Below are 72,089 nucleotides of genomic sequence, written 5' to 3' on the forward strand. Positions count from 1 at the left end.
TGGTTTTTATTTAAGCAAGTATTTAAATTGATGGCTCACGAAGCTTTTCTCCACGCCACTATCGAAAAGGATGCATGCGTATGTATTTTTAAGGGGAAATGTACTGGTGACCATAGTTGGATTTACAACTGCTTCCTCTTGACCTATTGCTAGCACTCTGCCCACTTCACCAGGGTTGGGGTTTCTTACCTTCGGGCAGTTACGCTTGAAGTGTCATGCTTCTACACATGCATACCAAGTCCGGTTAGCTCCGGTGTTAGCAGCTTGTGTGTTCTGTGGGACTGGAGCTCTACAAAACCGGGCAGTGTGCCCCTTTTTGTTACAGTTGGTGCAGTGCATTTCTCGGGATGCGCCGTGTGGTGAAAGTTGCACTTGTTGCACTTGGGTAGGTTCCCGATGTATTGCCTTATCAGAGTTGGGTTGGCAGTGGTTGTGGCAGCGTGCACCGCAACCACTTGTTGCTTTTTGGCAGTGTCTTGAGCAGGTTGAACCTTCTTCTGGTTCCAAAACTTTCTTTTTTTGTTCCCCCCTTTTGCTTGTTCAGTGGTGGTTGCACGGTGCCATGGCTGGCTTTATGGTCGATAAGTTGCTGTGCCAGCTCCTTGGCACTGTCAAAGGTAGTTGGCTTTGAGGCCAATATGTTTCCTTGAAGTTTGGGAGATAGTCCCCATATGTATCTTTCCACCTTTTTGCTTTCCGAAGGAACCATCCCGGGACACAACACGGCTAGATCGCTAAACCTCGAGGTATAAGACAGGATGTCAAAGCCTGTCATTTTGAGACCCCAAAGTTCCTCTTCCAATTTCTGTATCTCGCCCCTTGGGCAGTACTCCTTCATCAACATGGTTTTCAGGTCTTCCCATGTTATCGAGTTAGCCACCGGAAGTGTCAATGCTTTGACGTGGCCATTCCACCAGGTGAGGGCCCTTTCAGAGAACGTGCATGCTGCAAATTAGACCTTGCTTGCTTCAGGGCATGCACATATTTCGAAGATGGATCGGTTTTCTCGAACCATTGCAACAATGCTATGACACCTCCGCTTCCATTGAAGGTTTTGGGTTTGGGATTTGTAAAGTCTTTGTAGGTACACTCTCTCGAGTGTCCCTGGCTATCCCCTTGGTTAGAATTGGTGGCACCATTACTCGCACCACCTGCATTATTGGTGCTGATTTGGGACATTGTGGCTGTCACGGCAGCCTGAAACATTACTGGGTCGAACTGAGGGGGTGGTGGTGGTGGTGGTGGTGCAGCTCCTGTGGCGCCACCACATCTAGGATTTCTATGTGGTGGCATTTTTTTCCATATTAAGAATGAAAAAACAACAAGTCTTCGATAGCGTTCATTAATCGAGAGTTAAGACTAGATATTACTAGTTCTTCATATGGATCATGATCCTGACTTGTAAAGATATCGTATGAATCCATTCATACTAGAGGTCTATAAATAATGAAATATAGACTTTATGAATGCTGATAGAATTGGTTCGTATAGAATGTCTGTGATAGTACCAATACCAGGCTCATCCAACAATCATTCGATGTATAATATTTATATATAATCAAGTTTTAAATAAACTTTCGAATCTAATGGGTCTGCCATGGGCCTACAACCAAACAAGGAACATGATCCAAGGCGGAACCACCATTTCTAGGTCGACATGGTCTTAATTATACATAACTTTGATTTATACATCAAACGATCATAAATCGGACACCCGTAAATTTAGTCTGAAAACAATTCCTGTCATGAACTTGATGTAATAAAGCAAATAGCATGTCAATTTCATTAATATAACTTAGTATACAATATTGGGGAAAATTTGACCCTACAAGGGGTCTATGTTACATCAATGCATGACAAAATTTTGACCGCCTAACAGATCCCGGAAGTGTAAACACTTAAGTCGCGAGATCGTACATAAAATACTAGAAAATAATAGTAGTATTTATCCGCAAAATTAGATTAGACTGAAGCGAGCAGTGCAACACTACTTGTGGGGGTTGAAGTTCTGAGGATCACGAAGTGAAGACACAAGGTTCCTCATTTCCGCTCTGGATTCAACCGCCTGGCATTCTGCGTTTGTCAGACATCCTTCTAGAGTGGCTCAGTGTTCTTAGAGTTCTTGCACTTTAGGTCGGGTTGTGGCCATTTCTCGTCGAATCAGCTCGGTGTGGTCTCGAGTTCGATCGTGGTCATCATCCAACCGGCGAATGAGAACGGAGTTGACTTGGCTGGTTGCTCCAACTTCCATGAGGTGGTGGGTGTTAACTCTTGTTTGCTCCTCGTGGCGTGTGACACGATGAACTATGATGGGAAAGGCTCGGTCAGTTGACCCTCCTCTACTGAGATCGTAGAAACTTCGTTCCATGCCATAGGGAGGTCGTTGACCTTGCTCTTGGCTCCATCGATGTATAGTTTCGGCCCATTGGGGCGTCGGGTCTTGGAAGCGTTGCAGAGGGATAGGGGCATGGTATGGGTTGTAAACCTCAGGTTATGAGTCGGTTCCATCTGAGTCTTATTCCTCTTAAATGTTTACAGATTCTTCCTCTTCCATGGGTTCCTCATCCTCCATAGGTTCCTCAACCTCCAAGGGTTCCTCTTCAGAATCCTCCTCTGGGTCTTCCACAATCCAACCGACATTCCCCTGGTTGGGAAAGTAGGGATCACCCGGCAAGTGAAATCCTCCCATCGCACCTGTACGAGAATAGGGATAAGAAGGATATCGCGTGGAATTTTGGTATAAGAAATTAGTTATCTTAAATATATAATGTGATTATTTGTGCTAAAATACTCCTATAGTATTTTTATGTTTGATTCTCAAGTTTGTTGGTAAGTTGAAGACTTGTTGTTCATCATGATTCCTCTTCGGCATATGTTGGTCATACCTTGGCTAAATATAGTTGATTAGGCTATATTTATCCAAGATATGACTTCACACCTTGAAGCTGGATCATGGTGTCCGACTTGTCTTAATACTTTTATGTTATTTCCATTGTGATACTGAACTAGCGAGTCGATTCTACAAATACTTTTATAAAAATACAAAATTTTATTTTTAAAGTATTATTGAAAAGTTACGTCAGAGGAGTTTTGTCCAGTTGCATTTATAGTTTGTATATCTTACGTGGTTCGATATACTTAGTTCACTATAAACAAAGCTCTGATACCAATCTGTCACACCCCCAAACCTGAACAACGGAAACGTTCTGGGGCGGAGGACGTCATACTCAGTATCATAACCATAGTGAAGAAAGTAAAACACAACCATCATAGATATAATTTAAAAGGTTACATTGCTTCCAAAATACATGTTTCCAAATAAATTACATATGATGTTCAAAATATAGCAAAAGAATCTACACCTTAGCGTCTTGACTTCAAAAATCTTGTGGTTAACTGAATTACTTATTACCTGAGAATACAAGTTGTTTTGAAAAGAGAGTATTAGCATAAAGCTGGTGAGTTCAAAAGCAATTTATGAGTTAAGAATGAATGTTGTTCCTTTAAGTTTGTTACAAGTTTGTTACCAGAAAATCCAATATTTTCAAAAAGGTTTGTTGTAATCTCAACTGAACCGAGACTTAGTATATGTAAGTAAATCGTCATACTTATGTGTGGTTTTATATTTAAATAAAACTCTTTTGTGCAAAATCTTAGAATTCTTGTGAAATCTATGTTTTGTTAATACCCCATGTGAGATGTTATAATCATACTAAAGACTAGAAAACCTCGTATGCGACGTTCGTCAGGCATCAGAATGTTATGACACTTGTCACCCCAGACCTGTCGGTCTAGCTGTTGCAAGTAGCTTAGGTGCGGGTTTGTCAGACCCAGTATAGATCTATACACAACTATCACGTTCTCCCTCCACGAGATTCTGATTATAACTACAGGACTTTTTTGTGGTACTTAGGAGTACCCTGAAGGAGAATGTCTTGCAAGTTTATTTATTAACAAGTTCACATAGTGTGCAATGAAATATTTGTTTTGTAAGTCGATTGAGTTACTATTTCTTTGTCAAACGAAGTGTTCAAACTATACCTATTATAGTTTATCAAAAGTGTTGTGCGTGTGTTTGAATTAAACCTTGTTATGTAAGTCATTGTATTTCCATAAAATGACTTTTGAAATAATGAGTGTAAACCGTACACACCTTGCTTAGCATGTTACAAGGTGTGGATTACTCTTAAACATGTACTCAACAGTTTTGTAAAAATATCAAGTTTAGGTTAGGTAAAACTGCTAGTAAACAGACCACAACTTTGCTGTTGTACGCTTTCAAGTTAAGTTTCAAATATATTTTGGTGTTTTAACTTATATTCCTCCCCCCTGAAAACTAAAGAAAACAGGAAAAATGTAGGGGTATGAAGTCACCTGGAAAGTGTGGTGATTTGACGAAAATGGGATTTTTCCTCGAGCAGCACTTCGACCGGGAAGTGGTGAGTTTTTCGGGAATCTCGGAGCTTCGGACCTTCGTTGGGGCTTGGATATGAAAACCAGGACATCGGGATATTACTTGCATGCAAAACGAGGTAAAAACACGAGAGAAGGAAAGAAAATGAACAAAGGAATGTGGAACTCTCGCATCCCTTTTATAGGGGCTGGAACCCTCGCGTACGCGGGGCGTACCACCGAAGTTACGCAGCATGTACCGGACGTCATGCGTGACCGCATCCTTGGTCGCCATTCTTCGGATTGGACAGGGGCATAGAGGCGTAGGGTTGATGTGGATGATCCGAAGCCTAGCACCCGAGTACGCTGGGCGTAAATCGCTTGGTATGTGTACCTCAAACTTGTAAATTCCGTAACTTTCGCATACGAGCTCCGTTTTTGAGGTTCTTTATATGCACACGTAGGTAATAATGTACTCTACAACTTTCATTTGAACTCCGTCGGCTAGTTTTGACTTTGTTTTTAATAATATATTTTTAACAGGCCGGTACAGGATACATCCGTTAAAAATTCATAACTTTTTTTATCCGATGTTCGTTTTCGTCTGTCTTTTTACCGTGGCACTACTATTGTCGAGATCTTCAATTCTCATTTAGTTTGCGTCGGCTAAAAATCATTCGATCTTTATTTCGTGTTTTTAGCTGTCTACTACTGTTCTGAAACTTATAAAAATCATAACTTCGTCATACGAAGTCAGATTTGGAAGTTCTTTTTATGTATGCTCACAGTTTGTTATTATCTACGAGTTTTGTTTAGATACTTAAGGCTAAAAAGTATTTTATTGAAATTTCACTTTTTACGCTCAACAGTGTTTTACCGGTTAAGTCGCGAATCTTTGATCGGTCATAACTACTTCGTTATAACTCGGATTTGAGTGTTCTTTATATTTCTGAAAACCCTGACACGATATCTAATATTTTATGTATCCCAATTGAGACTTTTGAACATTTCATTTTTGACGTTATTTTTATTGATTCCAAAATAGATTATAAATTTGACTTTTTGAACATTACATTGACTTGGAATATCGGGTTGTCACAATGTAACCCTAGTCCACCACACTATATAAAGGAGTCCTTGGCACTTGAAATGGCACTAGTTGTGTGTGAGCAAAGGTGGCCGATTTCTACAAGTGTTCATACTCTCTCTAAAGATTTCCTTGTTTTGTGGTGATTTGTGACTTCCATTTGAGGCATCCACGTTATTGGTACTAGGCTCTCAAACTCCAAGCAATCAACCACTACTAAAAGGTGCGTAACTCTACTAGCTTATTAATTTTCAAAGTTCCCATGCCATGCTAGTTAGGTTATGAACCTTGGAAAACTAAATTTGCATGTATCTTAGTAAAACATAGATACAAGGTTTCTTGGGTTGCATGTACACCATAGGAGTGTTAGAATGCACAAACCTTTCAGTGGTATCAAAGCCTAGGCTTGTTTACTTGATACTTGATGAAAACTTGTTTTTCAAAAGCCAAAAACTGTGCATACAAGAAAACTCGACGAGATCTGGCCAAAAACTCACCGGGTTCATGTGTTATTACATGAACTCGACGAGTTCCTTGATGAATTTGACGAGTTTTTCATCCAGTGAGCAGTTTTTCGAGCTTTGCTGCTGGAAATGGACTGGAAACATTACCCTAAACTGTTTTAGTCTTATAAAACTTGTTGTAGTTGGTGTAATGGTTATGCTAATCCATTTTCAATAGCCACTATCAAAATTTCAACTTTTGTATGGTTTTCTTATGATTCTTGAAATTGTTGATATGAATGTTCATAAACTTATGAGTTTAGAAGATTATAGGAATTATTTGCAACTTTCTTGGTAGTTTAATTCTTGATCTTGATGTGTTTTAATGGAATCCATAATTTGTCCTTAAGTTATGGATTACCAAAAGTCACTCTTTTAAAGTCCATTAAAGAAACACATAGGTTACATAAAATGAAAAGTCTCTCATTTTAATAAACCATTTAACTCATAAGTTATGAAAGGTGAAAATTTTGAATGTTACAAAACTTGCCCTCAAGTTTTGGAACATGTAAATTCACTTTAAGGGGGGTATAAGGTTGTTTCCTATAAAATGGCAGCTTAATGGGTGCCCACTATGACCCACCGCTTCCTTAATCGGTGGAGGGTTGTTAGCCGAACGGGTAGGACAAGGACTTTAAATCTTCATTAAAAGTATGATGAATGTAAAGTAACTAAATGTTTTTATGAATTCCCGATCTTAGTTACTTTAGGAAAATGTGAATAAGGTGCTAACCGATGAAATTGCACTTTGCACTTTGATCAAGTCGTTAGTGGAGCGTGTGTGGTTAACCGGAACACTAACCTGGACTTAACAAGGTAAGCAAAGGGTGGCATAAGGTTTATCATAGGTCGGTGGAGCGTGTGTGGTTAACCGACACATCGATTGAGTGATAAACATTAAGGGTACCAAATAATTTGCATGGTTACTTCACACCTTGTTTTGTGATCCTCGGCATCCCAGTCACAAAACCTAAAGGGAACACTCGAGATTGAAACATGCCATTGAAAAGTTAAATGAATCTCAAAGAATCTAGGAGTTTCAAAACCAATTAAAACCTAATAATTTATTTCGTTTTTCATGGTGGAAATTGGTGAATCGTCATTCATCTACCTTCAAATATTTTATAGCTTGGATTACGGCATCCCTCTTCTAAGTTATAAAATCTTGTGTTGGTTCCTAGCCTTAATATTACATTTGGGTGCCTTATTAAGGACTATCTTTATATCTATTATAAACTTGTCTTTTTTCCTTTTTTCAGATGTCTTCCAACAATACTTCTTCTGGCTCAAACCCTACCAACTACTTCTCTCTCATGAACTTTTGTGGAAGAGTCATCTTCGATGGATCCAACTTTATGGATTGGACCAGGAACATCAGGATGGTCACTCGGTATGAAGACAAGGAATATGTCCTTGACAAGCAGCATAAGTATCACACCCCCAAACTAGAACGACAAAATCGTTTGAGGGCGGATGACATCATGTAGATTCATAACATTTGAGTAAATAGTAAAGAAAGCAAACACAACCATCATAAATATAATTTAAAAAGTTACATTGTTGATTGTAATACATGTTTCAAAAGAAATTACATTATGATGATATAATAAGTTTGAAATTTGATGCCTTAGCGTTCCTTCCTCAAAAGCTGTGGTTTACCTGTATTATTGAATCCTTGAGAGATACAAGTAGTTTCGAAAAAGTGTAAACAATTAAGTTGGTGATTTCATAAGCGTTTTTGTATTATAATTGTATGCGTTTCTGTATAAATAACTGTGTTTGTTTCTTAGAAAATCCAATATTTTCCATAAATGTGTAGCAGTTTTAAAAATTCCAAAAACCGGAATACATAAGTATTTTCCATACCTAAAATAGTGTAAGTAGACTTATATATGTAAATATAATCACTAAGGCATTTGATAGCCTTTTAAATCAAATGTTTTAACACTTCATGTGAGTTTTATAGCCGTACTATTGAACCGGATTGCCTGTCACAACGTTCTTTAGGCATTGGAATGATATGACGTTTGTCACCCCAGACCTGCCAGTCCAACTGTAGCTAACAGTTTAGGTGCTGGATTGTCAATCCCGTATAGATCTATACACAAATATCATGCTCTCCCTACAAGAGATTATGGTTTACAGCACAGGACTTGAAATGCGTACTTGAAAGTGCGTGACGTTAAATGTCTCACCAAAATTTGTATCATAAGATATACGTATGAAAAGTCCATTTTTCTTGTAATTGTAATTGTTTCCTTTCTATAGTGTTCATAAAGTGTAAAATATCATGAATATCTTGTAAACTATACCTATTATAGTTTTTCAAAAGTGTGTTTCATTTGAATGATAAACCTTGCGTTTCACTTGTATTTCTCCGCCTAAAATATAGTAAAAACGTGAAAATATAGGGGTATGAACTCACCTGGTAAGTGGGATGATTTGAAGAAAACGATACTTTTCTCGGGTAGCACTCCGATCGGAAAGCGGTAAATTTTTCGGGAATCTCAGAGCTTCGGACCTTCGTCAGAGCTTGGATATGGAACCGGGGCGTCGGGGTATCTTTGAAAGGCTCGAAAGTGAAAAAATGGGAGAGAAATGGTGTAAATTAGTAAAAGAAGCCGGAACCTTCACATCTTATTTATAGGTCTGGGATGAACCTCGAACGCGGGGAGTTCCTGCGAAGAACGTGGGGCGTTCCCAGAACGTAGGGCGCTCCCTCATATGCAGCGCGTTCAGAGCCTTCGTGCGTCATTTCATATGAACTTCAGACTTGATGGGTGATGGGATTGGCTCTTGTCGAAGAACACAGGGCGTTCCTTAGAGGAATGCAGGGCGTTCCCTCATGGACCAGCCTCAGATTTTGTGCCCCAATCTTTGAAATTCCGTAACTTTTGCGTACGAGCTCCGTTTTAGACATTCTTTATATCCACACGTAAGTGAGAATGTAATCTACAACTTCCATTAAGACTTAGTTAGAAAATTTTGACTTTATGTTTATCTATATATTTTTAATATGTCGGGACATGAAAAGACCGTTAAAAATTTATAACTTCTTCATCCAATGTCCGTTTTCGTTTGTCTTTTTACCGTTGTATTACTATTTTCGAGATCTTCAATTCTCGTTTAGGTCGTGTCCGCCAAATATCGTTCGATCTCTATTTCGAGTTTTTGGTTATCCACCGCTACTCTGAAACTTAGAAAAATCATAACTTCCTCACACGAAGTCAGATTTGGACGTTGTTTTTATGTAAGTTCACGGTTTAATGATATCTACGACATTCATTTAGATTCCTAAGGCTAAAAAGTATTTTATTGAAATTTCGTGTTTTACGCTTAATAGTGTTTTACCGGTTTTGCTGCGGATTTTCGATTGGTCATATCCTTTCCGTTAAAACTCGGATTTTTGTGTTCTTTAGGAAACCATGTTATATCTATTACTTTATGTGTCCTAATTGAGACTTTTGAATATTTCATTTCTGATGCTATTTTTATTTATTTATTAATTCAAAATAGATTACAATACTTGACTTAGGTCATTACATTGACTTGAAATATCGGGTTGTCACATCTCCCCCCCCCCCCCCCCCCCCCCGTTAGAGAGAATTTCGTCCTGAAATTTATTCTAATATAAGTATTTATGGACTAGGGAAAAGATGAAGGTATTTTTGTTTCATCTGATCTTCGCGCTCCCAGGTGTCTTCAGGTCCTCGCTTTGCATTCCAGCGGACCTTCACAATGGGTATGCGACTTTGTTTTGTTCTTTTTATTTCCCTATTCATGAACTCTACTGGTTCTTCTACAAAATGGAGAATCTCATTGATTTCAATTTCGTCCAGAGGGACGACAAGGGTCTCATCGGACAAGCACTTCTTTAAGTTTGACACATGAAAGGTAGGATGTATGTTATTGAGTTCTTGCGGTAATCGAAGCTTGTATGCTACCAGGCCGATCCTGGCAAGGATCTCGAACGGTCCGATATACCTTGGATATAGTTTCCCATCTTTTCCAAAACGTATTAATCCCTTCCAGGGTGAGACCTTCAATAGAACTCGGTCCCCAACCTGAAATTCCAAGGGCTTCCGTCTTTTGTCCACATAACTCTTTTGTCTGTCTCTTGAAGCTTTTAGGTGTTCCCGGATTTGGACAATCCTTTCGGTCGTTTCTCTTATGATTTCTGAGCCTGTGAGTGTGCTGGTGTATATTTGTCCTCTAGCTAGTTGCATGTCACCCACTTCAGCCCAACATAGAGGTGATCTACACTTACGACCGTAGAGGGCTTCAAATGGAGCAACTTTGATGCTAGTGTGATAGCTATTGTTGTATGAGAACTCGACTAGTGGTAAATGGGTATCCCATGCCTTACCAAAATCAATCACACAAGCTCTTAGCATATCTTCCAAAGTCTGAATGGTCCTCTCACTCTGACTGTCGGTTTGTGGATGGTAAGCGATACTCATGTCTAGTCTCGTCCCTAGATATTTTTGTAGTGACTGCCTGAACCGTGAGGTGAATCTACTATCTCTATCGGAGATAATGGATATTGATAAACCATGCAGTCGCACAATCTATAAGGGGGGTATAAGAACATGTCGTTTTACCGTTAATAGGCCTCATTCACGAAGCCGGTCTATAAGGGGCGTATAAGGTTGTTGCCTATAAAATGGCAGCTTAATAGGTGTCCACTCTCACCCACCGCTTCCTTGACTAGTGGATGGTCGTTAGCCGAACGGGTAGGACAATGACTTTAATCCTCATTAAAAGTATGATGGTCATAAAGTAACTAAATGTTTTATAAATTCCCAATCTTAGTTACTTTAGGAAAATGTGAATATGGTGCTAACCCATGAAATTACACTTTGCAATTTTCTTAAGTCGTTAGTTGAGCATGTGTGGTTAACCGACACACCAACCTGGAGTTAACTAGGTAGGCAAAGGGTGGCTTATGGTTTATCATAGATCAATGGAGCGTGTGTGGTTAACTAACACATCGATTAAGTGATAAACATTAAGGGTACCAAGTAATTTGCATGGTTAATTCAAACCTTGTTTCGTGATCCTCGGCATCCCATTTACAAAACTTGAAGGGCACATTCAATATTGAAACATGCCATTGAAAAGTTCAATGAATCTCAAATTAATCTATGAGTGTCAAAACCAATTAAAACCTAATAATCTATTTCGTTTTTCATAGTGGAAATTGGTGAATCATCATTCGCTTACCTTCAAATTTTTATATCTTGGATTACGGCATCCCTCTTCTAAGTTATAAAATATTGTGTTGGGTCCTAGCCTTAATATTACATTTGGGTTTCTTATTAAGGACTATCTTTATATCTAATATACACTTGACTTTCTTATTTTTCATATGTCTTCCAACAATGCTGCTTCTGGCTCAAACCTTACCGACTCCTTCTCTCTCATGAACCTTTGAGGGAGAGTCATCTTTGATGGTTCCAACTTTGTGGATTGGATCTGGAACATCAGGATGGTGACTCTTTACGAGGACAAGGAATATGTCCCCAACAAGGAGCTTAAGGAACTTGATGAGTCGTCTGCTACTCCTGAGGAGATCTTTGAATTCCGGACTCATGAGAGAGATACCACCAAAGTGGCATGTATGATGTTGGCCACGATGACAGTCGAGCTCCAAAAGTCCTATGAGGACCATTACCCTTTTGAGATGCACCAGGGCTTGATGGACCGATACCTTCAGAGTGCTCGTCAAGAGCGTATGAAATCATCTCCTCCATGATAACAACCCGAATGAAGGATGGTGAACCCATCATGGGCCACATGCAGAAAATGCAAAGGTATATGGACTGTTTGCTGAAATTAAATGGGAACTTTCCCGAGGAGTTGGCAATTGACATCATTTTGCACTCCTTACCTTCTCATCACGTATCTCCAAGATGCCCAAATTGACCGTACCGAAGATCACAGGAGCCAGGTATAAAATACTGCATGTGACCACAAATGAAATGAACTCTCTCATCTGCTCGTCGAGCTGCCCGAATCTAGAGCCCGAGCCTGATCTCTCACTAGTACCTGAGCTGCCAACCGGTCTAGCGCGTAGCGTCACCATACTGAAAATACACCATAAAAATACCAATATACTCATCATAACTTAAGGGATCTCACATACTACAAGTTTCCTGGGTTCATCTCATCCTTCCTTGATTCGAGTATGGGTCCTCTGCTTTCAGTAGTATGGGGCCATACTACCTTCCACATCTATCCGTACTTCCTCAAGAACTACTTTGACTCCACCAAGTCCCTTTCACTACTACTGCTCTTTGCTAATCTCATCCTAGGCTTGTACTAAGGTAATCTCTGACCCACTCTCCGTCATCAGCTGCATAAGAAGTCTCTGCTATCTCTCCTAACTAGCTCGCGAATACCATTGCATATTACTAAGACCAGATAATTCTTCAAATGATAGGTCCTACCCTATAATGGTTGGACTCAGACACGAGCTGTGAAATAAGGCTAGACCTAACCTTCTGAAATTATTTAGTCCTCGTAATATGTAACTTAACGTATTCGTTTACTAGTTAATTAAAGATAACTAGGACTCCTAAAAGCACAAAGCAAGCATAATTCAAGCATTGAGTAATCATAATCAATCATATATTACTCACTCCATGATATTATTGAATAATCAGTAATAACATATAGTTCAATAAGCTAATACAGCATGCTTGTAAGGCGTCCTTCCTAGATCCTTAGCCCTAAACTAGCATGCAGTTCTCATACACATATGACAGGCATACAAAGCATCATTCATAGATTCTTAGCCCTAATCTACCATTTAGTTCTCATAATCATATCATAACATAAACTTGAGTGGGTAATTTGGAGTACTTACTTGAGCACGGCTGATTGCATGCACCACACCCTTTTTCTCTCTTCAACATCCTTTTTGAAAAAAGGTTTTTCTTTTAAAAATTTTATAACAAGTCCTCAGTTTGAGTTCAGGCACACCCGAGAGTGTGCCTGAATCCTTCAAACCAATGCCAACTTGTAACATCCCAAAAATACAGACCAAAAGTTTCATTTTCTATTATTAATAAAACCATAGTTATAAAATCATCACACAAAATCATAAACCATTGTATCCCAAAAACATCATAATCATTTGTCAATATATCAGAGTAAAAACATCCCTGGCTAAAAACGTCGTGTGTGCATTGCAATCACCTCGAGCTCTTCCCCTTGTTATCGGAAGTATCTAAAACCAAAACTGAAAACTATAAGCACGAAGCATAGTGAGTCTCCCCACACTACCACATACCATACACATAATAACATAACATGAGGCTTGCCCGCTACATCAGGACCTGCCCAACATTGGACTGACATCCGACATTAGGCCCGCTTGACATTGAGAAAAGCTCGGTATATATATATATATATATATATATATATATATATATATATATATATATATATATATATAAACATATCAACAAATACACATAAATAATCACATAACATAAACATATAAACATTCCTCGGGCCCCGCCCGACATCGGACTGAAAGCCGAAGGCATATAAACATTCCTCGAGCTTTCCCCGGCATCAGACCGAAGTCCGGAAACAAATAAAACAAGCACATGCTAGAATCATGAAGCATTAAGCATACAAACATTCTTCGGGCTTTCCCCGACATCAGACCGAAATCCGGAAACATATAAACCTACACTGGGTTTGCCCAGCGTCGGATCATTTCCCGACATATACTAACATAGATAAACGGGTCGGCATTGGTGCCTTCAACCCATTCCTACAGAAGGAAACTCACCTCGAAAAGCTGAATGCAGAATCTCATAGGAAAGTATCTCTAATGGCTGCTCCAACGACTCCCCGACTATCATTATCAGAATAATGCTTTGTCAAAATCCAATAATCCTTCTTAGGGTAAAATGACCATTTTACCCTTAGTCAAAGTCAACATTCTAGGTTAACTCAACTCGCCGAGTTCCATGAATCAGAAAAACCCTAAAATCGCGATCCAACTTGTCGAGTTCTTCACACACTCGTTGAGTTTCTCCTACCAACAGAATCGTGACTTTCCAACCCCACTCGTCAAATATGTCGAGGAACTCGTTGGGTCTTACTTTCTATAGGGTCGGGGCATTTCGACCCAATTCGTCGAGTTCCTTTATGAACTCGTCGAGTTCTTTAGTATGTTAAGCTATCTTAATAGATTACGCTCCTATCTTCAAATCTAAGCTCCATACTTCATATACATATTGGAAATGTCCTTTTAAGGGTAAAGTTTCCAACTTTATCCGTTAATACCCTTCCTTAATGGATTTAGCTCAAACTTTAACTCTTTAAGACCTAGATCTTGATCCAAAAGCCATTAATACTTCAAGCTAAGGCATACAAACTGAGATCTCAACCCTAGACACTACATTAACACATAAAGTCTCTGACTTTCTCTCCATGCATGGCCTTTTGGAGCTTAAAAGGCCAAAATGACATCCTAAAGCTTACATGGGGCTTCAATGCCTATAAAGTTTACACCTTTATGCCATGAAAGGCTTTAAAGGTCCTAGATCTAGAAGTATACTCACTTGGGACGTCCATTTCCCAAGGATCAAGATATTTGGACCAAAAACCCAATAAAAGTGAAAATGAAGAGATCTAAGAAATCATTAAGCAAGTTTGAGACATGCTTACCAAAGAGTGACGAGCATGGGGTGAAGTTTCTGGATCTACTTTCTCCTTCTCGAGTCCTCAATCTTCTTCTTATTCCACAAGCTTCAAATACACAAGTTTTCTCTCAAAAAGACTCACAAGCTCACACAAGGCATTAGGGTTTTGAGATTTAGGGTTTTGGACTTGGAGGCTGTAAATGAGGCCAGCCTTTGGAGATTAAGGTGTTGAAATAGGGTGCAAAACCGTGAAAATTAGGGCATCACTATGTTAGTCCTACTTGTTGAGTTGAGGCTCTCAACTCGTCGAGTAGACTTTACAAACTGCGTCCAATTCCATTCATACTCGACGAGTTTGGGGCCTCCAACTTTTCAAGTTTCTATACAAAAGCAAATAAATCTTTAATTAAATACATACTAGGAATTGGCTTTACATATACTCTGATATATTTGAATAAGTAAAAATTAAAATTTTGGTTTGAAAATCTGGACGTTGCACTGCAAGAGGGAGATTGAAAGATCTTATATGCCTTAGAGTCGTTATAAAATTATATTGCCAATGACACATGATCCTATAGGGTCATGCCTTATAGCAAGTTACTACTGATTGATTATTTAGGAGAGTAATTTTGCTTATATATATATATATATATATATATATATATATATATATATATATATATGTGTGTGTGTGTGTGTGTGTGTGTGTCAACACTTGTATTTAATTGGAAAAACATTATTTTATGAAAATAATATTTTACCAGCATATTAGAAATTATTGTTTTTAGGAAATAATAGTAAAAGAGAACAAAACTAGCTTAATATCATATGGTATGAATATTAATGTTGTGTACAACATTTTGGTCACTTTGAGTAACCATTGAGTTGCCATCCAACTAACTAGACATGGATAAAGTAATGAGCAATTCAGCCTTGTCCCCTTGCTGTGAATAACCATGGGTTCCTTCATGATAGTGGATACTTGTTTTTTTTATTGCTTTACACGCCCTTGCTAGTTCTTTTCACTATTTCCTCTCCCTCATAGGCTGCTAACTATCAAGAGCATGAAGCTCCCCCCTCTCCTCTTGGTTTTATCAATTTGGTGCAAGATACATGTGCTTTGATGTTGCTTCTCCTTAAGCTTATTTTAGTATATATCTTAAGGTTTAAGAACAACTTATTACAAGTGAAGACTATCATCTTTTAGTATTTGATTCTTGCTTTGGTGGGTACGTTATAGAGGACCTCTTCTTTGGAGTTTAATGTCATCTTCATCAACTTCCTAATTGCCAAAAGGAACCTAAATCTTCAAATGTTGTAAACCTCGTCTTTTCTTTGATTATGTTTTAATCTTTCTAAGCTCTGCAAAATGATCATTTATGGGTTAAATTCGTTTTAGTTTATTCAAATCTAAAATTGCTTCCGTTGCTAATTACATTCAATTTGTCACTATAATTATACTATTGAAAAAAAAACCCAATAGATAAGAAAGACCATGTTGGAGGAGATATATTTTAAAGTTTGCCAAATGTAGATGTAATCTTCATGAAGGTAAGTACATGCAACTCCAATACCTATTATATAGGATTGTTTCGAGTACCTTCTTTGTGATCTAATCAAAATTGTCAATTTTTCCTCATCTCTTTGAGAAAAAAGGTCAAATGCATGATATAGAAATATACTTTCATTTATTTATTAGCATCTTACTTTGATATATTCATGTTACAAGACGAAATTTTAAGTTAATTTCTTTTATTTCATTCAAAGAAAGGCATTAGTATCCATTTTCTCGTCGAGTTTAACTTGGAATTGGCATCTTACTAAATGAACACCTTGTATTTCCAACCGCCACTTTGCTACCGTGGTTGTGAAAATCTATCCCTTACCCCTTAGCCTAAACGATATTATTTTATCTCTTCTTCGACCAAATTACAAGAAAAAACATTATATTATTGAGAAATTCTGCGGTTTAATCACTTATACTCTATTTTCTTCCGAATTAAACCATAAAAGCAACATCTTTAGTATTTAACCAGTTTCAACTATACGTCACATCAAAATGTTTAATTTGCAAAAGTACCGGTGAAATGGAAATTTTATAACGTATACTAATACTTTTTATGGTCAAACAGTGAGTTGAACCATGTTCCAAAGACTACTCTGATTGACCTCGCTATTATATATCAGGCGAGGTACGGCGAGGTACAATATACTCCATTATAATTGGTTTATTTAAAATATTGTTTTATCTTTTGTTTGAAATGTACTATAGGCTGTCGCAGTTACTATACATCAGGCATTTGGAATTGGACTGAAATCACTGTAAGATCTACTTAGCAATCCAGATTCATTATATTTGGATGATATTTAAAAATTCTTTTAGGGTTTAGGTCATTTTTGGTTACTTAATTTTTGGTTTTGTGCTCATTTGGTCACTTAATTCTTTTTAAGTTTTAAAAGGTCATCAAACTTTTGGCTTTGTGCTCATTTAGTCACTTAACTTTTGTTTTGGTCACATGTAGTCACCAAACATTTAAAACTGTGCTCATTTAGTCACTAAACTTTTAAATTTTTTTAAAAGTTTAATGACTAAATGAGAACAATTTTAAAAGTTAGGTGACTAAATGATCACATATCTAAAAGTTAGGTGACTAAATGTGACCAAATCAAAAGTTAAGTGACTAAATGAGCACAAAATCAAAAGTTTGATGACCTTTTAAAACTTAAAAATAGTTAAGTGATCAAATGAGGAAAAAACCAAAAGTTAAGTGACCTTTTAATGCAAATACTTTTTAGTTATATTTTGCCTTTTGTTCTTATTTCCGACCGTAACGCACATGCTATATAACTATTATTCAGTATTAAATAGAAAACTATGATATTTCCTTACAAACAATCTATTCTGAGGGTAAAGGAAAAGGGAAAATCGGAAAAGGGTGGATGTTGGATGGTTCGACTGTTATATCTTTTATGCATTAAATAAATAATTTCAGAAAATAATATGTACAATTAATTTCAAGTATTCTTATAAACAGTACACATTAGCTAGCGGGGTACTTTTCATCAGATTAATGGCTAAAGTTTGGAGCCACCGCTCCACCACCTCACTCTCCGATCAAATTTCAGTCATCGCTTCCATTGCCTTCTACTTGTATTTGTTATTAATCGAGAACAAGAATTGAAATTAGAGTATTGAATGAATTATGAACACACGGAGTATATATGATCTGGTTGGCTCAATTATGCTTTCGAAAGATATAGAGAAAATGTAGAATACAAGTAGCAAATACTCAAAACCATACTCTAACTCTAGTACCTATCCCCTATTTATAGGGATGACAAAAGTATACGAAAAATACATATGGGATTAAACTTTAACGTTTTGACATACAGTAACCCTTATGCAAAACATACAAGACAACCTCGATTCTAATACAGAACAAAGGAAGCTTCGACACCTTACAACTATTTCGATCCCAACATTCTCCCCCTTTTGTAAGCAGTGTCGAATCCTAAGTCATCAGCATATGAGCTACTTGATGTATAACCCTTTGTAAGTAGTGTCAAATCCTAAGTCATCCCCCTTTTCAAAAAATTTCTTTGTCATCGTCATTGTTCTTTTTGCAACTATTCATAAGAACCAGAAGATTCGTATACTGAGAAATTGTATAGCTTTCCACGTCACAAGCTTGAAAAAGGAACTTAGTGTTTTTCTCTTTCTTGTTTTCCCCCACAAAAACAATTCCATGTGGCTTCATATAGACCTCTCCATCTTCATAATTTTTTATAATTCCTTGCCCATTCAACATAGATTTGGACATTGTTACTTGGTTTCCCATTGCAAAACCCAATTCCACATTAGTCAATGCAAGACAATCGTAGTAATTGTCGATGAGCAACTTAATATGTGCATAACCAATCAAGAAGTCTTCTTTTTTGGTCATTTTTAGCTTTGAAATATCTACTCCTTTCAAAATTCGTGCTACACTGATGAGATCGTTAAGATTCATCAATGGAAAGTATTCTAACATGAAGTTGAATGCAACGTTGTTAGCTCGAAGAGCATAATAAAGAAAATTCTTAAACACTCCTTCTAACAAGATATCGTTGGAGATGTTGAGAACTCTTACAATCTTAACCAACAACCAACTCTTTTCTTCTCTTTTTGCAAGAACAACATGCAATCAAAGCTTCAACCTCTTGAATTCATCTTTGTCTTCAAACTTGTCAATGATTTGATACTGTGCAGACATAAACATCATCTCATTAATAGGAAAGTCTAACTGATTAAAATCCATGTTCTCAGTATCGTACTTTTATTGGGAACTTTTTCAAATTCGTGCATCACTCCACTAAAGACTGATGCTTTCGTGGTCTCATAACAGTAAGGATTTGTTGGATCACTATTGTCTAGACTAGGAGGATCACTTTGTCTCTACCGAACAATGCTTTGTATTTTCCTTTGCCTTTCCATTTCTTTTTCTAAGGCCTTCTTCTTCTCTTCAATCATTGGTTCGTTTAGGACCCCCTTTCCTTTCCCTTTCATTTCTTCTATCAATGGAGGTGGCTTCGAACCCAATCCACCGGTAGTTGAACCAATAGCGACTCCTTTTGTGAAGGGCCTTGTTGTTGTCGTTGTAGATGTAATTGGAACAGTGGTCTTGCGTAACGAAGTGGGAATTTGTGTTGACATAACATTCCCAACAAATTTCGCATCATCTCCATCTTTTGATGATCCACTCCCAACAACTTTTGACGAACTCATGCCAACATTCGTCTTCCTTTCTCCCCCTTGCACCCCTATGTTAACAGGTGGGTCATCAGTTGGCATGAGATTGATTAACTTCAATAATGGTGCTAAATCGGCTTTGATCGAACCCTCCAATGATGAGAACATTGTAGACAACGAATCTGGAAAATGAAAGATTATGATAAAGAACCAAGCTTCAAAACAAACTCACTCAAATTCCCCAAGAGCTCTTCAATCTTTGCAATACTTTGACTATCAGACTCAGACTTTGAATCCACTTTAGGAACCAAAGAGTTTAATAACTCAACCAACATGGTCACAAAATCATAAATAATATCCACCTTCTTGTTGAGAAATGAATAATTGTGATAAATCTGTGCAACCTCCTTTGCCATGTCAGTACAAAGTTCTTTAAGCTTCAAATTGACATCTTCACGAACTTTCTTCACATCTTGAACAAACAGGAGATGTCTTGCGGTGGCAACTACTTGCAACACTTTAATTTCATGATTAAAGGATTCAGATTGAAATTTCACCCGCAACTCATTATTCTTATGCACTTGATCTATCATATTTTTCAAACGAAGCTCCTGAGCCTTTAGCATCACATCAATCACAATTCCAGAACCATGATTCCTACTCCCAACATCTGCTTGAAGTTGTAACAAGGAATTGAGTTTTCTGTTAAGAATCTAGAATTGATTACCAGACATCAGCATATGATATGGTATGTTCTCCTCTTCTAGATCAAATTGTATTTCGGCAAAAGACACCATGACATCATCTTCTTCTGTGGTATTTAGTAGTTTGGAAAGGAACTAAAGAGGTGATTGGTTGCTTCATAATTTTTTGAAAAGTGGGTTAAGTTATGGATTGAGGTAAAGTTGTAGAGATTGATGTTTGAAATGGGTGGAGTGAAGTGGATGTGTCAATGCCAGATAAGTTGAAAGTAGATGAAACAACAGTAGTATCCAAATTTCCTTGAGCTTGAGAAGTCGACACCCCATCACCCTTATTGACATTTAAGTCCATATCAGATATGTCTGCAGGGATGCCTGAAGTTTGCACATCCTCCATATTAGACTCAAGAAGCAAAACTTTAGGTAGTGTGACCAGAGTCTTCTCAGGGATGGATATATGTGAAAGATCATCCAAATTAGTGGTTGTTTCCACATGAGATGTTTCCACATGGCCACTAAAACTTCCACTCGCCTCGAAAGTCAACTTGACTGGAGAGTCCCTATAGAATGAATCGAAGCCCATATCATCATAATGAAGTGGTGATTGAGACTTACCACTATCCTCAAAGTCAGTTTCAAGAACTACCTCATCCAAAGGATCCTGAACCTACTTTCACTTTTTCATAATACGCATTACCATAACTTTAGCCCATCGATTTGTAGAAGCTAGAGACACAGGGTCATGAATCTCGTGAATACAAGTCCCTTTTTTCTGATTTGAGGTTTGTGAATCCTCTTTGAGCGAGACACTCCTTTGGGTGACGAAACACCAGATTCCGAACCCATTGGATAAGGTGTCTAAGTGCATAACTATTTCTAGTATGTACTTGACCCGGTTGGCATGGTCCATTTGGGTTGCATGGCATCATGAAACTTGGATAGACAAAATTAGAAAAGGACACTTATGGTTTATTAATATATTATAAGTTCTAATATATTAATAATATTATTTAATTAGTATTGATCAAGAATTAATTTGGTGATCAATAAAGAGACTAATTAAATATATGGGGTTGATTGTGTAAATCATCCATTCTTATATAGTGGGCTAATGATCCATGGTTTATTGAATTGGGCTAAAACCCATAGGATGCTCCATGGATGGTCCATGGAGGATAAAACCCATGGATCATGGACGAAATGAAAAGCAATGTCAATTAGAGTTTAGATCGTGTAACCCTACTTGTGACACAACTATAAAAGGACCCCATGGGCTACCAAAATCGACACTAAGTGAAGAACAGGAGGGATAGTTGATTTTGAGTGTGTGTACTTCTTTCAAAGTTATTCCAAGAGTTGTGGTGTTGTGTGAAACACTTGAGGCATCACATTATGGGTGCTAGGCTCACAAAGTTCCTAAGGAATCCAAGCAACAAAAAGGTAAGTTCTTCTACTAGCTTTTATGTTTCAAGTTCCCCATGCCATGCTGGTTAGGTTAAGAACCTTGGAAAAATCAAATTTGCATGTATCTTAGTAAAACATAGATCCAACGTTTCTAGGGTTGCATGTACACCTTAAGAGTGTTCGAATTCTCAAAACCCTTCAGTAGTATTTGAGCCTAGGCTTGTTTTCTTGATACTTGATGCAAATTGTTGAAGAAAGTCAAAATTTCTGCATTCTACTGAGTGAGCTCACCGGGTCCATGGGGGGAATCGACGTGTCCATGCATATATTCATCCTACTCGTCGAGTAGGTGTAGTGACATAGAACATGGTTTGGCATGTGGAATTAAAGCTTGCACAATTGAACATTGTGATTTGGGTGTTTAAGAGATGTATTGATTGTATATGGTGTTACACAAAAAGGATCTAGATCTAGACTACATAAATAACACACACTTACACAATCACTTTTACATCTCTCAAGCACAGCTCTACAAGTGGACAAACCCACCTTATATAGAGGTGTTTACATGTCTCTCTCTCACTCTCACTAACAAATGGGTCTAAAGGCTAAAGCACCACATGCAAGTGGGTTTTACAAAAGTCAAACATTTACAAAGTCATGAATGAATAACTTTGCACCCCAACATTCTCCCCCTCAAAGTTAGGAATGAATGACCCACTTCAAATCTTCCAAAATCAAGCACTACGCGGTTCGAACCTCAAAGGTAACACATGTCGAAACAAACTTCAATCTTCAATTCTTCCATGATTCTTCAATTTGGGCTCTAGGATGTGAGACCATACAATCCGAGTAGCAACGAATGATCAAGAGTATTCCAAACTCCAAATAATCACCCAAAAGTTGCGCATAAAAAAACACCCCAAAGATCTTCAATAATTCCAAACCCATTTCGAATACATCACTTCCGAACTTCCAATTGCATCATCTCGTGGCTTCAAAACGTCAAGATCACTTCGGTCTTCAAATCCGTGTAATATGAAAAATTCAAGTTCGAATTTCCATATAAAACTTCTCCCCCTTTTTTATAATCGAAATTTGATTATAAAACTCCAAGGAAAAAGAACGTGCTTTATTCAGAATTTTTCATGTCAAAACTCCCCTTAACATGTGGCATAAACTTTGTGCTTTAATCCGGAAAATCCAAATAATATTGAATTTTTAGCTTCGTTCATGGATTGCCTTTGACAAAATTTCTTAAAAATGGGTAGAAATTGTCAATTTCATAATTCTGCAGTGACCTGTTGCGCCAAAAATAGCCAAATATGCGAAACACACTCCCATTTGCGAAACTGGGTAGAATGTGTAAATTCGCACAAACTGCATGGACCAGATTTGAAAATATTCCAATTTCTCAAAATTTTTACCCCAAATGCGAAACTGGGTAAAATTTGCCATCTTGCGAAGACTGTAGGGATGCGAAATGAAAATTCTGCATTTTTGTCATTTTATAACCCCATTTTGCGAAGTTGGACCAATTATGTCATATCGTGAAAAGATAAGGGGCCAAATGCGAAACTATTTACTTTCTTCCCCAACTCACGTTATACAGAAAAAGACTTTGCATTTTCATTCGCACACTACTTCGCATCTTTCACCCAATTAACCAAATATGCGAACACAATCTCTATAACCAAATTCGAAACCGATTTTTATACTCAAATGCGAAGTGAAGCTGGAAACCCAGATGCGAACAACAAAATTTCAAATGCGAATCCAAGTGAACAACATAATCGATCCACAGATGCGAACTATTGGTCATCAATCGTTCAAACCTTCAACTTCATAACCAAGATCAATATGCGAACCCAAAATTGATTATAACACATACGAACTTAATAACACTACTATCCATTTTCTTCAACCATGCAAAAGCCGATCGACTATTTGCAAACAATCAAGGCTTCAAACATACGATATCTGATATCGATTTTCCAATCTTGACTATCATTAGACCCCAAATCCAAAATCGACTTTAAACCAAAGCATCAAACATTCGAATCTTGATCCAAAATTCACAGACTCTAAAAAATTATCCCAAATCGAAATTATCGATCTATCACACCAAAGACTCCGATCGATCGACTCCAAAATCGAATTCGCAACTCCAAATACGCCAAACTCAATATCGATTTTTAGGAATCGAAATTGAAACAAAAACATCAGACTTCGCATTTCATTCAACCACTTGTTCTCAAGTCTTCTAATTTTCCCAAATCGTATCCTGTTCGACTTCCAAAATCACCAATCGAATTGAATTTATCTTGTTCATCAATCGACATCACAAATCAATTTCACAATGAAGACCCAAACCGCATACGAATTTCGATCACAAAAACGACCAAACTAAAGTTAACTTCAATCGTGACTCCTGATATTGATATCAAGTAACCCGATTTCAACTCCATATACTGATTGGATCATAAAATTGAAATCGTTTTCTGAATCGAAAACCAAAAAAAAAAATTTCTGAATCGAAAACCGATTACGAATCAAAAGTTGACTTAACAAATCTAATTGTATTATCAATAAAACACATTCGATATATCAATTGTTGATAACGATTTTTGATTTCGATTTTGATATTCTAGTCGAAATCAATTTTATTCAACAAATATCAAGACTCGATCGATTCATAGTGAGAGAAAGCGAAGACACAAGAACTCGATCTTGAAGATAAACACGAAGCTAAAAAGTGTATGATAAAGTAGAATCAATCAGCTATTGTTAGAAATCGGAAGGAATTTATCATTTCTTGGGCTTAAAGTTTGGACATGAATAGTAAGCATATTGATTTTGGGCTTCAAATCGAGACTATGAACCATAGTTTGATTTTGATTGGGCTTGTACATTTGAGAAATGAACAGTGAATGAATTTTGATTTTTAGAATCAATTTTTGATCTATTCAACAATAAATGGATCAATCAACGGGATGAAAACAAATTTTGATCCATTGAAACAAAACAATCAAACAATCAAGAACGTAACGCATGAATAAAAAATTATGAGAGATCATAGAGAGAGACTCACCAAAATTGTTCAAGTTGCGAAAAAAATTGCCAAACCAAGAATCGTTCTTCAAAAGTCACGTTGATCGTGAAAACCAAGCTCTGATACCAATTGTAGCGACATAGAACATGGTTTGGCATGTGGAATTAAAGCTTGCACAATTGAACATGGTGATTTCGGTGTTTAAGAGATGTATTGATTATATATGGTGTTACAAAAAAAGGATCTAGATCTAGACTACATAAATAACACACACTTACACACTCACTTTTACATCTCTCAAGCACACCTCTACAAGTGGACAAACCCACCTTATATAGAGGTGTTTACATGTCTCTCTCTCACTCTCACTAACAAATGGGTCTAAAGGCTAAAGCACCACATGCAAGTGGGTTTTACAAAAGTCAAGCATTTACAAAGTCATGAATGAATAACTTTGCACCCCAACAGTAGGTTCGTGCACTCGACGAGTAGGAGGTCCAAAGTGAAGTTTTTCGAGTTTTGCTGCCCGAAATGGACTAGAACCATGACCCTAAACTATTTTGGACTTATAAAACCTATTTTGATGTGGTAATGATTATGCTAATCCATTTACAATGGTTATTATCAAAATTTAAAGTTTTATATATGTTTTTATGATTCTTGAAATTGTTGATATGAATGTTCATACACTTATGAGCTTTGTAGATCATAGGAATTATTTGCAAATTGTCTGTTAGATTAATTCTAGATATTGATTTTTTTAATGGAATCGATAATTTGTCCTCAAGTTAAGGATTACCAAAAGTCATTCTTTTAAAGTCCATTAAAGAACACATAGGTTACATAAAATGAAGAGTCTTCCTTTTAATAAACCAATAACTCATAAGTTATGAAGTTGAAAAGTTTTGAATAGTTAAAAAACATGCCCTCAAGTTTTGGAACATGTAAAGTCACTTTAGAAAACTTTAGTTCCAACCCCTACAATTTTAAAAGTTAAAATTCAACCCTTATACTTTATAATATTATAAGTTAATATATATATATATATATACATATATATATACATATATATATATATATATATATATATATATATGTATGTATGTATAAGAACAAGTCGTTTTACCGTTAGTAGGCCTCATTCACGAAGCCGGTCTATAAGGGGAGTATAAGGTTGTTGTGTATAAATGGCAGCTTAATAGGTGTCCACTCTCACCCAACGCTTCCTTGACTGGTGGAGGGTCGTTAGCCAAACGAGTAGTACAATGACTTTACATCTCATTAAAGTATAATGACTACTATAAAGTAACTAAATTTTTTTATAAATTCCCAATCTTAGTTACTTTAGGAAAATGTGAATTTGGTGCTAACCCATGAAATTACACTTTGCACCTTGCTTAAGTCATTAGTGGTGCGTGTGTGGTTAACCGGCACACTAACTTGGATTTAACAAGGTTGGCAAAGGGTGACTTACGGTTTATCATAGATCGGTGGAGCACGTGTGGTTAACTGGCACATCGATTAGGTGATAAACATTAAGAGTACCAAGTAATTTTCATGGTTATTCACACCTTGTTTTGTGATCCTCGGCATCCCAATCACAAAACTTGATGGGCACAATCGAGATTGAAACATGCCATTGAAAAGTTCAATGAATCTAAAAAACATTCCAGGATTTTCAAAACCAATTAAAACCTAATAATACATTTTTTTCATGGTGGAAATTGGTGAATCGTCATTTACGTACCTTCAAATATTTTATAGCTTGGATTATGGCATCTCTCTTTTAAGTTATAAAATATTGTGTTAGGTCCTAGCCTTAATATTACATTTGGGTGTCTTATTAAGGACTATCTTTATATCTAATCTAAACTTGTCTTTCTTTTTTTTTCCGATGTCTTCCAACAATGTCGCTTCTGGATCAAACCCTACCGGCTCCTTCTCTCTCATGAACCTTTGTGGGAGATTCATCTTTGATGGGACAAATTTTAATGATTCGATTAAGAACATAAGGATGGTCACTCGCTATGAGGACAAGGAATATGTCCTCAACAAGGAGCTGAAGGATCTTGATGAGTCTACTACTACTCCCGAGGAGATCGTTGAATTTAGGGCAAATGAGAGAGATGCTACCAAAGTGGCATGTATCATGTTGGCCATGATGACAACCGAGCTCCAAAAGTCCTATGAGGACTTTTATCCTTTTGAGATGCACCAGGATTTAACGGACTTATACTATCAGAGTGCTCGTCAAGAGCGATATGAAATAATCTCCTCCATGATAACAACCCAAATGAAGGATGGTGAACTCATCACGAACCACATGCAGAAAATGAAAAGGTTTGTGGACCGTCTGCTGAAGTTGAATGTGAACTTCCCCGAGGAGTTGGCTATGGATATCATACTTCACTACTTACCTTCTTGTTATGATCAATTCTGAATGACCTATCATATGAACAATGAGGAGGTCACACTCAACAAACTTCAAGGAATTTTGAAGACCACCAAAAGTGGTCTTAAAAGTAAATCGGTTGTTACCACTCCTACTCCTACCACCCCCTGTTTTGGCTATCGGGCAAGGTAAAGGGAATAAGAGATAGAGTCCTTCGAAGGGTACCAAGGGAAAGTCTCTTGATGGCTCTTCTTCAAGTAGAATCAAAGGTGGTTCTAACACTATTTCTGCCAACCCTAAAGAGGCTGAATGCTTCTATTGCCATGAAAAGGTGCACTAGAAGCGCAACTGCCCATAGTACTTGCAAGATGTTAAGGATGGGAAAGTAAAACCCAACCATGTAGGTATTTACACTATATTGTCTAATAATTGACCCTATTCTAATTTGTGGGTCCTTGATACAGGTTGTGGTATTCACATATGTTCTGATTTGTAGGGACTAAGAAGAAGTGAGAATGTGGAGCATGGGAAGATAAACTTAATCATGGGGAATAGGAAAGCTTCACCTTTCACCAAGATTGGAGTTTCTTCATTGTTGCTAAGTAGTGGGTTAACATTATATTTAAATAAATTTTGTTACTCTTCTGTAATGGCGAGAAATATTATTTCTTTTCACGGTTTGTACACCCATTGATTTACTTTTTCATTTGATAATGAATGTGGTGGTATTAATGTGTGACATCCCCAAAATCTCGGCCAGAAAAGACCGTTTTCATTTATGCTTTTTAAACATTTTCAGATTAAATCGTTTTGATTTTAAAAGAGATGTGGAATTTGTTTCCAAAAACAAAACTTGATAAAATAGATCTTTTATCAAAACATTTCATAAGGAAATATAATTTCATTTCATAATCAAAATCGGGATGTCATGTTCCGATACAGACCATAAAGCATAAAAGATAACATTACAAGTCATTCAACAAATATATACATATACAGACTTGTAAACAAAACAACTTGATGATTCATCCATCTTATGCCCTTGCGCCACTTCCTGTAATATAAATAAAACTGAGTGGGTCAGGCTTGGGAGCCTGGTGAGCATATAGGGTTTTCAACCCACAATAAATAGTTATATTTAATTTCAACACTCAACAATAACCCGATTACCCATTCCCGTTATCCTCAATTTACGTCCCTAAAACAACATCTATTATAAGGGAACTAATCTAGGATTTTCATCGGGACAGACATTACTGCAAAGAGGCTTCCTTAGCAATAAATATCCTAAAGGCAACCATGAGGGGGATAGAGTACACCGGTGAGCACGTCGTTCACAACACCTACAGGTTATGAGCCTGCTAGTGTTCCACATGACAGTCTAGAATAGTCTGTGGTCGTCATCCATACTTTGCTGAATGACTAGAATAACACCAACAACACCGAGGCCTCTAATCTGTTTGTTACACACCAATTATCTACCCATGTTCTACCCAACATATTAGTAGATAAAAATATACATTTTTATACAAAGTTTAAAAACTGTATAACATGCTCGATCAATACATTTTTTCCACATAACAGATGAGGCATACACACATAACACGTATTTCATAGAGAATAAATCAGATCTATGAGATAAAAGAAAGTGAATACACATTCACACATATAATCAACAAAGTATACACGTAACACATATTTCATATAAAATACTTCATAATAATGTGTTGGAAGAAAATGACTACACACTCACTTGATCAGAAGATGATAGGGCAGCACTACGGCTTGCAGAAGTAGTGTTTCTCCATAGATCTGGAAGATCTTCACAAAAAACCGGGCTCCTCGCGGGCAGGGCTTCGGCTCGGAAATCTCAATTCTCGGGATCCTCGAGACTTCGGAACTTGCTTCGGGGCTCGGGAATGATACCGGGGCTTCGGGATATGATTGGCACGCAAATCGAGGCAAAACTAGAGAAGAAAGAGTTTGAACAAGAGAAAATGGCTGATCTCGGTTTCTATTTATAGGCTGCTGGGTCTGGGATCACGCTAGGCGTACGCTTCGGATAAGCTTTGGTATGTGTGCCACGATCTTCAAAAACTCATAACTTTCGCATACGAGCTTCGTTTTCAACGTTCTTTATATCCACGCGTAGGTCAGACCATACTCTACAACTTTCATTTTGACTCAGTCGGCTAATTTTGACTTTTATTTTTATTATTTATTTTTAGAAGGCCGGGATAGAAAAAACCTCGTTATAAATTCATAACTTATTCGTCCGACGTCCGTTCTCGCCTAACTTTTCATCGTTTCGCTACTAACAACGAGATCTTCGATTCTCGTTTAGATTGTTTCTGCTAAAAACCGCTCGATCTCAAATCGAGTATTCGGGCTGCATACTGCTAAGTCGAAACTTTAGAAAATCATAACTTCCTCATACGAAGTCAGATTTGGGCGTTCTATATATATTCGGAAACCTCGTTTCAGCCACTACAACTTTATGCAAAGATATATAGTTTATTTTACACTTAAATTTTGACACTCTCTTTATTCTTAATTCATTAAATTATAATAATTTAGAAAATACACACATAATTCACATAATTCACAAATAATACATTTTTATTATTTCAGATTGGGTTACAAAGGTTAACCTAGACTATTACATTGCTAAAAATGGCAAGCCCAGAAACACGGGCATTACAATTCTCCCCACCTTAGAATGATTTCGTCCCCGGAATCACACATTAGCAAACAAATGCGGATAGCGACTCATCATGTCACTCTCCGTCTCCCAGGTGAGATTTGGCCCATTCGTGTGTTTCCAACGGACAAGCACTAACTCAACCATCTTACGTCGCAATTTCTTAGTCTTCCAGTCAACGATTGCCTCTGTTTCTTCAATCAACCTTTTGTTCTCATCGATTCTCAACTCCGAAAGTGGAATCATGTCGGGAACTTCTCCCGTGAACTTCCTTAAGTAACACACATGAAAAGTGTTATGAATTCCATTCAGTTCTTCAGGTAATTCGAGCTTGTAAGCTTGGTTCCCAATTCTCTGAAGAACTTTAAACGGTCCAATAAACCTTGGACTTAACTTTCCCCTTTTTCCAAATCTTATAAGTCCCTTCCATGGCGAGACTTGAAGCAAAACCGAATCTCCAACTTCAAATTCATCGGTCTTCGGTTGTTGTCAGCATAGCTCTTCTGACGATCCTGAGCGGCTAACATTCTTTCCCTAATTATTTTCAACTTTTTAGCAGTTTGATGGACTATCTCCGGACCCATAAACTGCTTTTCCCTAGCCTCAAGCCAACAAGATGGCGTTCGACACTTCTGCCCATACAAAGCTTGATAAGGTGTCATCTTAATGCTCGAGTGGAAACTATTATTGAAGGAAAATTCTACCAATGGTAAATGTTCTTCCCAGTTACCTTGGAATTATAAGGTACATGCTCTTAGCATATCTTCAAGTGTTTGTATCGTTCGTTCTCTCTGACCATCAGTCTGTGGATGGTAAGTTGTACTTAAACACAACTTGGTACCCAATTCCTCTTGTAGACTTTTCCAAAATCGTGAGGTGAAACGACTATCACGATCCAACACAATCGTTAGCGGAACACTGTGAAGCCTCACAATTTCCTTCACATAAGAATTCGCAAGCTTCTCCATAGACCATTTCTTGTTGGTTGCTATGAAATGCGCACTCTTAGTGAATCGATCAACGACCACCCAAATCATGTCGTGACCATTCTTTGTTCTGGGTAGTTTTGTGACAAAATCCATAGCAATGTCTTCCTAATTACCCATAGGCACATGCAATGGTTCTAAACTCCCGTACGGTTTCTGATGTTGTCTCTTGACTCTCGCACAAGTCACACACTCCGCCACATACTTCGCAGTGTCGAGCTTCATCGTCGGCCACCACTAATAGGGTTTCAGATCCCTATACATTTTAGTGCTACCAGGATGAATCAAGTACATGGTCTTATGAGCTTCTTCCATCAGAAGATCTTTGACTCCTGCTGTCTTAGGTATCCAAATCCGATCTTGGAAGACCTTCAGTCCATGACTATTTATACTGAACACCAACCTTTTGCCCAAACGTTCCTCCTTTCGGTCATTCTTCTCAGAAGCTTCGCTTTGAGCTTTCTTTATACTTTCCAAAATAGTCGAGAAAACTTCGATTCTCAACGCTCTTGGCCTTCTCTTTTCAAGATTGACCTTCCGACTGAGAGCATCAGCAACAACATTAGCCTTACCGGGGTGGTAAAGTATCTCACAGTCGTAGTCCTTAAGTAATTCTAGCCAGCGTCGTTGCCTCATATTCAATTCCTTCTGAATAAAGAGATATTGGAGACTCTTATGATCAGTAAAAAGTTTGCACTTCGTGCCATAGAGGTAATGCCTCCATATTTTCAGAGCGAAAACCACCACTACCAACTCCAAATCATGAGCCGGGTAGTTCTTTTCATGCTCTTTCAGCTGTCGAGATGCATACGCAATCACCTTATCTCTTTGGGTCAAAACACAACCCAATCCAACACCAGACGCATTACTATAAACAGCGAAGTCTTCAACTCCATCGGGTAGAGAAAGAATCGATGCCTCACATAGCTTCTTCTTTAGTTTCTCGAATGCTTCTTTATGCTTGTCACTCCAAGCATAAGTATCTCCTTTGTGGGTCAAAGCTGTCAATGGACTAGCGATCGAAGAAAAGCCTTGGATAAACCTTCGGTAATATCCGGCTAACCCTAAAAAGCTTCGGATCTCCGTGGGACTTTTTGGTTGTTCCCACTTCATTACAGATTCAATCTTTGATTGATCAACCATTATCCCTTCTTGGTTGACCACGTGACCCAAGAATTGGACTTCTCGAATCCAAAAATCACATTTGGAGAACTTCGCATACAACTTCTCCTTCTTCAAGACTTCTAACACTTCCCGCAAGTGTCTGCCATGCTCCTCTTGGCTTTTCGAGTAAATCAGAATGTCATCTATGTACACTATCACAGATTTATCTAGGAACGGATTACGAACCCTATTCATTAAATCCATGAATGCTACTGGAGCATTGGTTAGTCCAAACGACATAACCAAAAATTCGTAGTGTCCATATCGTGTTATGAATGCAGTCTTCTCTATATCCTGCTCTCTTACTTTTAGCTGATGATATCCTGACCTCAGGTCGATCTTTGAAAAATAACGTGAACCTTGTAGTTGATTGAACAGATCATCAATCCTCGGAAACGGATATCTATTCTTTATTGTTGCCTTGTTCAGTTCTCTGTAATCGATGCACATTCTCATACTTCCATCTTTCTTTTTCACGAATAACACCGGAGCTCCCCAGGGCGATGAACTAGGTCTAATGAAACCTTTGTCCAATAACTCCTGAAGTTGCATCATCAGCTCCTTCATCTCCGTCGGTGCTAATCGATAAGGTGCTTTTGCTATAGGTGTCGTTTCGGGCAACAAGTCGATACAAAATTCTACTTGCCGATCGGGCGGTAATCCAGGAAGATCTTCGGGAAATACCTCCGGATAATCACATACGATAGGAATATTCTGCATCACCTTCTTTTCCTTCTTAGCGTCGATCAGGAATGCTAAATATGATGTACACCCCTTGGTCAAACATTTTCTGGCTTTCATTAGAGATATGATTCCAGAATTTACTCTACGTTTGTCTCCATACACCATAAACGGTTCCTTCCCAGGCGGGTTCACTTTCACTATTTTCTTCTTGCATAAAATTTCGGCATCATTGGCACTAAGCCAATCCATTCCCAAAACGATGTCGAAACCGTTAAGTTCGATAGGCAATAATTCCTCGTGGAATTTATTCCCATTCAGATCCATTAAGATGTTTTTCATACGATGGCTAACAGGTACAAACTTGCCACTAGCAACTTCGACTAATAAAGCATTACCTAGTCTAACAACAGGCAAAGCTAGTTTTCTACCAAATTCATGCGATATAAAGGAGTAGTTTGCTCTAGAATCAAATAAAATTTGGGCAGGAAATTTGTTTACGCGAAAGGTACCTGAAGCGACATCAGCTTCATCTTTGGCAGCTTCCAGTGTCATCTGGAATGCTCTCGCCTTCGGCTTTGGCGGAATGTTGAGTTTTGCTGTCTCCTTCTTCTTCGGACAATCTCTTGAGATGTGCCCTTCCTCACCACAACCATAACAAACATTCTTGGTGACGGTGCATTCGTTGGCATAATGCCCTAGCTTTCCACATTTGAAGCATGTGACCACTTCCCTGTCACATTTTCCATGATGCTTTTTCTTACACTTGTCGCGCCATTTCGCCTCTACCTTTCCTCCACTTCCTCTCGAACCAGATTTCGAGAATTTATTTTTCTTGCTGGACCCTGAAGATCCCTCGAATTTCATTTTTTCACCAACCTCTGACCTTTCCAAACCTTTTTCCCTCTGTTGGGCCTCCACGTTCTTTGCTGCTCGAACAACTGTTTTCAGAGTAGTTGCCATCTTGACTGTCGGACCAAAGTCGGAAGGCAGTCCATTAGCAAACCTCTCGATCTTGTAGAGTTCTGTTGGCACTAGGTACGGAAATAACTTCATTTTCTCAGTGAATGTCGTAGCATAGTCATCTACACTCATCTTCCTTTTCTTCAAGTTTTGGAACTCATTGTTCAGATCAATCAGATCTATCTCTGAACAATATTTCGCCCTAAGTTGTTCCAAGAACTCCTCCCATGACATTTTCAGAGCTTCTCCTCGTGGCATAGTATCTGCCAACAACTTCCACCAGCTCATGACTCCAGTCTTCATTTGCCTAACTGCAAAGACAGGCTTCTGTTTGTTGCTACAGTCGCAACTTTCAGATACCATCTCTATTTCGAAGACCCAATTCATAATTTCAACTGGCTTTGGGCTCCCAGAAAGACATGGCGGTTTGGCGCCCAAGAAATTCTTGTACATTCGTCCATCGTTGTTGTTTCTCCTTTCCGGATCGTTCCTTCGTTCTTCTTGAGTCCCAATTTGATTCACAATGCGACTATTGTTCCCTTCCTCCGATCGTTCGAGAATCGGTTCGATTTCCACGTTAGGTATGATAGGTTCGTCCCTATTTCCATGCAACATCTGTCGCATTTCTTCCCTTTGTTCGGCTAACATAGCCCGAATCATGGCTTGCACTCTAGCCATGGTGATCTGTTCTGATGTAGCAGCTTCAACAACTACTTGTTGAATTACAGGCGGTTGATTCCTGTTCTCGTTTGCGTTTCCAACACCGCTTCTTGGTCTTACAATTTTTGATCTATACACCAAATAAGGTGAAATTTAGATCTTCATTCACGATAGATATTCAAATCATCCTTATCACTCCGAAACGTTTACATGTTAGTTCTAATAACGTAGACATATGCTTGGAATCCTACACACATAAGGTTTCCAGATCCGGTCGGCAACAGACCATAGATTCGAACAAATAATATCACATATGGCAACATATAACATTTAGCACATAAAAGCATTTTAGGCAACTTTCCTAAAATAAACTAGTGCTCGTGTCAGAAATATAATAGACACACATCTAACAACCTTTACTTAGCATTCTAAGTTTAAGTCTAGAAATCCTACAAATTCCTAGTTCGCTTAAACTAATGCTCTGATACCAATTGTGACATCCCCAAAATCTCGGCTACAAAAGACCGTTTTCATTTATCTTTTTTAAACATTTTCAGAGTAAATCGTTTTGATTTTAAAAGAGATGCGGAATTTGTTCCCAAAAACAAAACTTGATAAAATAGATCTTTTATCAAAACATTTCATAAGGAAATATAATTTCATTTCATAATCAAAATCGGGATGTCATGTTCCGATACAGACCATAAAGCATAAACAATAACATTACTAGTCATTCAACAAATATATACATATACAGACTTGTAAACAAAACAACTTGATGATTCATCCATCTTATGCCCTTGTTCCACTTCCTGTAATATAAATAAAACTGAGTGGGTCAAGCTTGGGTGCCAGGTGAGCATATAGGGTTTTCAACCCATAATAAATAGTTATACTTAATTTTAACAATCAACAATAACCCGATTACCCATTCCCGTTATCCTCAGTTTACGTCCCTAAAACAACATCTATTATAAGGGACCTAATCTAGGATTTTCATCGAGACGGACAATACTGCAAAGGGGCTTCCTTAGCAATAAATATCCTAAAGGCAACCATGAGGGGGATATAGTACACCGGTGAAGACATCGTTCACAACACCTACAGGTTATGAGCTTGCTAGTGTTCCATAGGACAGTCTAGAATAGTCTGTGGTCGTCATCCATACTCTGCTGAATGACTAGAAGAACACCAACAACACCGAGGCCTCTCATCTGTTTATTACACACCAATTATCTACCCATGTTCTACCCAACATATTAGTAGATAAAAATATACATTTTTATACAAAGTTTAAAACTTGTATAGCATGCTCGATCAATACATTTTTTCCACATAACAGATGAGGCATACACACATAAAATTTATTTCATAGAATATAAATAAGATCTATGAGATAAAAGAAAGTGAATATACATTCACACATATAATAAACAAAGTATACACGTAACACGTATTTCATATAAAATACTTCATAATAATGTGTTGGAAGAAAATGACTACACACTCACTTGATCAGAAGATGATCGGGCAGCACTACGGCTTGCAGAAGTAGTGTTTCTTCGTAGATCTGGAAGATCTTCACAAAAAACCGGGCTCCTCGCGGGCAGGGCTTCGGCTCGGAAATCTCACTTCTCGGGATCCTCGGGACTTCAGAACTTGCTTTGGGGCTCGGGAATGATATCGGGGCTTCGGGATATGATTGGCACGTAAATCGAGGCAAAAACTAAAGAGAAGAAAGAGTTTGAACAAGAGAAAATGGCTGATCTCGGTTTCTGTTTACAGGCTGTTGGGTCTGGGATTACGCTGGGTGTAATTTCAATTTACGCTGGGCGTAATTAGGTTACGCTAGGCGTACGCTTCGGATAAGCTTTGGTATGTGTGCCACGATCTTCAAAAAATCGTAACTTTCGTATACGAGCTCCGTTTTTGACGTTCTTTATATCCACGTGTAAGTCAGACCATACTCTACAACTTTCATTTAGACTCCGTCGGCTAATTTTGAATTTTATTTTTATTATTTATTTTTAGAAGGTCGGGACAGAAAAACTTCGTTATAAATTCATAACTTCTTCGTCCGACGTCCGTTCTCGCTTAACTTTTCATCGTTTCGCTACTAACAACGAGATCTTCGATTCTCATTTAGATTGTTTCGGCTAAAAATCGCTAGATCTCAAATCGAGTATTCGGGCTGCATACTGCTAAGTCGAAACTTCAGAAAATCATAACTTCCTCATACGAAGTCTGATTTGGGCATTCTATATATATTCGGAAACCTCGTTTCGGCCACTACAACTTTATGCAAAGATATAGAGTTTATTTTACACTTAAATTTTGACGCTCATTTTATTCTTAATTCATTAAATTATAATAATTAAGAAAATACACACATAATTCACATAATTCACAAATAATACATTTTTATTATTTCAGATTGGGTTACAAAGGTTAACCTAGACTATTACATTGCTAAAAATGGCAAGCCCAGAAACACGGGCGTTACATAATGCTTTCTATAATAATGTTCTTTATTTTAAAGCATTATCTTGTGATGTGTATTGATTCTTCCACTACCTTGGATAAAGCATCATTAGGGCATTGTCATCTTGGACATGTTAGAAAGAAACACATAGGCCAACTCCAAAAGGATGGAGTCTTGGAGTAATTTGACTTGAAGTCGGATGATAGTTGAGATTCTTGTGTACTTGGAAAAATGACAAATTCACCCTTCACTGGTAATTGTGCTAGGGGTGAAGGTTTGTTGGATCTCGTACACACAGATGTGCGTGGAACCTTAAGAACCGCCACAAGGGATGCTAACCGCTTCTATGTGACTTTTACTGATGATTATAGTAGATATGGTTATGTCTACTTAATCAAGCATAAGTCAAAAACCTTTGAAAAGTTCAAAGAGTTTAAACAGGAAGTGTAGAATCAGCTAGGCAGGAACATTAAGATGCTTCGATCCGTTCGAGGTGGTGAGTATCTTTGTACAGAGTTCCTTGACTATCTTAAGGAATGTGGGATTATCTCACAATTGACACCTCCCAGAACACCGCAACTTAATGGTGTGGATGAGAGGCGTAATCGAACCTTATTAGACATGGTTCATTCCATGAAGATTCGAGCTTCACTACCAATCTCATTTTGGGGGTACGCCTTAGAGACTGTCGCCCATATTCTTAATCTAGTGCTTACCAAAAAGGTTGCCAAAACACCTCACGAGATGTGGACTGGGAAAATTCCCAATTTGGACCACATCAAGATTTGGGGTTGTGAGGCTTTCGTGAGGCGCAAGACGAGTGAGCGGTGTATTTTCATCAGCTACCCATAGAAATCCTTTGGTACCTCTTCTATAGACCCAATGATAATATGGTCTTTCTGGCAAGGAGAGGAGTCTTGAGAGAGAGAGAGAGAGAGAGGGTTCATAAGCCAAGGAAAAAGTGGGAGGCAAATTGACCTTGAAGAAATTCAAGAGTCAAGTGGTGAAGGAGCCTCAAACCCTAGCAATCAGTCTGAGGAGGAAACTCTTGATCCAACTGACGAGAATGTACCTCTGAGGTGTTCCACGATAGTTAGGAATGCACCTGAGCATTAATATGGTTTCCATATTACCGCGGACGGTGATACACTAGTCAGTGATAGTACACTTGTGAGTTTTGATGAACCTAACAACTACACGGAAGCCATGGCAGGCCCCGAGTCTGCTAAATGGAAAGAGGCTATGGACAACGAGATATAGTCCATGTATAACAATCAAGTTTGGAACTTGGTTGACAATGTACCAGGTCGTAAGACAGTCGGTTGCAAATGGATTTTCAATAAGAAGACCAACATGGATGGTAATGTGCACACTTATAAGGCACGACTGGTTACAAGGGGATTTTCTCAAACTCCTAGAGTTGAATATGATGAGACCTTTTCACTAGTAGCGAAGATTAAATCTATTAGGGTTATGCTAGCCATTGCTGCATTTCATGACTATGAAATATGTCAAATGGATGTAAAAACTGCTTTCCTTAATGCAAAGTTGGCTGAGGATGTTTACATGAGCCAGCTAGAGGGTTTTGTCAGTACAGAGTACCCTAATAGAGTGTGTAAGCTTGAGAAATCCATCAATGGATTGAAACAAGCACCTCGCAGAGTCATGTGTTTTTCGAGGAGCGAAGATGAGTCATGTGTATATGTCAAGGCTGGTGGGAGTATAGTTAGCTTTTTGATACTGTATGTGGATAACATACTACTCATAGGAAATGACATCCTAACTCTGCAGGAACTGAAGTCCTGGCTTGGGAAGTGTTTCGCTATGAAGGACCTTGGAGAAGCTTCCTATATCCTAGGGATAAGGATTTTGAGAGACAGGTGTAAGAGACTAATAGGACTTAGTCAGAGTACCTACTTGGGTTAGGTCCTGAATAGGTTTAGTATGTAGGATTCCAAGAAAGGAGAGTTACCGATCCAGAGCAACACCAAACTGAGTAAGACTTAGAGCCCGAGTACAGAGGCTGAGATAGCTTAGATGAGTCGAGTACCGTATGCTTCCGTTGTAGGCTCGATCATGTATGTTATGACTTGTACTCGTCCTAATGTGGCCTTTGCTTTAAGCATGGTCAGCAGATATTAGGGAACCCTAGCAAGGCTTACTGGACTGCAGTATAGAACATTCTCAAGTACCTGCGGAGGACTAAGCATTGGGTCCTTACCCTCGGTGGGAGTGATAACTTGAGAGTAGTAGGGTATAGTGATGCTAGCTTCTAGACTGATAGGGATAATTTTCGCTCTTATTTTGGATGGGTCTTTACCTTAAACGAAGGAACAATTACCTGGAAAAGTTCCAAGCAGGAGACAGTGGCTGATTCAACTTGCGAATTAGAGTACATATCAGCAAGCGAGGTAGCAAAGGAGGCAATATGGCTGAATAACTTCATTGGAGACCTTGGAGTAGTACCAACTATAAAGGAGCCTATGGAGATTTTATGTGATAGTGAAAGTGCAGTTACCTTAGCCAAGGAACCCAGGGATCACGGGAGATCCAGAGACATCGACAGAAAATATCATTTCATTAGACATCGAATAGAAGAAGGACTCCTCGTGGCAAAGAGGGTATCATCGAATGAGAACCCAGCAGATCCCCTCTCGAAGGGACTGGGTAGGGTTAAACATCTTCAGCATGCGAGGCATATTGGGATAAAGGATGATATTAGTTTGAGCAATTAGATAGCTTTTGAAATTTGTAAAGTGTAATTGATATTTGATGATAAATAAAAGTTGGTGCTTATTTATAAGTAAAGTGTTGCAATCTTCTGTCAATCGTTTAGTATCATTTCATTTGTGCATGTTTTGACTTCCAGAATAATTATGTTATGGTATATCATATTATTCAAACCATCCACATTCAATCATACTTTGGAAGTAGGTAATGAGGCAAGACTGTCATGAAGGGTTTGCAGTTTTTCTGGGATAAAGCGGTTGCAATGTTTATGAGTACTCCGGGAATAGCGATTCGAGTATTGGATTCAACCCACGCTCACTTGTATCACTTTATGGAATTTATCTCGAGTGATCGTGAGAAGGTAATATCATATAAGTCGTCAAACCTAGAGATATGAGTTGTTGACTATGAGTTGGTTATACCATGATTGTACGAAAACGCATTGGTAACTCGATGTTATAAAATGTACCTTTATGTATGATTCAACAAGTAGTAGAACAAGCACATGAGTCAAAGTTTATTTGTTCCTTTTAGTCCTTGGAGGATTAAAAGCCATATCTGGGCCCCTCGATGATTTTTTTTGACCTATGTACTAGGCCCGGTCGGAACCAAATTAATGTGTTTAGTTTAGTTCTATGTCAAACAAATCGGAAATCGGGAAACAAACTGCTGGACAATAAGTACGACATTGTTCGATGTATTTGTCCGACTAATATCCTGAGAGCAGAGGATTATATGATCACTTATCTTAAATGACACTTCATCTTAGTTCCGCGAGACTTTGAAAGAGCTACGATTGCTAAGCGGTTCCTAAAGTCATACTTGCAGTTATAGTTATTAGACTTATCCAAGTGGGAGACTGTTGGATAAGGTGTCTAAGTCCGTCACTATTTATGGTATGTACTCGACTCGGTTGGCATGGTCCATTTGGGTTGCATGGCATCATGACACTTGGATAGACAAAATGAGAAAAGGATACTTATGGTTTATTAATATATTATAAGTTATAATATATTAATAATATTATTTAGTTAGTATTGATCAAGAATTAATTTGGAATTAATTTTTGTGATAAAAAAAGACTAATTAAATATATGCGGTTGATTGTGTAAATCATCCATTCTTATACATTGGGCTAATGATCCATGGTTTATTGAATTGGGCTAAAACCCATTGGTTGCTCCATGGATAGTCCATGGAGGTTAAAACTCATGGATCATGGAGGAAATGAAAAGCCATGTCAATTAGGGTTTACATGGTGTAACCCTACTTGTGACACAACTATAAAAGGACCATGGGCTACCAAAATCGGCACTAAGTGAAGAACAAGAGGGCTAGCCGATTTTGAGTGTGTATGTGTACTTCTCTCAAAGTTATTCCAAGAGTTGTGGTGTTATGTAAAACAATTGAGGCATCACATTTGGGGTGCTAGGCTCACAAATTTCTTAAGGAATCCAAGCAGGAAAAAGGTAAGTTCTTCTACTAGCTTCTATGTTTCAAGTTCCCCTTGTCATGCTAGTTAGGTTAAGAACCTTGGAAAAATCAAATTTTCATGTATCTTAGTATAACATAGATCCAAGGTTTCTAGGGTTGCATGTATACCTTAGGAGTGTTAGAACGATGAAAACCCTTCAGAACCTTCTTTCACAATAGACCTCTCTAGAGAATGACGAGGCTTATGTGCCACTTTCTTCAATCATTTGAGAACACCAGACTTCGAAGGCATGATCCCCATGGATGGTTGAAAAGTTTCTTCAGTAACAGGTTTAGTGACCATCGTTGGAGTGGGAACAGAAACTGGCTTTACAACCTTTTTAGGAAAAGGATCAAGGTTCGATGAACTATCCTGTGCAACCTTCTTTTAGCCCTTAGTTCTTTTGGAAGGACCAGTAACACCCTTCGCCAATAACACACCGGTCTCAATCGATGGATTGATTGTTTGAAGATAGGCAATAAGAACAGGATCAACAAGATCTACTTTGCGAAGCCTTGCATTATAGATCCTTGCAACAGTTGGAAAAACTTTCGAATCATCCTCCATAGTCTTAGGATATTAAAAACAACGAACTCAACTTTAGGATCATCAACAGGAACCAAGATCCCTTCCTTTTCGTAGACAAACTTCAAAATTAGGCTCCAATAACAAGCACAAGAAACTCCATTCACAACATTGGTGTTAGCTATGTTGTTTCCAAACTCTTTCCATAACTGGGTTGCATAATCAACCTATAAATCATAATACAATCCTATGACTATAGCATAAACCTCTAGTTTGGCTTTATCCAAACCAACACTTCGACCTGTCAAGCATCGAAGAAAGACACCAAAGAGAGAGTTCCAGATGCAAGGTGGAGATGATTTCTTGAAGTCACTTATGTTGGTAAGAGGTGGTTGATAAACCATCTCATTGAACATGTGAACCACTTATTCATTCGTAACCTCAAAGAAAGGTTCAAAATTAGGAATGTTCAAGATTTGGGCAAACTGCTTCTTAGACAACTTGTACTTCTTCTCATTAGTCAATTGAAAAGTAACCATCTTGGGTGTCTTGTAAAACACAGTAGTGGAACCAACAAGCGGTAACCACCTCATCGGAACAGAAAAAGAGGTCGACAAAACAATAGATCAGACATAGTGATTCAAGGCAACGATGAGCATATTCAGTTCCTCAGGGTACTTGCTAACATCAGGTTGAAGTCGGTAATTAGTACTTTGGATCTTCATCAATGGTTGATATATGGTTTTATCAGTGGTTTGGTAACGGTTAATGTTCACGTTTGTGGCTGCCATTGATGGGGATTTGAGAGTATTTGTGAGAACATCTTGTATATGGGAATAAAATTTGGGAAATCTTTAGCTTAATCGCGTAAAGTAGGAATGAGATCACCCAAAACCCTTTTATACGTAAACCCCAAGTTTGAATTTGAAGCGGTTATGCATTAAAGTCGTGTCACTTGTTCCCTTGAAGATCGGGCCTATACCCGTAAAAGTAGCCAAGTCTAAAAAGTGATTATCACTTTCTCCTTCAAATTCATGAAGCTACCAAACCGGCACATCAAACAGTCGTTTCGTGTGCCCCAAGACCATAAGAACCGTCAATAACCCTTTGGCATGGAGGCTAGGCTCTTTCTCTTTTGGGTTTAGAAGCAAAGTCATATACCAGATCTTTCGAAATCATCAGCCTAAGTTGGTATTACTTAGAACCTCAAGGATTTCAGTGTGTGCACAAATGTGTCAAAGATTGAGATGCGATCAACAATTAAAAAAATAGATCTATGATGTCAATTAAAAATCGACATAACGGCAATAAGATCCCAGACAAAGATCGCTTCGTTCTTCATCAAGAGACATGTTAAACAGCTTGTGTGGCTTCCCGTGAATTTCAAATGAATACTCATAGAGGAGTATCGAAGGGCTTCTTTTGAAAGGCTTCGTGGGAAGGCTGAATTTTGATACAAATGACAACTCTACATAAGTGTGAGAAATTGTAAACAAAATTACTTGTTTGACCAGTGTAGTCAGTGACAAGTAGGATTTGGTAATATTTTAAAAGTAACTAAATTTCAAACATATGTCGAGACGGAAATCATATTCCAAAAAAAAATTGAATTGCTGGATCTTGTCGTGCAAAATGTCTTGGGTTAAGAACATTTTATCATGACCACGCATATCAAAAGAATATGATTTTAAAATGTCGTAATGTGGTACTGAAACAAGTGTTTCGTTAAAATCTTGAACATGAAGTTCACCATCATTTCCTTAAAGATTTCGAAGTTTTGGTTTCACCATCATCACGGTCTCATGAATCAGGATCATAAACACATACTTTTTACATACCTAAATCCTGGTTGGTTTGAACCAAAGATCTCTTAGGTATATGTCATAGTGTGTGGTCGTGAAAAAACTTTATTGTGAAAAAGATTGGTTTAAGAAATGAAATGTACCTCTGCTATATGTGGACCAAGCAGTAAACTCCTAACTCGACATGAGAAGAGTAAGGTAGCTAATTGACTAATGTGAATATAGCCTGATTGGGAAGGAATCCTAGTGATGAGAGATCCATTAAGGCTTCGAAACACATTTAGTCTAGGAGGCTTGGGACTACATGTTGCAGCATGCTTCTTGGGTAACCTAACTAGTGTAAAGTATCGACGTAATACCTTTCCCTAAAGCCGCAATGCAAGTTCCACTAGTATATTTCGAGAGCGAGCTACATTAGATCTTATTAACCACAAGAACAATAAACAAAAAAAATATTTCTAGATTTTTGTTTTTGAAATGAAAATAACAAAAATAAGAAAATCTTTTTGATATTTCTGTTTTTGAAAAGAAAATAACAAAAATGAAAATTCTAAGAAAAATAAGAAAAATGTATCAAACAAGCAAAATGGAAAGTACTGTCACATAAAGTTAATGCATCGACATATCAGTTGTTCTTTTTTAAACGAATTCTTGTCTGAATTGGTCCGAGGAAATTTGAAAACAAAACCTGTCGAACGCGAACCGTGAACAGTAACTTTTGAACCATTCAGTGATATGTCGACACAGTGTGACTTTATGACGAAGTTCCATTTGGAATTGAAGGGTTATGAGCATTCTAACACTCCTATGGTGTACATGCAACCCTAGATGCTTTAGATCAATGTTTTCTCTATTATACATGAATACATTCAATATTCCAAAGCATCATCCAAACTAGCCTACAATGGAGTATAAACAACATGAAATACAAGTTAGATGACATACCTTTTAGTGTAGTTGAAGCCTTAGACCTTTAAGAACTTAGTGCCCCAAGTGTTGCACCTCAAATGGAATCAGACAACAGCACCAACAAATGGTGGAACTTGAGAAGAGGCCGCTTGCACTCATAAACTTGACTTTCCCTCTTGTGTTTCCACTTGTCACTCCTTAGTGCCAATTTCATGAGCTAGAATGGCTCTTATATAGTGTGTCAAACTAGGTTTCCACCATGTAAACCCTAATGACTTTCCATATCCCTCATGCCCCATGGGTTAAAACCTCCATGTAGTATTTATGGGTTACCACATGGGTTTAGCCCAACATGAAGAACTATGGATCACAAGCCCACATTATAAGAATGAATGATTTACATAATCAATCCCCATATATTTAATTAGTCTATTTTAATCATAAAATTAACTCCAAACTAACTCTGGATCAATATTAGTTAAATAATATGATTTCATATTAATATATTATAACTTATAATATATTAATAAGTTATAAATAACCTCTTCTCAATTATCCATCCTTCAGATTGTTCCGGTGCCATGCAACCCAAATGGACCATGCTACTCTCAGGTCAAAAACATACCAATAATAGTTATGGGCTTAGACACATAATCAAATAGGAACAGTGTTCGCATCAATCATGCCTAAGCCCGACAAAATCCTTAGATATGTCTTTTCATCCAAAGGTTTGGTAAATATATCTGCAAGTTGATCTGTTGGCTTTACAAAATGAACTTCAATGTTGCCATCCTCAACATGATCTTTAATAAAGTGATAGTGAAGTGCAATGTGTTTGGTTTTTGAATGTTGCACAAGATTATGGCAGATGCGTATAGCACTTTGTGAATCATGATACAACGAAATTTTCTTGATGTTGATTGAATAATAACACATTTGACTTTGAATCCATATGATTTGATAAGTGGAAGATGCAACAGCAACATATTCTGCTTCTGTTGTGGAAATCGAAACATAATTTTGTTTCTTTGATTTCTGGCTAACAAGCTTCCCATCCAAAAGTTGGCATCCAAAATGCCTGCATGAAAAACCCTATGTTCGAAGGATACCACAAGCCCAATGACACTGTGCCTTTGAGAAGCAAAAGATGTTCTCGACAACAGCAAGATGATGTTCTCTGGGTTTCGACTGATACCTAGCATAATTTTACCCAACAAACATAATATTAGGTCTATTAGCGGTTAACTAATGTAACGAACCAATCATTCTTGTAACGACCCAAAATTTAAGCCCGAAAATTTCATTTTTGAATTAATAGATTTAACAAACATTTTACCAAAACATTGTCGATAAAACAACACTTTACAAAATCATAATGTTGTTTCTCAAACCATGAGATCAAAAGTAATGAAAATCAGAGTACAATCCCAGAAACTCAATGCGGAAACCATGAGTCTGTGTGATGCGCTGCTACACTGCTGGCTCCTTCCCCTTCGACGAAGAGGTACCTGAAACCAAAACCAAAGCTGTAAGCACGAAGCTTAGTGAGTTCCCCCATCATACCACATACCATACAATCTTGTCGGTATCTTTCAACCGGTAACCTTCATCGGTATCTTTCAACCGGTAATCATCATCGGTATCTCTCAACCGGTAACCATCATTGATATCTTCCAACCAGTAACTGGGGACTATTTCACCACCTACCACTAGCATACAACAACATATATAATCACACATTCAGGCATATCCGGGTATTGACCTACCCTTAGGTCCTAAGGACCACTGTCAGGGAAACTAATCCCTACTACACACATAACATGTCATACCGATAAATCTCATGACCAAATCACATAACCAGACCAGGATAATTACCACAAAGACAATCATCTTCTAAATACCCCTTTTTGGTGGCCCGACATTGTGGCCTTAGACCCACCCCTACTGGAAGGTAACTCACCTCGATGTCGTTCAGTGTTTGAGTTATCCTTGGCGCACAAGTAGACTTCCTACGATTCCACGATCCCAACACAACAACCTTCAAGTCAACACACAGCATGTACAACCCTAAATAGGGTTAGTCCAATTCTAGTCAAAGTCAACTTCAAGTTGACCCGACTCGCCGAGTTGGGCCGTCAACTCGTCGAGTCCCTAACCCTTTACTCGTCCTTATCCACGACTTGGCTCGTCGAGTTTGGCATCAACTCGACGAGTTCCTCTCTCATATGAACATCGTATGAACCTCATCCGACTTGTTGAGTAGTATGAACACTTGTCGAGTCCACATTCATCTGATGAACAAGTCCTGTCCTTAACTCGCCGATTTGTATGAACAACTCGTTGAGTTTATCTCCAATCTTAAGGAGATTTCCTTGGACTCGCTGAGTCTATTCTAGTACTCATCGAGTCCCACGAACTCCAGGTCTAAAATTACGTCCAATGCGCTGGGTCACTCATTATGTCCAGTTACAACCCTTCTAACACTCAACTGAGTTCCTTTTTGACCCTCAACAGATATGGGACTCAAAGCCTCGGACTCGTCGAGTCCCAGGAATGGACTCGTCGAGTCGGTCACGTCCACACTCCAAATCCTCGATTTCTGATGTACAACCTTTGATCAAAAGATAGATCCAAGCTTCTACAATCAATCTAGCACGTAAAGCTACAAACTTTATGTGCTTGCATGGGACTTTGAGCTCAAAAAGACCTAAAACAAGCTCTTATGATGCATGGGACCTTTCATAGGTGCAAAAGCAACCCCAAACTGCCTTGTAACTCCTTTAATGATGTGATTCAAAAGCTTTAACCCGTAACCATGTTTGCAAACATGGTTGGCCATCAAAAATGGCTTATAAAAGCCCTAAATCTCCCCATAGATGGATCTAAGAAATGAGTTAGCAAGTAAACAGCCTTTTACCTTCAATGAACTGTAGAAGGTGCACAAACTCGGGTTCCCTTGGCCTCTACTTGCTTCCTCAAGCTTTTCTCCTTCCTTCTTAAGACAACAAGCACCAAAATCCACCAATAAGGCTTAGATTGCTTCCATAACAGCTAGGGTTTCAATGAGAGGTGTTTTGGGAGCATAAGGGACGTTGTGGCCGACATAACATTGCTTAAATAGGGTGCAAACCCTCAGATTAGGGTTTTTGTCCAGACAAGGTCTACTCGTCGAGTCAATCACTTAAATCCCGCGTCGCGTCCCGCTTCTACTCGGCGAGTTGGTCCTTCAACTCGCCGAGTCCATGACCAAAAATGTAAAATACCTAGAAAGAAATGCGTACCAAGAACTAGGTGCTATAATTCTCCTATACAATGTGATATCGACAACAGGCTTGTCTAACAAAGGAGCAAGACGTTTGCTAATACCCATCGATACTCTTAGTTTCGAACTGTCCGTCATGCCAAACTTCTCACGCAGATTGCGAGAATACTTCGCTTAATTGATAAAAAAATCCTTCTCTACTTTGAAGAATGTTTAAACCCAACGAATTGTTGATCTTCCCCATCATGCTCATCTCAAACTGGATTTTCATCATATTTTCAAACTCATTCGACAAATTAGGATCAATAGAGCCAAAAATAATATCATAAACATAAATTTGAACAAGCATGAGATGATTCCCAACTTTCTTTCGAGAGAGAGTGGGATCAATAGATCCTTGTTTAAATTTCGATGAATTTAAGAAATTAGTAAGAGTGGCATACCAAGCTCTTGGTGCTTTTTTGAGACCATACACAGCCTTATCTAAAACATAACAATGATCAGGGTATTGTGTTCTTATGAATCTTTGCAGTTGTTCCACATACACCATTTCTTCCAAGACACCATTCTTAAATGCACACTGAACATCCATTTGATAAACATCAAAGTCCTTGTGTGCTGCATAGATTAAAAAGATTCGAACATCCTCGAGTCTTACGATAGGGGTAAAGGTTTCTTCATAATCAAGACCTTCTTATTGTGAATATCCTTTAACAACTAGCCTAGCTTTTTTTCTCACTATGTTTCTTTCTTTATCAGTTTTATTTTTGAAAATCCGTTTTAAGCCTATAACTGATATGTCCTAAGGTTTTGGAACAAGCCTACAAACTTTGTTTCTTTCGAACTCATCCAATTCAGATTGCATAGATGCAATCTAATCAGGATCTTCCATTGCAAACTTTACTAACTTTGGTTCGTTTTTCGAAATAAAAACATTGAACATACAAAATTCTTGATGAACATTAAGTACCTCATTCATTGCACCAAGTTGAGCTCTAGTTAACACTCTAGCTTGCAGATCACCAAGAACTTGTTCTTTTGGATGAATTCATGACATTTGTCCATGGGTGGATATGCAGGATCAAAATCCAAAGGTGCATCTTCGAATATTTCATCCGTTTTAGGACCTTCACCTAAATTTGACATATTATCAATCATATCATGAAATACATCAGTTTATAAATTGGAAGTATTTGGTAACGATTCATTTTTCTCCACCTCAATAATTGGATCAATGTTATTATGCTCCAACGACATCAGCATTTATCAGATTATTCTCCCCGTCGAAAGTATGTTCCCTAAACATCATTAATTTAACTCAAGTGCTCCCCCTCCGGTTGATTATTGGGTAATATCGGCTAACTTTCGTTATACAATGGAGAACTCGTTGATGAATTTAAATCAGCTGCATCCTGAGTACGTCCCGAATCATCAGAACACTTCAATACTTCAGGAATCTAATTATCATCTGCATGTCTTTCTGCATTGATTTCCCTATCAGGAACACCAAAAATTAAATCATAATCAAAACCCAAAGAATTCAATATTTCAGACTCATCACTAGTTTCGTTAATGATTAGTTGTTGTTCAAAACACTTTTTGATCCTTTTGACATAGTGATCATCAATAGTAAGATTAAAAGTTTCTTCCGTCTTCCTTTTTTTCTTGTTCAACACCCTATACACAAGAAAATTGTGTGAATATCCCAGGAATATCCCTTCATCAGCCTTTGACTGAAATTTCGAAAGGTTATCTTTAAGATTCATGAGAAAGCACATGCAACCAAAAATATGGAAAAATTTGACATTTGGTTTCCGATTGTTAATGATTTCATATGGGGTGATCTTAAAATGAAGATGCATAAAAAATCTATTTTGAGTAAAACAAGTCGTCGAGACTGCTTCAACAACACCATTTTGTTGAGGTGTATAAGGGGATGAAAAATTTTGGAAAATTCCTTTATTAGTTAGGAATGAATCAAGAACATGGTTCTTAAATTCAGAGCCATTATCACTCTTGATCATTCGAACCTTCTTCCATAAACTGAGTTCTATGTGCTTGATAAAATCGATCATTACTTGAGCTATTTCAGACTACAGTTGAATAAAGTACACCCAAGTAAATTGTGAAAAAAACATCAACAATGACTAATATGTACCTATTCTTGTTGAGAGTTTCAACATTCGAAGGTCCACATAGATTAATGTGAAGAAGTTCCAAAGGTTCAATGATCTTTCAATCTATAACTATTAGATTACCTTATCGATGTTGATGCCCTTGTTCGCAAGCTGCACATAAAGAATCATTATCAAATTTTAAGACAAGTAATCCACGAACAAGATCATTTGTCACTAATTTGTTAAAATTCTTTAAATTCAAGTGAGAAAGTCGTCGATGCCATAGCTAACTCATATCAGATGATGCTTTCGAAAGTAAACTGTCACACCCCCAAACCGGAACGGCGGGAACGTTCGGGGGTAGAGGACGTCATGCTCAGTATCATAACCATAGTGAAGAAAGTAAACACAACCATCATAAATATAATTTAAAAGGTTACATCGTTGCAAAATACATGTTTCCAAATAAATTACATATGATGTGAAAGTAATTCAAAAGAAATCTACACCTTAGCTTCTTGTCTTCAAAAAGTCTTGTGGTTACCTGTATTACTGATTACCTGAGAATACAAGTTGTTTTTGAAATAGTATCAACATTAAAGCTGGTGAGTTCATAAGCAATTTATGAATGAAAAATGCATGTTGTTCCTTGAAGTTTGTTACAAGTTTGTTTCCAGAAAATCCAATATTTTGTAAAAGGTTTATTGTAGTCTTAACTGAAACAAGACTTAGTATATGTAAGTAAAGCATCATACATATATGTGGTTTTATATGTAAATAAAACTTCTTTTTGTGAAATCCTTAAATTCTCGTGAATGGCGTGTTTGTTAATTTCCCATGTGAGTTGTTATAACCATAGTATGACTCGAAGACCTCGTACTCAATGTTCTTCAAGCGTCGGAATGTTATGACACTTGTCACCCCAGACCTACTGGTCTAGCTGTTGCAAGCAGCTCAGGTGTGGGTTGTCAAACCCAATATAGATCTATATACAACTATCATGCTCTCGCTACAAGAGATTCTGGCTATAACTACATGACTTTTCTGTAGTACTAAAGAGTACTCTGAAGATGGATGTCTCACAATTTATTCATTAACATGTTCACGTAGTTTGTAATTAAAATACTCGCTTTATAAATCGATAGTATTACCATTTGAGGTGTCCAAACTATACCTATTATAGTTTTATCAAAATGTTTTATGTTGTAAATGAAACCTCGTTATGCATGACCTTGTATTTCAATAAAATGACATTGAAAATGCTAAGCATAAAATCTTACACACCTTGCTTAGCATGTTACAAGGTGTGAATAACTCTTAAACTTGTTTTAACAATTTAACTCTTAACTATCACTGTTTTAAATTATTTATAGAAAAATCATCGTGAGTTGAAAACTAAATCCGTAAACTCGAAGAGTTTGGAAAAAGTGTCTACTATGTTCATAATTTTTGGTGGTCTCAAACTAGTGTGAAAATGTTTATTTTCACAACCTGGTCCGATTTCGTTGCTGCTATGATATGCAGTTTTGTAAAAATCACCATAAATTGTAGACAATTCGTATGGAGATGAGCAAGTAGTCATTTTAAAGTTATAAAGCTGAACTATTTTCACGTTGAACAGTTTTGAAAAATATTAAGTTTAAGTTGGGTAAAACGGTTCGTGAACAGGTCACAACTTTTCTGTTGTAAGCTGTCAAGTTAAGTTTCAAATATGTTTTGGTGTTTTAACTTGTATTTACCCCCTGAAAACTAAAGAAAACTAGAAAATGTAGGGGTATAAACTCACCTTTAGTGATTCTTGGAAGAGTGGAAGGTCAAAGACGAGGAGTATCAAGTCAAGAACACTTGATGAACACGTTAAAGCTTGGACGATCCTAAGAACGATTCTTTGGCGTTAGAATGTGTGTAGATGATTCAAGGATGTTATGAAAACATGGAATAACACTTGATTTTAGAGGAAATACTTACCAAAAAGTGAAGTAATAGCTCAAGAACGCTTCTAAAAGTGGATGGAAGTTGAGAGAAAATAAGCTTCTTTGTGAGGTAAGAAAGGTGTAAAAGTGTGGGAATGATCAAAGTGAATCAAGAAATCCTCCAGGGATTTCTTTATATATAGGAGTTGCTGGAGCAAGTTGTGAGTTTGAATTGATGTGTGCATTGGTTTGTGTGATGTGGATAAGGTGGCAAGTGAGAGGGTGACACATGGAAGGCAAGTGGGCACATTTGACCCACTTGTGGGGTAAATATCCTCTTAATATCAAATAATGATTCTTAATTAATAAATCCTTGAGAAATAAATAAAATATGAGTTTTGGGGGTTAAAAATGGTAAAAATATGAATTTGGTTAAAAATCCCGTCAAAAACATCAAAAACGGGCTTAAGAGGCGAAAGTTGTCGAAAACCGGAAGAAGGGGGCGAACTTGCGAGGTTCGGCCCTTAGGAGGTGAGAACCGAGAGAAGGGAGGAGGAGGGACTGAAGGTAGGTGAAGGAACCGAAGGTGGAGGTTCGGTTCGCAGGGTTCTGTCCGAGGAGTGGCTTCGCTTCTGACGAGTTCCCTTCTGACAGCTTCGACCCTTATGAGAGATTCGGCCCTGAGAGGTTCCCTCTAAGAGGGTTTCGGCCCTAATTAGCCGTTTTTCAATATAACTTCTCGTTTTGAGTGATTTTTGGCCAAGTTAAGGGTCGGGATGACCCGGTTGACTATAAAAAGTCAAGAGAGATTTTGAGAGAGATTTGGGAGAGATTTGAGAGAGTTTCACTTTTAGCCATTTTTTTAGAATAATCTAGCAATGCAAGGTCCGTGGACCCCATTATACTTCGTTTATGATTATTTTAAGTCCCTAAAAGGGTTCATAGTCGTGTATTGATGCGTTTAACTCCCTTCTTAGGGTTTCACATGATAAACACATAGATTTACCGAGACACTTGAATTGTCAACATACAAATGTATGTTTACATAGAATAACTTTTAATCATACAAGTATTTTACAAGATTAACCGGTTTGACTTGTTGACTTGACTTTGACTTGTTGACTTCGACATTGACTTGAATTTGACGGTTATCACATAAACTGATTGAGGGAACACCAACAATTGGTTTGATGGCAAGGGTAAACATGTTGCCTTTCCAATTTGATTTGATCAGAACCTCTTTATTTTCTTTGTTCGAAATCACACAAGCTTCTTCATCGAAAAAAACCCGATTACCAGTGCCCACAACTAGTTGTGAAACACTTATCAAGTTACGTTGAAGACCTTCAACATATGCTACCCGATTCATAGTAAACTTCCCATTTGTGACTTTCCCATAACCTTTGATTTAACACTTTTGGTTGTTTGCAAATTTTACTACTCCAACATTTTCCAAGCTTCGGAAATCTCGCAAGTTTTCCTTCCTTCCTGTCATGTGACGAGAGCAACCACTATCGATGTACCATTTGTCATCATATTTCTCATCACATAAAACCTAAAAACATTGGAAGAATTTAGGTCCCCAAGGATTTTTTTGGGTCCATGGTTATTTGTGTGAAAAACAAATGTGGAATGAAGAACCTTGTATTCAATTATGAACTTTGGATTTTAAGTTATCAATTAAGACCGCTTTGTCAGTTATGGGAATCGAAATGAAATTACTCATTAGTTTTGGTTCAACGCCGACTTTCCCTTTTTCCTTCTCAGTTCGCTTAACACTAATCTTCACTTTAGGAATAGCCTTCCCTTGTGGAACCAGAGGATTCAACTCCTTTGGTGAAGAACTTCCATTTAACGACTCATTCAAGTAGCTCTCGTAAGCGTGCTTGATTTCTTCTTGAGAGAATTTTCCATACTGAAAAGTCTTTCCTTTTCCCTTAAGCCATTGATTTATATTTTTCATATCGGATTTTCCTTTGACAAACGAGGCTTTAGCTGTTTGTTTTGAAGAAGGATTTGGAAAATGAGGTTGTTGATGTTCGAAAGATACATTTTTCTTGTCTTCGACGTGCATTTGATTTTGATTTTGAAACTTTGGTATTGACTTTTATCGATTAAAAACATGTTGTTCATTTGAAAACCGTTTTGGATTTCGAAATTGAGGAAAATTTTGAGAAAACCTTTTATTTTGAAAATTGGGAACCATATTCCTTGATTTTTGGTTATTAACAACGTTATAATTTCATTGAAAACAAGTTTGTGAAAATCTCACATTTTGTTGATTTGTGCCGTAATTCCTTGATTGAGAACTTTTACCAAAGTTTTCATTTCATGGTTTTTGAATTTTCAGTGTTGGAGATGATTTGGAGAGATTTGTATTGCTTTTTGAAATATCTTTTTGTTTCAGAGCGGTTTTTGGAATGGTTTTGTTTTCATCAAAAGACTCAGTTTGAGAATTAGTCTGAATGGGTTCAGTCTTTTCTTTCGCAGACAATTTTGATAGAAAAACATATTATTTCTTTCGAGACTCGATATTTTGCCAATAAACCTTCTTTCGTGCTTTAGACTTCGAAATGCCATATTCTTCTGAAATCTTTTAAATTTATTCTTTGAAATTTTGAACATTTCGAGTAGGTTTTTGAGAAACATGTTCAATAGGTTGTGTGTCAACACTTGATTTTTCAGTTTTAACAACCCAATTCCATTTTGATTTTAGTCTTTGACAAGTTGATGAATTTTTATTAAGATTATTTTCAACAGTGCTTTGGTTTGAGAAAAACCCTTCTTTCTAAACTTCTTTGTTATATTCCTTAACAATATTTTTGATCTCTATTTCGACTTTGTCACCATTCCCTGAGGTAACAAACACTTGATTTGGAAAAACAACATCATCTTTGCATTTGAAGTTAGGATATATAACAGAGTTTGATTCGAGATAATGAGGACCTTTTTCCTTCATTACGTTTTTGAATTTCTTTGTATCCTCATCCACCTGATCAACAACAACTCTTGGAATATTTGTTTCATTCAAAACTTCATCATCATCATTGACACTTGTTTGACTATCCTCAACAGTCACATGATCAGGGTCTTGAACTTTCGAAGTAGAGGGTAGGTCAAAGTTAACTTTAACCAATGAATCATCACAAATTCCTTTATCCTTAGCCAATGAAGTGACATTAATGACAGATAATTTTGAACTGTCAATAACTTCCTCTTCCATAATTCCACTGAAATTATCAGAATTACCTTCAATATCAACAAAATTGTTTTGTGAGTAAGAGGTCGAAGTCTCAGTTCTTTTCAAAATTTTAATTTCTTCGTTTTCGGTCAAGGTCTTATTGACTCTATCAACAAGATCATTTGCATCAAGAAATTCATCAATATTAACAAGACTGTATGCATATCTATCATTCAGAACTTTGACATACTCAAAAATCTTTTTCTCAAAGTCATAGGAAGTTACATCAATTTTCTCCTTTTTGAAAGTCAAAAAGGGGAAAATTTTCCTATGTTGTTCTTTGCTTATGTCTAAAGAATGATGCAACTCAGTTAATTTGGCATAAAGTCATTTTGCAGTATTACAATAGATATTTCTTTGTGTTAACAAAACTTGAACGTCTATTCTCAAATATTCTCTATCATCATTAACATTCCTAAGCTCCAATTCAAACTTGTCTATTCTAGACCTCTTGAACTCCAAATTCCTTTGTGCTAGAAATAATGTTTTGGACCTTTCAGCATCACTACTAGCAGAGATAACCAAATTATTAACGTATGTAACATCTCTATCAAACGCGGATAAAATTATATGGAAACAACTAGAAGGAATATTGAAGGATTAGAGAAGAGTACGTACCTTTGACATCATGGGAGACTTGTCTAAACCAGTAGTGATGAAGCATTTTCATGTAACCCTGTTTTCACCCTCTCTTGCTTCTTTGAACTCAGCAAACATGGCACCATGTGTTGGATTACACATCTCTTCATCGTCAGATCCAGAAGACCAGATCTGGTATATGCCTTCTTCATCACAGCTTCCTTTAGCCACCAAAGACATCCCTTTCGTGTTTGCTCTTAACTCTTCGAGAATCTCCACATAATAGGCGTCATCTTTTATCCTGTTCTTCTTCTCATCTCTCTTCATCAACATACAATCACTCTCCATGTGGTTCACACCATTGTAGTAATGACAGTTGAACCCATAGTCACCCTTTAGCTTTTTCTCGATCTTCGCATCCTCAATCCTAGATTCCTTTTTCTCCACTTTCATCTCTTCTCTCACTCCCTTCACCAATCAACTACCTTTCAAATCACTTGTTTTAGGCTTTGAATTGAAAGGCTTCTTGAAAAACTATTTCACTTTATTATTTGAATAAAATGTTATTGCTTCATAATCAGTCCTTCATCTTATGATCCTTCATTCTTAGCAGACTCAATCTCAACGTCTTTTCTTGTCACCTTTGACAACAAGACTAGAGGACCACCCAAACTTATTCTCATTTCCTCATCAATCTCATTTACTTCCCATTAATGAGCCTTCAACTCATTATAAAGATCAGTAAGAGAGAAGTTTTCGAAGCATTGTCGTGTTTTTATCATCAGACCAAAATTGCACCACTCCTTACTTAGCCCCATAAGAAAATTTACATTTTACTCCATTGTTGATATGTTAACTCCATATCTACTACACTTGAATATTAACTCATTCAGAAGATCATAATGGAGCTCAATTTTCTCACCTTCTTTCTGCTTGAATTCACCTAACACAAGCAAACATTGCTTAACAAAACTCCTTTTGGCTTTCTCGTTTCCTTGATACTTATCCTTTAGTGTATCCCAAATTTCCTTAGCAGTAGAACAACCACGGACAGAGTTATGCACTACAGGTGGAAAAGCACCTCTCAATTCACACAAGCATTTCTTCTCATTCCTCTTCTTTCTCTGTGTTTTTTGATTAACATCTGGACTGGAAGCAACAGTTCCAATAATTTGTAATGCACAAGGAGAATTGTCTTCACCAGTGATACATTTCAAAAGATCTTCATCAATTCCATTCAAATATTCTTCCATCCTATCTGCCCTTTGAACATAGTGTGACAACCCAATATTTTTCAAACCAATGTAACATTCAAAAAGTCAAATATATTGAACTATTTAGAATCAAAGAAATCAGCGTAAAAAATGAAGTGTTCTAAAATCTAAATTGGGATGCATAAACTGTTAGATATCGTGCCAAGGTTTCAAAAAATATAAAGAACACTCAAATCCGAGTTATAACGAAGAAGTTATGACCAATCGAAAATCCACGACACACCTAGTAAAACACTGATAAACGTAAAAACTGAAACCTCAATACAATACTTTTTAGCCCTAGACACCTAAACAAAAGTCGTAGATTACGTTAAACCATGAGCATGCATAAATAGAACGCCCAAATCTGTCTTCGTATGAAGAATTTATGATTTCTCTAAGTTTCGGAACAGCAGTAGACAGCTAAAAACTCAGGATAAAGATCGAGCGATTTTTAGCAGATGCAACATAAACGAGAGTTGAAGGTCTCTACAATAGTAGTACATTGGTAAAAAGACAAATGAAAACGGACGTCAGATAAAGAAGTTATGAATTTTTAACGAAATTGTCTTGTCCCGGCCAATTTAAAATAAAATATAAAAAATTTAATTCAAAATTAGCCAACGAAGTCTAAATGAAAGTTGTAGGGTATATTCTCACCTACGCGTGGATATAAAGAACATAAAAAACGGAGCTTGTATGCGAAAGTTACGCATTTTTGAAGATTTTGGCACACGTACTTCAGTGTACGGCCAGCGTACGTGATCCATGGACTCGGACCGGCCACATCGCCCCTACGCCCTCTACGGCAGTCCCATCCGAATACCAGACATCGGAGACGTCATCGCTGACATACGCCCCACGTACAAGGGTACGCCCGACGTACTTCGGAGTACGCCCAACGTACGAAGCCTGGCAGCCCACCTATAAATACCTTGCGAGACCTCCAACTTTCCTTGCCCATTTCTCTCTTCTCTCTCACTTTTACTCCCCTTTTAGCATCCCGAGGCGAACCCGACACCCCGGTTTCATACCTCAGCCCCGACAAAGGTCCAAAGCCCGGAGATTCTCGAGAATCTCGCCACTTTCCAGTCGAAGTGCCGCCTAAGAAAAAGCTCGTTTTCTTCGAATCGTCACAATTTCCATGTGAGTTCATACCCCCACTTTATTTTCACGTCTTTTCATGTTTTAGGGGGGAATACAAGTGCAATGCGAGAAAAATTTATCGATTTATACAGATCCAAATACACCACTACATTTTTATAAATGTTAAATAACTTCGATATCAACGTATAATCTATATACAAAGTTAGTATTATATCGAGTTTTTATCACTAAATGGTGCACAATTTCGGAAAAACTATAATGGGTATAGTTTACAAGTTATTCATACATCTTTACGTAACCATTGTGAAAATGAAATACTTTCATCTACATGAAATATAGTCTTTTCTTTCATAAATCTATTTATACTAAGTGTTGTGAGACATTCAACTTCAACGTACTCTCAAGTACGCATTTCAAGCCCTATATTATAAACCATAATCTCTTGGAATGAGAGCGTGATACTTGTGTATAGATCTATACGGGACTGACAATCCCACACCTAAACTATTAGCTACAGTTAGACCGGCAGGTCTGGGGTGACAAACGTCATAACACTTCAACGCCTGAAGAACGTTGTTATAGGCAGTCTGGGTTAATAGCATGGTTATAAACTCACACAGAAGTATTAAATAAGTTTGAATTATGAGACTCTTGAATGCATTCAGTAAATACTTTATTTTGAGTATAAATTCACTTTCATCATTTGAGCACGAAAGATACTATTGCACTCCAGCCTTTGGAAATTTTTCAAACTGTGGTAAGAAAATATTGGATTTTCTGCAAAACACGTTCAGTAATTTTTACTAAAAGACATACAAATTTCAGTACAAAAACGCTTATGAACTCACCAACTTAATTGTTGACACTTTTTCAAAACTACTTGTATTTCTCAGGAAATCAGTAATACAGGTAACCATTAGCTTTTGGAGAAGGAACGCTAAGGCATCTATTATTAAAACATTTTAAATCATCATATTTATAATATTCTTTTGAAACATGTATTACACACAACAATGTAAGTTTTTGTTATATATATATGATGATTGTGTTTACTTTCCTTACAATATTCAACTGTTATGATACTATGTGAAGTCACCCACCCCCGAATGTTTCCACCATTCTGGTTTGGGGGTGTGACAGATTGGTATCAGAGCATTGTTTATAGTGAACTAAGTATATCGAACCACATAAGATATACAAACTATAAATGCAAAGGGACCAAAAACCCTCTGACAAAAAGTTTTCATAAACGATACTTTTAATAAATTAAAGTGATATACATTTTTTTATAAAAGTATAAGTACATGCATGCATTGGTCTCGTATCATAGCAACAATTTTATAAAAGTATTAAGGCAAGTTGCGACACTACGACTAGGCCTCGGGATATGTAATCAAATCGAGAATAAATATAGCCCGATCAACTGTATTTATCCTGGATGTGACCAACATATGTCGAGGAATTGCGTAGTGAGTAACAAGTCGAAAACTTACCAAAGAAATTACTAGAATCAAACTTACAAATTTGAAATACTATAAGAGTATTTTATAGAACCATAAGAGCTATAGAAATCGTGCAAACCTCAATATTTAGTTAAAATTAGGAAATCGTCAAATAAATATATTCTTATCAAAAATTAATTTTTTTTTACTCCCAATTTTTCTTACCTCTACTTCTCGACCAGACAAAATGGCAGGATTTCACATTCCTGGGGACCCCTACTATCCCAACCAATGAAATGGAGGTTGGATTGAGGACGACCCAAAAGATGATTCCGAAGAGGAAATTCCCGAGGAAGACCCAGAAGAGGAATCCGAAGAGGATCCTGAGGAAGACCCAGACGAAGGATCAGAAGAGGAAGGAGATGGTGGGAGCACAGACTCGGAGCCTAAGGTGTACAACCCTCCCCGAGAAGCAGCAATTCCCCGACGAGACTTTCAGGGCCCGACACCCCGCTGGGCTATGGATCTAAAGCAATGAAGCAGGGAACAAGGGTAATGCCCACCCTACGGCATGGCGCGAAGTTTTTATAACCTCCGCAACGAGGGTTCGGCTGACAGGGCACTCCCTGTCATGGTTCGTCGCATTGCCAACCAAGGCAAGCAAGCAAGAGCAAATGCCAGCCAACTCTTGGACATCGGGGCCACCGCTGCTGTCACTACGGTACGTCTTCATCGTCTGGACGAAGAACACGATCGGACAATAGAGCACACCTTTTCCCTTCAGAAAGACCTTACTGCTGCTAGAGCCGAAGTAAGGGAGTTCCATGAGCAACAAGCCGCAATGGAGAGGCGTATCATCGAGGTTGAATGTAAGGTAGCCCGAGGTAACACTTCCACAACTACCTACCATGGTCCGCAGCGTCGTACCTGCTCGGAGTAGAACGCGTACTTCTGACGCTATATTTATATCTATCGGCTAAGTGTTGGTGTTACCTTTCTTGTATAAATGTAAACCCGACGGATTGTGAGTACACAATTCGGAGGCCAGAATGCTGTCAAATTTTCCCATTTTAATTGATGTACCCTAGACCTATAAAACGTCAAATTTTCCTAATCATTGTATCATATACTAATATCAATGAAATTGACACGCATTTATTACTTCCTTGAGTATCCCATTAATCATACGCTTGTTTTCTTTTGAAAGTTTCCTTTAACATACAAAAACCAGAAACGTTCGGAACTAAAATTTATAAACCTTCCTTAATCATTTCAAATGACTTATCAAGTATTCGTCTCATAACTTGTGGCAGAATCATGCCACCAAGAAGAAATCAGCGACGTTTCAATACAAACGAAGCACCAGCACCACCTCCACCACCCCCTCCATCGATGGATGCTACTACCTTTCAGGCTGCTGTAACAGCCGCCATAACCACAACAATGGCACAAATGAGTAACAACGGATCAGGAGGAGGGATAAACAGCTCTACAAATGGCCAAAACCAAGGTCGTTCCGGGGAATGTACCTATAAAGACTTCTCCAACAGCAAACCCATCCCCTTCAATGGAACTGGGGGAGTGATGGCTCTATCCCAATGGATAGAGAAAACGGAAGCTATGTTCGAGATATGCTCATGCCCCGAAGAAAGAAAAGTAAAATTTGTTGCCTGTACTTTCTCCGAGCGAGCCGTAACGTGGTGGAATGGCCACGTCAAGTCACTAACTCTGGTGGTGGAAAACTCCTTGGGTTGGGAGAACCTGAAACGGATGCTACTACGAGAGTACAGCCCAAGGGGCGAGATTCAGAAGCTCAAGTAGGATATTTGGGGCCTTACGATGGTAGGCTCAGACATCACAAGCTATACAAATAGATTCAGTGACTTGACGATACTTTGTCCAGGAATGATGATTCTGGAAAGCCAAAAGGTGGAAAGGTATATCTGGGGGTTGTCGCCCAGCTTCAAGGAAGTGTGCTAGCTTCCAAACCCACAACGTTCGACAATGCCAAGGATTCGGCACAATCTCTCGTTGATCATGGAGTCTGCCAAAGTGTCACAACCGTCATTTCGGAACCAACCAAAGGGAGAAACAACAATGACGGCAATGCCAACAACAACAACAACAAGAAGAAGTTTTGGAACAAGAGGAAAGGTAAAACTTCACAGGATCCTTCAAAGAAACAAATAGTGGCGGTCCATGCCGCTACTGCCCCCTCTACTGTTCCCGATACCCCCGCACTGACAATACAATATGTTGGGAACCTGCCAAAGTGCAACAAATGCAATTATCATCAGCACGGTAATTGCTGAGAGATGCACTACAAAAACTACGATAGGAAAGGGTACACTGCCCGTCCTATAAGGCGCCGGCGCGACCAATCACCCAAGTTCCTGGTAATGGAGTGAGCCAGACATGTTATGGGTGTGGGGAAGCTGGGCGCTACAAGAGGAACTGCCCTAAAGCAAAGAATGTTGGTGGTGTAGGAAGAGTATTGGTAATAGGGCAGAACGAGGCAATAGCCGATCCCACAATGGTTACGGGTACGTTTCTCCTCAACAACATTTATGCATGCATACTCTTTGACTGTGGTGCGGAGAAAAGCTTCGTGAGTAATAAATTCAAACACTTAATCAAAAACCCCAAGCACTCAATAAAATATTCACATTAGAAATGCCAAATGGTAAAACGGAAAGCGCAAACGATATGTACATAGGTTGTACGTTAAATTTAAATGAGCACTCGTTTTAAATCGATCTTATGCCAATTACTATAAGAAGTTTTGATGTCATCATCGGTATGGACTAGTTAAGCCTTCACCATGCCGATATACTTTGTCACGAAAGGGCCGTTCGCCTCAATCTGCCAAGCGGCAAAACTCATGTCATTTATGGTGACAAAGCCAGTACAAATTTACAAATCATCTCCTGCGTCAAAGCCCAAAAATACCTTCGCAAGGAATATCATGCCTTTCTAGCCCACGTGGTAGACAAGAAACGGGAATCAAATGACATTAAAGACATTTTGGAAGTTTGCAATTTCCCTGACATCTTCCCAAAAGATCTTCCAGGAGTCCCACCGGAGCGCCAAGTCGAGTTCAGGATTGACTTGATTCCCGGAGCTACCCCAGTAGCAAAATCATCATACCATCTAGCCCCAGCCGAGATGCAAGAACTATCCGGTCAACTAAACAAGCTACTGAGCAAAGGCTTCATTAGATCGAGCTTCTCACCATGGGGAGCACCGATCATGTTCGTAAAGAAGAAGGACAGATCTTTTCGCATGTGCATCGATTACCAGGAACAGAATAAACTCACGATCAAGAACCGATATCCCTTACCGCGCATAGACGATCTGTTTGACTAACTACAAGGAGCAAGCTACTTCTCAAAGATCGATCTAAGATCTGGGTATCACCTGATACGAGTCCTAGAAGGAGACATTCCCAAAACGGCATTCGGAACTCGCTATGGTCACTACGAGTTTGTAGTGATGCCTTTGGATTGACAAATGCACCACCGGTGTTCATGGACTTGATGAACCGAGTATGTCGTCCCTTCCTAGATAAATTTGTGATCGTGTTAATAGATGATATACTCATCTATTCAAGGAGCAAGGAGGAACATAGCCAACACCTCCGACAAGTTTTGGAAACATTAAGGACAAAGAAGCTATACCCAAAATTCTCAAAGTGCGAAATTTGGATTCGGCAAGTAGATTTCCTAGGTCACGTGGTCAGCAAGGAGGGGATACACGTGGACCCTTCCAAAATCAAGGCAATCGAGACCTGGACAACTCCAAGGACTCCAACGGAAATCCAGCAATTCTTGGGCCTCGCCGAGTATTACCGAAAGTTCATACAAAACTTCTCAAAGATTGCTAAGCCGTTTACCACCTTGACTCAGAAGTGTGTAACCTTCGACTGGGGAGAAAAACAAGACATCGCATTCCAAACACTAAAGTGAGCCCAATGCGGTGCACCTATTTTAACCTTACCAAAAGGAACAGAAGAATTTATGGTCTACTGTGATGCGTCAAACCAAGGACTTAGATGTATTCTAATGCAGCGAGGGAAGGTCATCGCCTATACCTCAAGACTTTTGGATTAGTATATAAGCCCGTAACTATATTTGGTATGTACTTGACCCGGTTGTGCATGGTCCTTTTGGGTTGCCTTCTCCAAAGCAACTTGACAAGGTAATTTAAGGAGAAAGAGAGAATATTATGGCTTATTAATATATTATAAGAATAATATATTAAAGGAGAAATCATATTTATTTAATTAGTATTGGTCAAAAATTAATTAGGATTTAATTTGGTGACCAAAAGAGAATAATTAAATAAAGGGGTATAAACTGTCAAATGTACGATAGTTAAGTTTTGGGTTAAGTAAACCTAATGGACTTAAGGGGGAACGAAATTATAATAGGGATCTATCATATTTTCATCCTAGGCCTTATTCCAGAAGGTTCCTTGGGTTGCTTGGTGGCTAAGCTGTCCATTAGGGTTTAGACTGAAACCCTAGTAGCCTGTAAGTATAAATAAGACCCCTAGGCTATGGAAATCAGATACCACTTCATTCTAAGAGAACCCTAGGCCGATTTCCAGCATCTCTCACCCTGTCTCATATTGCCTTCTTGCTTGTGGGGTTTGTGAACCATTGGAGGAGTTACATTCGTGACTCTAACCTCAAGATCAAGAAGACTACAAGGATTCAAGCTACTTGGAAGAGGTAAACCACTTAGATTTGTTTTCGTTATGGTAATTTCGAATTATATATGATAGATCTAGGTTTGTAAGTCTTGGAATCAAAGACTGTACAATAGAGAAACCTAGATCCAATCATTAGGGTTTGTAGGAGCACATAGGAATGTTTCTTATGCATAAAACCCATCAGTGGTATCAGAGCCTTGATTGGTTTCAATTGTATGTGATGCTTAACTGTTTTACTTGCTAAAAATCGTTTTTTTTTGCCCCTGCCCGACACAACTCGGCGAGTCAGTATCTGGACTCGGCGAGTTGGCCCTACTCGGCGAGTCCAGGTCTGACTCGGCGAGTTTGTACGTCAGACAGAGGGTATTTCAGGATATAGCTGCTGTTTTGACTTGGATTTGATGCCTAAATCTTTTTATGAAGTTAAAATCCAAATTTTATCTTAATTAAATGATTATCCTTGCCAAAACAATAGATAATTTCAAATCTTTTAAATATCGGTTGTTTATATGATAAATATGAAGTATTTAAAATTATTTTGTAATTATCTAATGACTAAAATAAGATTAGGTCAAATATAGATAATTATGAAATTAATTGTTTAATCTGAGTTATTTGTTATTTGATCCCTTGTGTTTTGAAAAGTTCAAAACTTGCCCTCAAGTTTTGAAATTTGAATTTAGTGATTAATAGTTTTATTTTTAATAATTTAAATTTCAAACCCTTAGAATTTTACAGGTTTAAAATTCAACCCTATACTGTTATATATTATTACAAGCTTAATTAATATATATATATATATATATATATATATATATATATATATATATATATATATATATATATATATATATATATATAAAACTTAAAATGCTAGTCTTACCATTAGTAGGCCTCATTCACGAAGTCAGTCTATAAGGTGGGTATAAGGTTGTTGCCTATAAAATGGTGCTTAATGGGTGTACACTCACACCTAACGCTTGCTTGACTGGTGGAGGGTCGTTAGCTGAACGGGTAGGATAGGGCAACTCTCTTCTCATTAACAGTATAATGTAAGATACAAAGTAACTACATGTTTTACAAATTCCCAATCTTAGTTACTTTAGGGCAAAATGTGAAAATGATGCTAATCCATGGAATTACACTTTGTACCCTTGTCAAACGTTGGTGGAGCGTGTGTGGTTAACCGGAACATCAATTTGGGGGTGACATTGGTGGCAAAGGGTGACTCGATGTTTTTCATAGATCAATGGAGCGTGTGTGGTTTACCGGCACATTGATTAGGTGATAGAGACATTAAGTGCACCATGTTGATTCGCATGGTTATTCACAATTTGTTTGCGATCCTCGGTATCCCAGTCGCAAATTTGAAATGCATATTGAGATTTAAACATGACGTTGAAAAGTTCAATGAATCTCAACGATCTAGGAGTTTTCAATACATTTAAAACCTAAATTGCCTTTTCGTTTTTCATGGTGAGAATTAGTGAATCGTTATTCACTTACCTTCAAATTATTTACTTTTATAGTACGGCATCCCTTTCTAAGTTGTAAATAATGTTGCTGGATCCTACCCCTAATTTCTCATTTGGGTGTTTAATTAGGGATTCATTTCTAATCAAACTTTGTTCCTTTCTTTTTCAAATGTCTGCAAACAACAACAACAACTACAACAACGCTTTCAGGTCATTCTCATAGATGAACCTGTGTCAAAAAGTGACATTTGATGGTTCAAACTTCAACAAGTGGATGAGGTATATTCGCATGATCACATGCTACGAGGACAAAGAATATGTCCTCGATGAAAAGCTTGAAAAGATCATCCCGGATGTTGCTACTCCTGAACAATTGGCCGCCTTTGAGGCCCACGAGCGTGATACCATGAAAGTTGACTGCATCATGCTGGCCACCATGAACCTCGAACTCCAAAAGTCCTATGAGGACATGTATCTATATGAAATGGATCAGGATTTGCTAGACAGGTATCACCATACCGCGAGGCAAGAGTGCTATAAGATCATTACTAACATGATCACCGCTAAGATGGGGAGTGGAGAATCCCTAACCTCTCATTTGCAGAAAATGCAGAGGTATGTTGATCGTCTTCTCAAACTTAATGTTAAGTTTGATGAGGATTTGGCTATCGACATAATCCTTCATTCCTTGCCCACCTGCTACAACCAGTTTAGGATGACCTACTACATGAACAAAGAGGAGGTCTCCTTGAGCAAGCTCCAAGGACTCTTGAGGACTGCTGAGAGCAACCTCAAAGACAAATCTGTTGCACCGTCCCCTGCTGTGGCCACTCCTGTGATGGCAATAGGTCATGGAAAGGGTAAAAATAGGAAGGCTCCATGTAAGAGCCACCATAAGGGGAATCCCCAAGATGGTTCGTCCACAAGTGGGACCAAAGTCGGCCCTGCTAAACTCTCTTCTGATCCCAAAGAAGCAGAGTGCTTCTATTGCCACCAAAAGGGCCACTGGAAGCGAAGCTGCCCACAATATTTGCAAGACATAAGAGATGGGAAGATTAAGCCCACCTTTGTAGGTATGTATTCTATTAAATCTAATAACTCACCATTTGCTACTTCATGGGTTCTTGATACAGGGTGTGGTTACCACATTTGTTCTGATATGCAGGGACTAAAAAGAAGTAGGGAGGTGGAACATGAAAAGATGAACCTGATTATGGGAAACAGAAGATCGTCGCTTGTGACCAAAGTCGGTGTTTATTCTTTAGTGTTGAGTAATGGGTTAGGGATAGATTTAGACAATTGTTGTTATTCACCAGATATGGAAAGAAACATTATTTCATTTCATGGGTTGTTTAGACAAGGTTTCATATATTCTTTTGATAATAGTAATGGTTTTATTAACGTTTATTTGAATGGTGTCTTTTATTTCAATGCATTGCCTTGTAATGGGATTTATGAATCTGTGATGGTTGTTGATAATTTAGGAAATACTTTTTTGAATATTGATTCGTCTACTAGTCTAGACAAAGCATGCTTGTGGCATTGTCGCCTTGGCCATGTCAACAAGAAACACATAGCCCAACTCCAAAAGGATGGAGTGTTGGAGTCATTCGACCTTAGGGACGATGACACGTGTGAATATTGTTTACTTGGGAAGATGACCAAGTCACCCTTTACTGGCACTTGTGAAAGGGGTGAGGGTTTAATGGATCTCATACATACCGATGTATGTGGGCCCTTTAGATCCACCACAAGGGATGCTTGCCGCTTCTACGTGACTTTTACAGACGATTATAACAGATATGGATATATCTACCTAATCAAGCAAAAGTCAGAAACCTTTGAAAAGTTCAAAGAGTTTAAGAATGAAGTGGAGAATCAGCTGGGCAGGAAAATCAAGATGCTTCGGTCTGACCGAGGAGGAGAGTACCTAAGTCTTGAGTTTCACAACTATCTAAAAGAGTGTGGAAACGTTTCGCAGTTGACGCCTCCAAGGACGCCACAATTGAATGGTGTGGCTGAGAGACGTAATCGGACCTTGTTGGACATGGTTTGTTCTATGATGAGTCGGACTTCGTTACCAATAGCTTTCTGGGGGTATGCCTTAGAGACTGCCACCCATATCCTTAACTTAGTTCCCACCAAGAAGGTTTCCAAGACTCCTCACGAGATGTGGACAGGGAAAGCTCCCTCGTTGGTACATATTAAGGTTTGGGGTTGCGAGGCTTTCGTAAGACGAGAGACTCACGATAAGGTCGAACCTCATAGTGAGAAGTGTTATTTCATCGGCTATCCGCATAAGTCTTTTGGCTATCTTTTCTATAGACCAAGTGACAATATTGTCTTCATTGCTAGAAGAGGAGTTTTCTGAGAAAGGGAATTGATAAGCCAAGAAGACAGTGGGAGGCAAATTGAACTTGATGAGATTCAAGATCAAAGCGATGAAGGAACCTTTGACACTGGCACCCCAGTTTTATGGTTTTCATATTACTACTGAAGGGGATAGATTTATTAGTGATAGTACACTAGTAAATTTGGACGAACCTAGCAGCTATAAGGAAGCCATGGCAGGCCCAGAGTCTGCGAAATGGAAAGAGGCAATGGACAGCGAGATTCAGTCCATGTACGACAACCAAGTTTGGAATTTGGTTGATAATGTACCAGGTTGTAAGACATTCGGGTGCAAGTGGATCTTCAAAAAGAAGACGGACATGGATGGGAAAGTGCATACTTATAAAGAGCGATTGGTTGCGAAGGGCTTTACTCAAACTCCCGGAGTTGACTATGATGAGACCTTCTCGCCAGTTGCGAAGATAAAGTCTGTTAGGGTAATGCTTGTAATAGTTGCGTTTCATGATTATGAAATATGGTAGATGGACATGAAAACCGCTTTCCTTAATGGAAAGTTGGCTGAAGATGTTTACATGAATCAGCCAGAGGGTTTTGTCGATGCGAAGCATCCAAATAGAGTATGCAAGCTTGAGAAATCCATTTATGGATTGAAACAAGCATCTCGCAGATGGAATCTTTGTTTTGACGAGAAGGTTAAAGAGTTTGGCTTTTTGCGAAGCGAAGATGAATCTTGTGTGTATGTCAAGGCCAGTGGGAGTATAGTGAGCTTCCTTGTATTGTATGTCGACGACATACTGCTCATATGAAACGATTTCCCAACCTTGCAGGAGGTCAAGTCCTGGCTTGGGAAGTGTTTAGCTATGAAGGACCTCGGAGAGGCTGCTTATATTTTGGGAATAAAGATAGTAAGAAATAGGGAAAAGAGACTGATAGGACTCAGTCAGGATGCATACTTGGACAAGGTGCTAAAGCGTTCTAGTATGGAAAATTCCAAGAAAGACGAGTTGCCAATCCAAAGCAATACCAAGCTGAGTAAGACTCAAAGCCCGAGTACAGAGGCAGAGATAGCTGATATGATTCGAGTACCTTACGCTTCCGCGGTAGGCTCTATCATGTACGCTATGACTATTAGATTAATGTCTAAGTCCATAACTATAATTGGTATGTAGTTGACCCGACCCGGCATGGTCCATTTGGGTTGCACTTCACCTGAACAATTTATATGGATAATCGTGTAAGAATAGTATAAGTTATGATTTATTAATATATTATAAGTTCTAATATATTAATATGAAATCATATTATTTAATTAGTATTGATCTTAAATTAATTTGGAATTAATTTAGTGATCATAAGAATGACTAATTAAACATCGGCTCAAGTATTTATATAGTGTAGGCTAATGCTTATTTGGAATGGGCTAGGCTTGCATGGTAAATCCATGGATAATCCCTGGAGCTTAACTCGTGTATCTCATGGGAATGAAAAGACATGGGTATTAGAGTTTACATGGATGTAACCCTAATCCACCATATTATATAAAGGAGTACTTGACACCTAAAATGGCACTAGTGTATGTGTAATACAAGGTGTGGCCAGTTTCTACTTACGTGTTACTATTCTCTCAAGTTTCCAAGGTTTGTGGTGATTTTTGATTCCACTTGAGGCTTCCACACTATTGGGGCTAAGCTCTTAAAGCACTAAGGAAACAACCACAATAAAAAGGTATGTCATCTAACTAGTACGTTGTAGTATAAGAGCTTCATAATATGCTAGTTAGGATTAAAGTCTTGGAAAGTTCTTATTTGCATGTATGATAGAGAAAATATAGATCCAAGGTTGATAGGGTTGCATGTACACCATAGGAGTGTTAGAAGGCTCAAAACCCAACAATGACTTGTACTCGCCCTGATGTGGCCTTCGCTTTGATCATGGTCAGCAGATATCAGGGGAACCCTGGTAGAGCCCATTGGATTGCGGTTAAGAATATCCTTAAGTACCTGCGAAGGACCAAGGGATGGTTTCTAGTCCTCGGTGGGAGTGATGACTTAAAGGTACGAGGGTACAGTGACGCTAGTTTTCAGACGGATCGGGATAATTTCCAATCGCAGTCGGGCTGGGTCTTTACCCTGAATGGAGGAGCAGTGACTTGGAAAAGTTCCGAGCAGGAGACCGTAGCTGATTCAACGTGCGAATCAGAGTATATTGCGGCGAGCGAAGCGTGAAAGGAGGCTATATGGTTGAAGAACTTCATTGGAGACCTTGGAGTTCTGCCATCCATAAAGGAGCCGATGGAAAGTTTCTGTGATAATGAAGGAGCGGTTGCCATGACCAAGGAACCGAGAGATCATGGTAGATCTCGACATATCGACATAAAATACCATTTTATCAGACATCAGGTAGAAGAGGGACTCCTCGTTGTGAAGAGGGTATCATCAGAAGAAAACCCAGCAGATCACCTTACGAAGGGACTGAGTAGGGTCAAACACTTGCAGCACGCTAGGAGCATTGGACTGAAGGATGATATAAATTTGGATTAGATAGGAAACGTGTAATAGATAGTTTGTACTTGACATTTGATGAATAAATAAAATTGTGTTATTTATGAGTAACGCTACTATCTTGTGTTGGTTATTTATCTATTGTTTCCATTTTTGCATGTTTTGACTTCCTGAATGATAGGATTATTCAAACAGTCCACATTCGGTCATATTTTGGAAGTAGATGTGAATGAAGACTGTCATGAATTGTTTGTAGATTGTCTAAAAGGTTTTGGACATAGCAAAGGTTTGCTACAAAGTTCATGAGTGCTTATGAATATGATTTGATCATTGGAATAAACCCGAGTTTGCTGGTATCACTTCATGGTGTTTTACCTTAAGTGATCGCAAAGCGATAATATCATATAGTCTTAAAACTTATAGATATGGTTGTTGTTTGCTGGTTGGTTATGCATTGATAATGTGTAAACGCACCAGTAACTTTATGTTATAAAATGCATTATTGTGTGTGATTCAATTAGTGAATAATAGATGCATAAGAGTCGAAGTTGATCTGTTCCTTTTATTCTATGAGAATGAAAGTGATATCTTGGCCAATTGATGATTTGGTTTAACTTATGTGTCAGGCCCGGTCAGAATGAAGTTGATGTGTTCAACTGAATTCTCTGTCAAACAATTCGGAAATCGAGGAACAAATGTTGGACAATAAGCATTGTCAGCATGATATCCAAAACAGAAGATTATACGATCCCTTATCTAAAGGACAAGTTGATCATAGTTGATAGCAGAGTATAAGAGCTACGATTGCTAATCGGATTCTGAAGTCATATGTGAGATATAGTTACTAGACTTATCCAAGTGGGAGACTGTTGGATTAGTATCTAAGCCCGTAACTATATTTGGTATGTACTTGACCCGGTTGTGCATGGTCCTTTTGGGTTGCCTTCTCCAAAGCAACTTGACAAGGTAATTTAAGGAGAAAGAGAGAATATTATGGTTTATTAATATATTATAAGAATAATGTATTAAAGGAGAAATCATATTTATTTAATTAGTATTGGTCATAAATTAATTAGGAATTAATTTGGTGACCAAAAGAGATTAATTAAATAAAGGGGTATAAACTGTCAAATGTATGATAGTTGAGTTTTGGGTTAAGGAAACCCAATGGACTTAAGGGGGAACGAAATTATGATGGGGATCCATCATATTTTTGTCCAAGGCCTTATTCCAGAAGGTTCCATGGGCTGCTTGGTGGCTAAACAGTCCATTAGGGTTTAGACTGAAACCCTGGTAACCTGTAAGTATAAATAAGACCCCTAGGCTATGGAAATCGGCTACCACTTAATTCTAAGAGAACCCTAGGCCGATTTCTAGCATCTCTCACCCTCTCTCATATTGCCTTCTTGCTTGTGGGTTTTGTGAACCATTAGAGGAGTTACATTTGTGACTCTAAGCTCAAGATCAAGAAGACTACAAGGATTCAAGCTACTTGGAAGAGGTAAACCACTTAGATCTGTTTTCCTTATGGTAATTTCAAATTATATATGATAGATCTAGGTTTGTAAGTCTTGGAATCAAAGCATGTACAATAGAGAAACCTAGATCCAAGCATTAGGGTTTGTATGAGCACATAGGAATGTTTCTTATGCATAAAACCCATCAAAGACAATTGAAGATGCACGAGGTAAACAGACGACGCACGATCTCGAGCTAGGAGCAGTCATTTTCGCTCTAAAGATCTAGAGGCACTATCTCTATGGCACGAAGTACAATCTTCACCGATCTTGAAAGCCTCCAGCATATCCTCAACCAGAAAGAACTCAACATGAGACAAAGACAGTGGGTAGAACTACTAAACGGTTATAAATGCGAAATTTGTTATCATCCCAGAAAAGCTAATGTGGTAGCTGATGCACTCAGCCGAAAGGAATACTCAGGTCGCCGAGTGAAATCGTTAACTATGACAATCATTCACACCTGTCCACGCAAATCAAGGAAGCTCAAACAAAAGCATTGAATTCCGAAAATGTGGCAGGGGAAGTCTTAAGAGGAATGGATAAGAATCTTGAAGTCAAGGAAGACGGAGTTCGTTACTTCATGAATCGGATCTGGATGCTGAATTTTGGCGGAT

The sequence above is a fragment of the Lactuca sativa genome, chromosome 3, assembly GCF_002870075.4.
Source record: "Lactuca sativa cultivar Salinas chromosome 3, Lsat_Salinas_v11, whole genome shotgun sequence".
NCBI lineage: Eukaryota > Viridiplantae > Streptophyta > Magnoliopsida > Asterales > Asteraceae > Lactuca > Lactuca sativa.